The sequence below is a fragment of the Anastrepha ludens genome, chromosome 6 (genome assembly GCF_028408465.1).
Source record: "Anastrepha ludens isolate Willacy chromosome 6, idAnaLude1.1, whole genome shotgun sequence".
Lineage (NCBI taxonomy): Eukaryota > Metazoa > Arthropoda > Insecta > Diptera > Tephritidae > Anastrepha > Anastrepha ludens.
In genome coordinates, this window is record NC_071502.1 from 127,623,752 (window position 1) to 127,695,840 (window position 72,089).

The 72,089-nt window shown below is 38.6% G+C and overlaps 4 protein-coding genes and 1 pseudogene across 4 annotated transcripts in view; 3 read left to right on the forward strand and 2 right to left on the reverse strand.

The window, feature by feature from the left end:
- Positions 1-100, reverse strand: part of LOC128867304 (uncharacterized) — a 769-nt gene extending 669 nt beyond the window's left edge. Inside the window, exon 1 of the mRNA XM_054108413.1 lies at positions 1-100. This exon is cut by the window's left edge and continues 539 nt beyond it. Coding sequence (XP_053964388.1) covers positions 1-100 — 100 coding nt within the window.
- A 19,374-nt stretch (positions 101-19,474) lies between these two features.
- Positions 19,475-33,909, forward strand: LOC128867305 (uncharacterized; annotated as a pseudogene).
- Positions 33,910-34,903: 994 nt separating this feature from the next.
- On the reverse strand, positions 34,904-41,238 carry LOC128866487 (Fanconi anemia group I protein homolog). The gene is made up of 16 exons (XM_054107285.1): positions 41,007-41,238; positions 40,645-40,934; positions 40,400-40,567; positions 40,110-40,345; positions 39,938-40,047; positions 39,330-39,783; positions 39,175-39,263; positions 39,009-39,121; positions 38,668-38,933; positions 38,286-38,617; positions 37,699-37,863; positions 37,420-37,598; positions 37,033-37,367; positions 36,571-36,971; positions 36,121-36,509; positions 34,904-36,053 (listed from the first exon to the last, which is right to left on the reverse strand). The coding sequence occupies exons 1-16, from the start codon at positions 41,154-41,156 to the stop codon at positions 35,066-35,068; spliced, it is 4,665 nt and encodes a 1,554-aa protein (XP_053963260.1). The 5' UTR covers positions 41,157-41,238; the 3' UTR covers positions 34,904-35,065.
- Positions 41,239-42,021: 783 nt separating this feature from the next.
- Positions 42,022-43,084, forward strand: LOC128866019 (proteasome subunit beta type-5-like). The gene is made up of 2 exons (XM_054106475.1): positions 42,022-42,260; positions 42,322-43,084. The coding sequence occupies exons 1-2, from the start codon at positions 42,129-42,131 to the stop codon at positions 43,006-43,008; spliced, it is 819 nt and encodes a 272-aa protein (XP_053962450.1). The 5' UTR covers positions 42,022-42,128; the 3' UTR covers positions 43,009-43,084.
- A 12,246-nt stretch (positions 43,085-55,330) lies between these two features.
- On the forward strand, positions 55,331-59,299 carry LOC128867442 (exostosin-3). The gene is made up of 5 exons (XM_054108643.1): positions 55,331-55,758; positions 55,827-55,952; positions 56,019-57,641; positions 57,709-58,545; positions 58,629-59,299. The coding sequence occupies exons 1-5, from the start codon at positions 55,519-55,521 to the stop codon at positions 58,731-58,733; spliced, it is 2,931 nt and encodes a 976-aa protein (XP_053964618.1). The 5' UTR covers positions 55,331-55,518; the 3' UTR covers positions 58,734-59,299.
- Positions 59,300-72,089: the final 12,790 nt, after the last annotated feature.

Consider the following 72,089-nt stretch of genomic DNA (forward strand, 5'->3'; position numbering starts at 1 on the left):
TCAACGAGGTGTACGGTGTTGATGTAGAAGGACGTAGTATTATATCTTCTACCTCCGCCGCTGATTGCGTATCGATCAATGATACTGCATGGTGGAACATGTCGTCTTCATTGCAAACAGATCGAATTCTGAATTGCGATTCCAGCTGGGCGAACCACAGCGCAGGCCGCTCTGTAGAATGTAGCGGATGTAGCGGATACGTGTGAGCTCTTCGATGGGTCGTCTTCATTGCAAACAGATCGAATTCTCAATTGCGATTCCAGCTGGGCGAACCACAGCGCAGGCCGCTCTGTAGAGAACGGTGGCGCGCGAACAGTCGTGCCCGTTGTAGGATGCATTAGCGGATGCTGTGTTGATGAGCCTGCCTCGTTGTTTGTTAGGGAATTTGCTTCGTTCATCATGACCCTTTTGATGCTTGCGTCGTGTTCAATCCGCCGGAAATTTACAAAAAAATATACTCCTTGGTCGCTACGTATTTTTGTAGACTGTCGCACAAATCCAGTCTTATGACTATATCTTACCAATAAACGCCGATGTTAGTGGATGAAAATGGCCCACTTTTAATTAAAGTTTTATGTTGTAATTGTCGGGGTCACCAATGTAGCGGATGTAGCGGATACGTGTGAGCTCTTCGATGGGTCGTCTGAGAAGAAGGTTCATACGGTTGCTTTCACATTGCTTTGCCTATCAATAGTTACAATAAATGTCGAGACTCGATAGCGGTTGATCTAATGGAAATATTGAGAGAGCTTTTCTCTCTGTATCATATGATAGTGGCAGGGGGTTGCCACATATATAACCATTATTCTTTAAACTGGTGAAAATATGGAAGAGAAGTTTCACAATTTTCGTAGCTTAAAAGCTGTCTGAACTTTTTGTTTCCGAAATTGGTATGATTATACGAGTACAACAAAAGAGTGAAATTATGATTAATACAACGGGATATGCTTGGTGAAGTGTCTAGGGCCGTTTAAAATGTTTCTATTATTTTCCCAACTTATCCTTGTGCCGGTGCCATTTTAAACTAGTCCATTGCCATCTTGAAGGAATCAACCTGTTCCATTTTCCTTATTCACTCTGAGTTAGGCTATTGGAGCAGCAGACTACAGTCTACATCAGATTATACAGCAAATTTTAAACCATAACTCGGACGCACCCGCGTTTGTGAATATAGCCTTTTGTCGAAAAACTCGGTGTAGGTATCTTCTTCTTCTTCTTAATTGGCGCTATAACCGCTTACGCGATTTTGGCCGAGTTTAACAAAGCGCGCCAGTCGTTTCTTTCTCGTGCTAACCGGCGCCAGTTGGACACACCAAGTGAAGCCAAGTCCTTCTCCACCTGATCTTTCCAACGCAGAGGAGGCCGCCCTCTTCCTCTGCTACCACCAGCTGGTACCGCATCGAATACTTTCAAAGCCGGAGCGTTTGTATCCATTCGGACGACATGACCCAGCCAACGTAGCCGCTGGATCTTTATTCGTTGCGCTATGTCTATGTCGTCGTAAAGCTCATACAGCTCATCGTTCCATCGTCTGCGATATTCGCTGTTGCCAGCGTGCAAAGGTCCAAAAATCTTACGCAGAATCTTTCTCTCAAACACTCCAAGCGTCGCTTCATCGGATGTTGTCATCGTCCAAGCTTCTGCGCCATACGTTAGGACGGGCATGATGAGAGTCTTGTAGAGTGTTAGTTTTGTTCGTCGAGAGAGGACTTTACTACTCAATTGCCTACTTAGTCCAAAGTAGCACTTGTTGGCAAGAGAGATTCTACGTTGGATTTCAAGGCTGACATTGTTATCGGTGTTAATGCTGGTTCCTAAATAAACGAAGTCTTTTACAACCTCAAAATTATAACTGTCAACAGTGACGTGGGTGCCGATACGCGAGTGCGCCGACTGTTTGTTTGAAGACAGGAGGTACTTCGTTTTGTCCTCGTTCACCACCAGACCCATTCGCTTTGCCTCTTTATCCAGTTTGGAGAAGGCAGAACTAACAGCGCGGTTGTTAAGGCCGATGATGTCAATATCATCGGCATACGCCAGCAATTGTACGCTCTTATAAAAAATTGTGCCTGAGCGATTAAGTTCTGCGGCTCGCACGATGCTCTCCAACATCAGGTTAAAGAAGTCACACGACAGCGAGTCACCCTGTCTGAAACCTCGTTTGGTATCAAACGGCTCGGAGAGGTCCTTTCCAATTCTGACGGCGCTGTTGGTGTTGAGCAACGTCATCTTACATAGCCGTATTAGTTTTGCGGGGATACCAAATTCAGACATCGCGGCATACAGGTAACTCCTTTCCGTACTGTCGAATGCAGCTTTGAAGTCGACGAAAAGATGGTGTGTGTCGATTCTCCTTTCATGGGTCTTTTCCAAGATTTGGCGTATTGAGAATATTTGGTCGATGGTAGACTTTCCAGGTCTGAAGCCACACTGATAAGGTCCAATCAGTTGGTTGACGGTGGGCTTCAGCCTTTCACACAATACGCTCGCTAGAACCTTATAGGAGATATTTAGAAGACTAATCCCGCGGTAATTGGCACAAATTGCAGGATCGCCCTTCTTATGGATTGGGCAGAGCACACTTAAATTCCAATCGGCAGGCATACTTTCATCCGACCATATTTTGCATAGGAGCTGATGCATGCACCTTACCAGCTCCTCGCCGCCATGTTTGAATAGCTCAGCCGGCAGTCCGTCGGCGCCCGCGGCTTTGTTGTTCTTTAGCCGCGTTATCGCTATTCTCACCTCGTCATGATCGGGTAGCGGAACGACAATTCCGTCGTCAACGATTGGGGTATCGGGATCTTCACTTTCTCGGTAACATGCGCAGCTGTCACTGTTTAATAGGTTCGAGAAGTGTTCCCTCCATAATTTAAGATTGCTCTGTACGTCGGTCACCAGTTCGCCGTCTTTGTTCTTACAGGAAAACGCCCCGGTCTTAAAACCTTCTGTAAGCCGCCGAACTTTCTGGTAGAATTTTCGGGCGTTGTTCCTGTTGGCCAGCATCTCAAGCTCTTCGCACTCACGTATTTCGGCCTCTCGTTTCTTCTGTCGGATAATACGTCTCTCTTCCTTTTTCAGCTCTCTGTAGCGATCCCACATGGCTCGCGTTGCGCCCGATCGCAGCGTGGCTCTATAGGCGGCATCCTTTCTCTCTGCGGCAGCATGACATTCCTCGTCGTACCAATTGTTTTTTCGGGCTCGCCGGAATCCGATTTCTTCTTCGGCGGCGGTACGTAGAGAACGAGAAATGTTGCTCCATTGTTCGTGGATGCCGGTTTGTTGGGCAGTACTCTCTGAGAGCAGGAGTGAGAGTCGAGTGGCGAATCTTCTGGCTGTCTGTTGTGATTGCAGCTTTTCGAGGTCGAACATTCTTTGCGTAGGTAGATGCACGTTTTTTGCTGCACAGAGGCGCGTGCGCAGTTTGGCTGCAACAAGGTAGTGATCCGAGTCAATGTTGGGTCCTCGGATCGTACGTACATCTAATACACTAGAAGCGTGTCTTCCATCTATCACAACATGATCGATCTGGTTTCGCGTTTTTCGATCAGGGGACAGCCAGGTAGCTTGGTGTATCTTTTTATGCTGGAATCTGGTGCTGCAGACTACCAAGTTTCGGGCCCCGGCGAAGTCGATCAGCCTCTGTCCGTTACCGGATGTTTCGTTGTGTAGGCTGAATTTTCCGACTGTGGGACCAAAAATTCCCTCCTTGCCCACCCTGGCGTTGAAGTCGCCAAGCACGATTTTTATGTCGTGGCGGGGGCAGCGCTCATAGGAACGTTCCAGACGCTCATAGAAAGAATCTTTGGTCGCATCGTCCTTCTCTTCCGTCGGGGCGTGGGCGCAAATTAGCGATATGTTAAAAAAACGGGCTTTGATGCGGATTGTTGCGAGACGCTCGTCCACCGGAGTGAACGACAGTACTTGGCGACGAAGTCTCTCTCCCACAACAAATCCGACACCGAATTTGCGCTCCTTTACATGGCAGCTGTAGTAGACGTCGCAAGGTCCTATGGTTTTCTTTCCTTGCCCCGTCCATCGCATCTCTTGGATGGCAGTGATGTCAGCCTTTACTCTCACGAGGACATCAACCAGCCGGGCAGAGGCACCCTCCCCATTAAGGGACCGGACATTCCAGGTGCATGCCCTCAAATCATAGTCCTTAGTTCGTTTGCAGGGGTCGTCATCAGTATAGGGAGGTCTCATCCGAGGCTTTTTTAAAGTTTTCATTGGGGGCGATTTTTAAGTGGCGGGTCCCAAACCCAACGCACAACCAGCTATCCTGGAATGTTTCGCCTTCTCACTTTAGCTCACTCCCGAACGGGTGTTCGGAAGCTACCCAGAGGATACGTGGGCTAATCCCGGCCGTTGTGAGCTGCTTGAACCATATGTAGAAGAATCGTCCTGGCCACTCCCAAGTGAATGGCGATCAGTAACTTTCCCCACTTGCGTGGACTTCTACACATGGAACCATCCTCCAGGTATCTAGTTGAAGATAAAAAAGTAACAAATAAATCAGCCACGGAGGAGAGAATACAGAAGGTGTAGCCAACATCAGATCGTTAATCGGCTCTCAGCACTGCCAATACCTGGCCTGATGAACAGCTGATAGACCAAATTGGAGGTCTAAGCCAAATAAGCCACCAAAAATAACTCATGAGAGCAAATCGTTTTTAGAAAAAAGTTGCGATATACAAATTTTGCAGGAATTTATATTCAAATAAGATAGAAAAATAAAAATGAAGAAGGTCGATATTAAATTTAGAGCAAGGTTGAGCTATAAATTTTAAAAGTTATACTCGTATTTGTTAATTCTTTAGCTGTTTTAAAAATTTGTTTTTTATCTTATATTAAAAATTGCAATACTTTTTATATATCTTTATAGTTATGGTTTTTGCTCTCACTATGTCTTTCAATGTTTGATTATTTCATTAAAATCTCAGTTTTAGGACCTCACTGTATATATTTTGTTTTCATTTAATTCACTTAACATCCAAAGTTGGGAACAAACAGATTGATGCTCATTTATTGGGTGCCTTTTAATTCGCAGATATACAGATGGCTACTACTTTTATTTACTCCCTCTCTAATTTCACTTAGAAACTCCTTAATTTTTTTTACAATACAAGAAAGTTTAAGTGAAACGGAACCTTGAAAAAACATTACTTTTTCATATTTTAAACAATTCCTTAGGTGTCTGTATCTTAACTTTCAAAACACATATGTATGTATATAGATATTTTTAAAAATTTCAAATGAATCCTCAGAAACTTATAGGGGGGAACATTGCGTATGAGCTCTAATGACCCTCTAAATTTTCTCAATTTTTAAGTAAACATTTTTGTAAGATTTTGCGGAATAATTTATTGGCCAAAATGAGCCTTGTCTAGTTCAATTTGATAAGAAAAGCCAAGTTCTGCAAAATCATTTCCATCTAATACATAAAAAATTATAATGAGATATACATATATGTATTGGTGAATGAGGCGTTTAATCGAACCACAAATTAATCGCGAACTTGAGCAAAGTGTAATCAATTTTAGTTAAACGGAACAAACCATCTTGTATCGGAACACCAACACAAGCTTCCATATCACAAATAAATGGAGGAGGTTGAACAAGTGCTCGTGCAATGCATTCTTATACATATACATACATAAAAAGTTTCACACACTGGTTATATCATTTCGTTGGGATTAGAATAAATGTCTTATATAAATACTATATGCGTACTCTAGTAGAATTGATACATGTATGTACATTGGTACATACATATATACTCTTCAAAACTTTATTCTGTCGCTTTATAAGATTTTAGCGTAGTAAACCGCACATGAAAGAAACATTTGTTCATAAAGCACCAAAGCGGAAACCGAAAATTTAACGAAATTTGGCTGTGCAGCCATCAATAATAAAGCAACAATACCACCAATGAATCGTGACAAGAACATATTTACTTACGTATATAATAATATAATTATTCATATTTATATATATTTACATGTTTAATAGTCAGTAAATGTCACCGACTTTATATTTGCTAGCTCAGAATTTCAATTTAACGAAGTACCTCCTGTCGTCAAACAAACAGTCAGCGCAATCGCGTATCGGAACCTACGTCTCTATTGACAGTTATGGTATCGAGGTGTAAGAGACTTTGTTTATCTAGGAACCAGCACTAACTCCGATAACAATGTAAGCCTTGAAATCCGGAATATCTCTTGCCAACAAGTCCTCTCTCGACGAACAAAACTAACACTCCACAAGACTCTTATCATGCCCGTCCTGACATATGGCGTAGAAGCTTTGACGATGACAATATCCGATTAGGCCTGCTTTGGAGTGTTTAAGAAAAATATTCTGCGGAAGATTTTTAGACCTTTGTACGTTGGTGACAGCGTGTATCGAATAAAGATCCAGCGGCTTCGTTGGCTGGGTAATTTCATCCGAATAGATACAAACGCTCCTGCTCTGAAAGTATTCGATGCGGTACCAGCTGGTGGTAGCGGAGGAAGAGGAAGGCCTGCTCTGCGTTAGAAAGATCAGGTGGAGAAGGACTTGACTTCACTTTGTGTATCCAACTGGCGCCAGTTAGCATGAGAAAGAAATGGCTGGCGCATTTGTTAAATGCGGCCAAAATCTCGTAGGCGATTATCGCGCTAATCAAGAAGAAGACGAAGCTCAGAATTTCAATTTAATGAATTGCCATAAAATTATTTTGAAAGTGTCGACATGAAACTAGAATCCGATTTCTTAACGAAGTCGGGCGTTTTCGTATTCACTTTCTTAATCGATTTCTATATTGTTTAGGGACAAAATCAAAATAAGTTAGACACTACTTCTAAAGTACCACTAACGAGTGATTATGATATTGTAGTCAATGAGGAAAACTCAAATTTGTATAATACTGAATTCTCTAGAATCTTCCCAAATCCATTTTTTTTTTAAATGCAATAAATAGATGCACCACTTTTCCCTTGTCATCTTCTACATATTAAACATATTTATGAAAAATCATACATAAATAAGCTTACTATGGTTCTTAAGGAAATCTTACAAGTTTTCTCCTATTGGTGACCACTTCACATTTTCTAGAAAATGAAATGTTTGTTTTCTCGGCCGCCGTAGCCGAAGGGGTTGGTGCGTAACTACCATTTGGAAATGCGTAGGTTCGAATCCCCATGAAACACCATTGATAAAAAGCGTTTTTTCTAATAACGGTTACCCCTCGGCAGTCAATGGCAAACCTCCAAGTGTATTTCTGCCATGAAAAACCTCCTCATAAAAAATATCTGCCCTTTGGAATCGGCTTAAAACTGTAGGTGCCTTCATTTGTGGAACAACATTAAGACGCACCACACCAATGAGTTCGGCTCAAGACCCAAAACGGTGAAAGCGCCAATTATAAATAAACTAATATATCTAAAATTATTCCCCAAAAAACTAGGCTATATTTGTTGAAGAAACTTTGCAGCAATGCTGACAACTTTTGTTTACTGGGTATAGACGTGTGTGTTAAAATATTTAACTCCGGGAATGGCCACTTAAGATCATTAATTAAACAAACCACACGAATTTCTTTCTTTCAGCCGCACAAACGAAATACATTGTGGAAGAAGTTTGTACTGAGTTTATGGAAGTGATAGGCACTAATAGCATTTAAATGATAGAAGAAAAATAGAGGACAAATATGTATGAGGCAAGCGCTGATATATTAATAATTACTCACTTGATTCACTTACTGTTTACAACCAAGGGAAATAAATATACTAAATATACTTAATATAGCAAATTTTATAGCAAAATATTTTCCATTCGTGCCAGCGAAAGTAAACATGTGTTATTTTCATTACACTTTTGGTAATCAGATCATAACGGTATCTCTAGTTAGCTAGTATCTATGTATGTATATAGAAACGACAGACCTACTTCACTGATCCTTGCATCCCTGTTGGAGTTGATTGATAGCTGGCAGTTGTTCTATGACCTTGTGCTGTGAATGAATTGTTTGCCAGTGGTTTGGAAAATTTCATTTGCTATCAAATCAACATTTTGTATAATAAAAGCATGCTAGGCTGTACATCTACGCACAAACAGATAAAACTAGTACCACACCAGTGAAGTGAAACAATTCGACAGGGTCTTAAAAGACTCACATTTCGGATGTATCTACGAACTAGAACTTGGGTTGCCTACGATTTGTGATACAGCAAGCTAATGGTTTTAATCACGGTTGAGAGAAGATATAGCTCAATAAATGTAAAATGTTGCATAACTTTAGAAGCTTTATAAAAATATTTGGTTTTCCAAAAAAATTAGAACCCCATTATACTACGCCATGGTCTCTCCTATAGTTTTTCTTTAAGTAAGACAATATAGAGCATTATGCGGAGAGGTATCGAAGACCAAGGCCACCCCTAATGGGAACTAACTCTACACTAGTTAGATTTTCTCCAGAAAATCATGGCATAACATACTATGTAGTGTTATTTATAATTTATACTTACACTTTGTAGCCTGCACTTAGCCAAATTCACTTTATGTGCATGAAACTAGTTGTTCCTCATTAATTTCACACAGCTAACCGCAAATACATGTATTTATGCACAACTTTTCTTCCAGCTTCTGCTTCCTCACTCAAAACAACAAGTTTCACCGATAGAAAAAAGTGGGACTTTATAAACTTCACTCAATGATTTTCTAATGAGACGACAGAGTAAATAAACAGATGCAAGCTAAAAGTTGCGCTCATCAATGTGTATGTGCAAGTACTTTGAAAACTTCCAATCACTCTTAGAGTAGGACATACATAATGGGCATTAGTTATGTTGAAGCTATACGAAGTGTTTTTTTCTGGATGTAGGCTTTGATTTTATGTTTTGTTTATAAACATTTTTTTGGTCAAGGCTGAGTACTTGTAGATGAAAATTTTACAGCAACTTGTGAAATTTTAATATGGTTTTAGTTTCTACATATTTTTATTTTTCTTTTTCTTTTTGTACTCTTAATTTTTTAAGTTTCTTCAACCGGAAATTTTTAAGCAAAATTGTTAACAGTCGACTGATTTCTGTCAAAAGAAAATAAATACAAGCCAAATGCAGTCGTAGGCGATAGGATCCAATTAATTTCAAAACTTTTGTGGTTTTCTCTTGACGTTTTGAAAGATATTTCAGAGTTAAAGTTTAAAAACCAATAAATGGTTGTAAGGATTTTTTGTAGACTTCATAAAATAAATTTCCACACCACTCAAAAAATATTCAAAACTTATTCTCTTTGATACGATACTAGGAGCGACTCGTAAAATTAAACAAATGCAAAAGATTATTACCAAATGATAATTATGTACATATGTGTGCAGAATCTGTCACAGAGAAATTTCGAAAGCACAACATAGCCTCAAGCAAGTAAATTGCTCAAAAAAACAAAAACTGCATTACAGGAGTGAATTACGGCGCATCAAAAGAGTTAAAGTGTGCCTCGTCGTAAAATTCTTAGGCACTATTTTGGTTCGAATGCAAATCAGTATTTGAAATATTAAACCCTTTATGGTGTGTGCAGCAAAATTTCATCTAAGCGGTATGTCACCCTTCGATACATACGCATGCGATTTAGTTTGCGTATAATTAGAAAAAAATGCACCCCAGCAGACTGACACTCACAACTGAATAAAAAAATATTTAAATAAAAAGGAACAGTGGCGGACGCAATCGAAACGAAAGCCTGTGTTCAAAAAACGGAGATTACCCTCCGCCGACACGTGGTTCTCGTGAGACTGCCACACATACCATAATTACCACTGATTCCCGTTAAAAGTAATTTGCATACCAACGTTTTTTTTACAATTTTTATGAGCACTTTCGATTCCGATTTATCTGTACAGAATTTTTAACTCTTCTGCATTATTCATAATAACGTTCAACGTTGACGAAGTATCCAACCGAACCCAAAGCAATGCAACCACCGTCCAACACATTGCGTTGCAACCAAAACTTAACATTTTGTTTTTAATCCCCCTTTTGCTCTTGTCTCTTTTTTTTACTTTGCCCTACATTGAAACCTTAGTGCGTCACGCTTTTTTATTATTTTTAGAGCCAGCGTCGTTTGCATGCAATAGCCATTTAAGGGTTAACCAGCAGTTACTAAAAAAAATAATACCCCACAATCACAGTTTTCAGACAGCGGCTGCATTTTTGTCTAAATGTCTCTCTTCTTTTACATACAAATATGATATATATTTGAAGAAAAAATATGGACTCGTTCATAGAAATTGTCAAGCGACACAACCCGATAAAAAACCTAATGATTTTAATATAATTTTTTTTTTTTTTTAATTCTCTGTTTCAATACCAAAGCACCTCTAAAGGTCGAAATTTACCCTGAAAAGCCGACTTGGCTTAATACACTGATGATGTTTCTAATTTTTTTAATTATATTGATATTGATGCGTTAAACAAATACTTAAAAAAAAATGTACTTCAGAAAAAACTGGCAAGCGTGCGTCCTATTTTTTTTATTTTTAATGGTATTTCAGAGATTTTAATTTGTTTAAGTATCGTAAGGGAATGGGTTTTGAGGATATTTTTGAGTTTTTTATAAATTCCTATAATACTGGAGAAGTTGTTTGATTTTTGGTTGACTTTTAAAGTGTTAGCCTAAAAAGCGTAAACAGAATTTAGAAAATCTATCGTATATATGTAAAAAGTTATTGCAATAAGAGCGATTAAGTACAAGTATATATTATGGCCTCTTCGTTACAATATGTCTTTGCGATATAAGGTCAGATAATTAATTCAACACTGTTTTATTTAAAACTAAAGGGTTTCCCAATAACAGGTGTTATTTTGAATGGCACGCTATTTCGGTAGATGTCACTTTTGAAGTTGTCATTTTTTGATATTTGTCAAATAGAAACTACGCCATTAATAAAAATGGAACGATACACGCTTAAACACCGCATTGAAATTATTAAAATTCATTATAAAAATGGTGAAAATTTGGTTTGTTCATTCCTCGTCGTTCTTTGGAATTAGGCTTTCCACAAACGTCATTACGCCGTATTTTGCATAAAGATTTGAGTCTTAAGGCTTTATAAGTCCAGTTAACATAAGAACTTAAGCCGGCCGATCATCAACAACGTCGTGTCTTTGCTGATTGGGTCGTTGAAATGTATGAAAATAATCCAGAATTTCATCGAAAAATCATCTTTAGTGATGAGGCCCATTTCCACTTCGGTGGCTTTGTCAAGTAGCAAAATTTTCGGATCTGGGGCTCAGAAAATCCAAGAGTTATGGTTGAAAAGCATCTCTATCCTAAACGTATGACTGTTTGGTGCGGTTTATGGTTTGGCGGAGTCATTGGACCTTACTTTTTCGAAAATGAAGCTGGAGCAACAGTTACGGTGAATGGATTGCGCTATCGAGAGATGATTAATGATTTTTTATGGCCGGTGTTGATCTGGACAACGTTTATTTTCAACAAGACGTCGCTGCGTGCTACACAAGCAATGAAACCATTGATCTTTTACGGTAAAAGACCTCAAATAACACCTCTAATTAGAAAACCCTTTATTAGCTATGAATGCGAGTTTAAATCTTTTCAAACCTTCTGCCAGATAAAAGAATGACAACCCAAAATTGTAAAATAGTAAATCGGTTGTTGTGTTCAGTTTCGTAACACGTTGCTTTGCACTGTACCACTCCGTATTCCTCATAATTTGTAAATATATGTAATATATATGTATATAGATGTTTATGATCAAATATATTTATTAATGCATTTCATTAATATGCATGCGAATGTACTTATATGCATATATTTAAATTGAAAGAAACTGAAATCATTCAAGTTTAAAAGGACTCAACTGGCCCCAAAACTATACACCGGGTAAACATTTTTATGACAACCAAAAGTTTAAGATTATAAAAATAAACAGCACTCCGTCAAACTTTATTAACAATAATACAAGAATAGTTAACAAAGCTTCGAAAAATTATTCCATAATTGCCAATCCCATGTGAATGCCGTTCTTTGGTTGCCCAAAAATCAAAACTTAAAAGTATTCACTTACAAAATGTATAAGTAATATTTAAGTGTGTGAATATCAATGGAACGACGTGGTAAATTTTTGAGGTAAATCTTTTATTCACACCATTTTCATATTTTTCACTGTGGAGTTCTCAAAGATAGGATAATAATTCCAATCCTAACGTCGTAGGCATCCAACAACTATCAATTTACATCACTGTGTGTGTGTTAGTGCGTATGGCTCACATGGGTTCATCCAAATAACATTTGTGTGATTGTGGGTGTTTTTTTTTTTTAATTTTTTTATAACCATTATTTTCATTCTTCCCACTTCTTTCACACAGGCATCTTTTCATATTCAAAAGCATTGTAGCAAAGAAAAGTGGGAAAATCTGTTTAAACTTTATTCGTAAAAATAAGCATGTTTGTAGCTGATATTGTGTAGATAAGAATACATCAATACAATACCGCCCAACGTTTTGTCAAGGTGGCTAAATTTTCTCCATTTTTTTTTTCTTTACCCAACTTTACCTCCGAAATACCTTCGCGACAACGTTTTTCAAATAAAATGCAATCATAGTTTTTACGCTTCCTAAATTTTGCATACCCCTGACTGGTTTTTGTTGATATAATCCGTCACAATAATTCATAGCCGTTACATGGGTTTTGTACAATTTTTTCCCAATATATACATACTATGCACATATATGTACATATATGGGTGCTTATTTCAATTTTGTTTGGCTATGTGATATATATTTTTTTATGTAGCCCAGTTTACTAGTTTTTAAATTGAATATTATTGATTTCAAGTCGATTGCTGTTTTATTATACATAGCTTAAGAATACGTGAAGAATGCTCAATAATTCCAGGAATTTCAATTATTATCGCCATATTAAAAAATATACTACTAGAAAGAAAATAACTCACAGTCTTATTGTTTTATTGTTTAAATAGGGCATCTCGTTTATTTGGTGGATGTATTTATCCAAAAACTGTTTTTTGTGAAGTGCTACATTAAGGAAGATTTTTGTCCCAAATAGGCAAGTGTGTTTTCCAGTAGAAAATAGATGTTTTAGTAGAAAATAGTTGCGAGGAGTCGTTAAGCAGCGTTTATTAACTGCTTTTCATAATATAGAATAAATTAAGAAAGAAATGATTTTACATAATCATATTATATTACAAAATTAAATTTATTACCTTAGAGCCTCAGTCCACATTTTTTTCCAGAATTCTGCTGCATACATACATATATGTACATACATATGCACATATGCCTCACCTCCGCGAAGGCAGGCACCTTGGAGCGGAGGCTTAGTCGAATCACTAATCAGACCTTATCGATGGTAGTGTGGTCGCTTGAATACATTACCAGTCGCGAATGGAGGGCTCCGGATACCTGGCGACCTCCGGTTCTATCTAGCCTTCCCTGTGCACACGGACATCTACACAGGCGAACTTCTCCGACTTCTCCGACACTCGTGGGACCAAAAACATTTACTACGAGAAGAAGGCGGCCAATAGGGTCTTATTTAGACTAGGAGAAGTAGCAATAGACCAGCTAACCAAACACACGAAGTGGGGACCTCGACCCTATATCCCAAAAGGCCACCTTGGAAACGCGACTGAATCAAGTTCATATAAAATTGCAGTAAACAGGCATCTAATACAATACAACTTAATTGTTTTGCAAATGCTTCGCAAATTAAGAACGAAAAAAATTATGAAATTAATTTATTTTAAGTAGCTTTTTTCAAGCTAAATATATGTAATTTTTGGTTTTAAACAATACTTTATTATGGAAATTTACCAACTGTGGCAATAAATACTGGGGCTCACTTTCATTCCTAACTGTAACTTTATATTACAATGAGTGTTTTAAGCCCAAAGTAGAGGTACCTTACCATAACGATATAACTTTAACCGTAATATTAACCATATCGATATTTACCGTCATAGATTATTGGTGCCATAATCATAAGCAACTAATATTTACATATATTATCATTTATGTATTTGTGCATTTCGAAGCGCATTCGAAACTATAGAAAAGAGAATAACATGAGCAGTGACGCGGAAATTAGTAATTCATTAATATAATGGCATTATATTACTACAATAGGCCTCGATGCTATCGCTTTATTTACAATTAGCTTATAAGATTTACTGTTTAAGTCAATTTTTTTAAAATAAATAAATAAATATTACTACAATGCAGCAAATCACAATGCTACTGATTATGGTTACGGCGTAAAACCAAAATTCAATTGATCTGTACCGTTATTATGACCTCTAATAGATTACAGTGCTGCCCATATGTTGGTTCAATCAGCAGATTTATGGTTATCTTCATGGCACCTCTACTTTGAGCTTTAGTTCACATACGAGACATGGCAAAATCTTCCTTTGATTCCGTTTGTATTTTATGCATATTTTCCGAAAATATTTTTTTTAGTGGCGCGATGAAAATAAGTGGCGCGTATGCGAAAATCAATTGTGTGGTTTTATTATCCCGCATTCAAAGCAACGCCAGGTACACGCACGCTGGAGAGAATACAGAAGGAGTGGCTAACATCAGACCATTAACCAGCTATCCGTGATTTTGAGAGAATCAGGTAATTTGCTCACGTAACAGGGGATATGACAGTGGTTTGTTTACAAAAGAGATCAACAAAAACAGAGGTTGATTGGTCGAAAAAAAGTAATTCGATGTTAATGTTAAGATGAACATGAATCTTGACAAAGAATTCACTTTCCGTATTTTCACCTACACTCAAAATTGCGTTAAACCTATTGGCCTCACAGTCCTTGACCTAGTTACCTATTGAGAAAAGCAAGGGAATGAAACCCTCATTGTAAAGCAGAATAGAAAAATTATATAAAAGCACGTTTGCCTCAGTCTCGCGGTGTAACAAATATTGCTTCTGCTTAACATAAATTTTAAATGGGCTTTGTAACTATTTTTCAGCCAGCGATTCCAGTATACTACGCTGTTCATATGTATATAGTGAAGCTCACACTCACACTTTTGTGAAAACGTGTCGCGATTCTCTCCTCTGCATTCTTATTGTTAATGCCCTTGCGTAGCTTAACGTAATTATCTTAATGTCTACTTAGTGTTTCTCCCCATCTCAACTCGTATATATTATATTTCTATTTTCCTTCTTCCTTTATTTTATATCATTCTCTCATGTTCACGTTTTCACTTCCATTTTGGTTGCCCCTTTCAAGGAACAAAAATGGAACTGAAATACTCGCAATTTTTAACGACCAGCAGGGAGCGGACTTCGTCACCTAAATTACTTTGAAAGTTATTGCTAGTGTTGACCATACAATGCACACTACTGGTTACTATAAGAAAAATACAACTTCCACTTCATTCGAGGTTCTCACCCACTTGAAATATTTTTAAATACTCATTGTAATAAATTGGAACATATATTTTTAATTATACACTATTAAGTTTGAAGCACTTTCAAGGAATCAATGAATTTCCCATAACCACGCTTCATTACATTACGGCTTAATCAATTTTGGAATAAGATATTTTTCTAATAAACCCCAAAAAAAACTTTATTCTCATGAAGAATATGTTAGATATGTATTTAATTTTAATGATTAAAAACATTGAGGGAGGTCTATGTGCTGATTTCCCAAAACTGTATTCAACTTTTCACAGAAAAAATTAAAACTATAACGTATAACCCAAAAATCAGTTAACGAAGGCAAATCCAGGAAAGTTTCTGTTGGGTGTTAAGTTGTTATATATATGTATATATAATTGGCGCGTACACCCTTTTTCGGTGTTTGGCTGAGCTCCTTCTCCTATTTGTGGTGTGCGTCTTGATGTTGCTCCACAATGGAGGGATCTCCAGTTTCAAACCGACTCCGAACGGCAGATTTTTTTTTTTTATGAGAAGGTTTTTCATGGCATAAATACCCTCGGAGGTTTGCCATTGCCTGCCGAGGGGCAACCGCTATTAGAAAAATGTTTTTCGAGATTCGAACCAACGTTGTCTCTGTGAAATCCGAACGGTAGTCACGCACCAACCCATTCGGCTACGGCGGCCGCCGTGTAGCTTAAAAAAGAGATGAAGAAATGGAGAAGAAGAGCCCAGGAGGTGGGCGTTTTAATAAATTGTATTCATTTTTTAATGGCTCACCCACCACTCTATAAGCAATTAATTTTTATTTTTTAAAGGAATTTAGCGTTGTCACGACTACACCCAGTAGCTGTACATAGTTACTAACACAAAAACGAGTACGTACACCAACGAACATACCATAAATATATACGTATTAATGCTATAGAATAAAAAATTTGGGGAGAAAAATTAAACCATGTACTGCCTACAAGCATTGAAACAAATATTTCATTGAATGTCAGCGTTTGTAGTATTGTGGTACCCCTTCCCTTTAAAACCCGATTGACAAAATGTTAGACACTTGCTGACCATTGTTGGGATTTTAGTGCCGGTACTCGTCATTTATCTTTTCCTTCACTTGTTTTTTCTGAATGTTTTGTTTATTGTTGCTAATGAAAATAAAGATTAGACGTAAATAGAATAATACTGAAGGAGACTAAATTCTGTATGTACTCCCAATTGACCCTGCCATTCCAAAATCGTTAAGCATACGAGGTGTGCTCAAAACACAAGGTGAATTTTCATTTTTCTCAAAAAATATTTATTTAGCGTTTTTTCCAATCCTCGAAGCAGTTCTGATATACATTTTTTGGTATGTTCCTGAACTCTCTCAACGATTCGGTTTTTACCTCCTCAATCGTTGCAAAATGCCGCCCTTTCATGGGTCTCTTTAATCTTGGGAACAGGAAAAAGTCGAAGGGGGCCAAGTCTGATGAATACGGTGGCTGAGGCATGATAACGGTATGGTTTTTGGCCAAATAATCTCTCACAAATAAAGATGAGTGAGCAGGTGCACTATTACTGTCACTGTTAGTGGCTTATTAACTACTATAGGCACTTTCTGACTTGGATTTATATTTGTTCACACATCTGTTAAATATTTGTTACTCAAAAAGGGCAATTCACTATTAAGTACAATTGCAAATTATGATTTCAAATACCATATATACATTTTGTTATTATTTTGCTATGGTAGTTTGCAAATTCGATGGAACCAGCTTATTTGCATTTAATATTTATGTTTTGCTTTTTTAACGTTTTTCCCTTCACGGTTCAAATACATTTCCACAGGAATCCGATCGCAATATGTTATAATAGCAATACGAGTTCACTAAGTAAGATTCTTCAACATCGTGTTCATTTGCACCCACGCCCAAACGGATGAGAAGACGATGCGGATTCTATGAGCGCTTGAAACGCACTTATGCGCTGCCCGGCCACGACATACAAATCGTAGTTGGTGACTTCAATGGCAGGCTGGGCAAGGAGGGGATGTTTCATCTAACAGTAGAAAAACGCCCAAAAATTCGAAGAGAAAGTTCGGCGACCTATAGAAGGTTTCAAGAGGGCGACCTGGTCGCTTACGTCCAGAGTATACTTAAATTATGAAGGAAGTGTTATTGTAATCTGCGCCAACTATTTCGGAATTATTCTTTACATGCAAGGTCTTATAGAGCGTCTATCAACCAGATATTCAAAATATGCCTAGCCTTGGAAAATACCTGTGAAAAGGGAATCGACAATCAAGAAGACGAAGTTTCTTATCTAAATATCTATTTTGGTAAGAGGCGTACCATGTCTTCCCAGTAAGAATTGTCAGAGGCGACGCATTTACGATCTGAAAAGCAGATTTCTGAACTGCCTAGCGGTTTTTAACAGGATCCCGGCAGATAGATTTAAGGTTATTAGCAGATAAGTTAAGTTCTTTGAACGGTCTATTGTAAGAAAGTTGCAAGCAACTTGCGTATTAGATTATATAGATATATGTATGACTTCGCAGTTGCTAAAACCGCGTCAAAGGACATTAGCAAAAAGATACGCATGTATTAAATTCTTCAATTTCAATTGAGCAAAAGTTGGTTTAATTGTCTTGCTTTTTCTTGCTCGATTAAAGTTATAAAAAATATTCATTACCGTACTCTTACCATTAAACCCCCCTATCCCTGTGTAAGCAGCTTCATTGATGCTTTCTTCCTTCTTTAATGTATTTACTTATTTTTATTTTGAATTTTCGTGCACACAAAGATATTCATCAACATTTTGTTCCTCACATTGTTCGTGAGTTTATAAAACGCTTCTGTCCACACCCGCGCCACAATCTGTAAGAAGCGTGACTTTGTTGGATAGCGATACTTTTGTACGCAAATTAATAAATGAAATTAAAACGTTTCAAATTTTTCTTTTTTTGTTTTTCTTGTATGTATACCATGACGTCCAAACATAAGATGATACTTTCGCTTTAATGGACACCTTCAAACGAAGGATACTTAATGCCCTACTTCCGTCACCAAAAATTTCACTTCCATTTTCCCGACGTTGCTACGGCTTTCTTTTAGAACTTTTTCCACCTTCCACTCCCCCTCCTTGCCCCTGGCTAGTAACGCACATTAATTTGCACCCACCTACAGTCATACATATAAACAGATCCTATGCGGACACTATTGTGGTATTTTACATTATTTTGGCCACAAGAAGACGTAAGGGCAGATATTCTCCTCCTTTTCCTTATATGTATAGAATGTATGTACATGTATATAATATAAAGCTTCATTATTTCCTTTATTATATGTTTACATTCTTTCAAGTAGGATTAACTTTTTTAATCTTTTCACCATTTTAAGTAATTTTCTTGGAATACTTTTATTTTGCTCTCGACAGCCGAATTTCAACAAAATATGGTTATATGTATTATATTAAATGAGAGTAAAATGTTGACGGTTTTGCAATACTTTCCGCAAGCTAATTATCATACATACCGCACATAAAGTTAAGTACACACAATCTTCCCTTTATTTTTAACGAATTTGACTTCAGTACAGAAAATAAGCAAAACTAAATACATATATGAACTTACTATATAACCCCTTGCTGCGTGGATTTTTAAAATCTACCCTATTTTCTAAATTTTAAATTCACATTTCTTGCGGAGGCGATTAACATAACAGCAGAAAAAAATTTAAAGCCATTCCGGCAACTAAAGTAATGGATGACTAAGTGCAAGTTTAGTGCATGTAATGAAGCGCGGCTGCTTAAGCGAAAACTGCCACTGAGCTGTCCTTGCCTCCTACTTGCTCAAAATTTAGGCATATCTGATAGCCATCTAAGTCATCCATTAAAAGTTTTGAAATGAAGAGAAGAAAAACGGGGGAAAAACTCGTAAAACCTTGAAAACAAAAGTGTGTGATATTAACTTTGGCTATTGTTTTTGATGGTTGGTCAAAATTAGCCACGCTAACCCCCTCGAAATACGACAGAATTACTCTACTGAGTTTTCGTCTTTTTGATTTAAATATCATTTCGTACAATGTACAGGTAATAGGCAATTTTTTTTGTGGTTAATATTCAAAGTGAGCTTCCATGTAGCGAGCGACTGGCTTTATCAGAGATTAAAAAGTTTATACTTTTGTGTGTAGTAAAGGACGATAAGAAAAATGTATATCATTACAAGCATATTGCATTCCATACATACATATAGTATTTAAAAAAGAGGAATATCACTACCTCTATATACTTTCCATACATTCATGTACCTTGTGCTCTCAGAACTAAGTAACTTTATCTTTTTACAATATTGGCAATATTTTCCATACCAAATTTTTCACGTTAATGTTTTATAGGAATATAGTTCACCTTATAAATCAAAGATCCATACTTTGTCTTTGAATTGGTCAAATAGTTTCTAAGTTATGACGGTCACACTTCTATTAGATAGATTGTAGATATGTATGTAAGAGTATATCCAATTTTTTATTTGTTATCCAGATCGTTGAATAACTAATAGGATAGTAAATATGTACTTAAATATTCGTTTCTAATGAAGTAATATTCGAAAATAATCGGTGCTTTAAGCCCATAACTATAAATTTATTGTTTTGTATCCACATTGATTACACAGTAATATTTTCGAACTCATCGAATGTTGACTCAGTATCGATTTCAGTTTCTAAAAGTGCTTCTCTGATCTCTCTAGAAGACAAAACTGCAATTGATTTACGAGATATTGCCATGAGCAAAAATGCATTTTCTTTGAAAAGAGTACGCAAAAAATAGAATATTTAAAAAACGATAAATTGCGAATTTAAACTAAACTTTTCTTGGGATTTTGTTCTTAGTGATAAGTATCTGCTTTAAGAAACTGCAGTCAAAAGTGAGCCACTATTTTATTTTAAGACTTGCACTCCGTTATTTATTATTTTTTCAGAATACCAATATCATTATAAACAAAATTTATATGTTACTTTAATTGTGAATTCGAATTTTGTATCGTAGCGTTAGTGTTACGTCAATAAGTATACTTTATATGTGGTCATTTCCATTGTGACGGGTGTGACCGTGTTACTGGCATTTTTCGTTATAATTTTAGAATTTAAAACTGTTACTTAAATTAAAGAACACTAATCCCTGCCATGTGAATATTAAAGTTGTTTGATACCAAGTACATATTGAAAATGCATCATTTCCGACCATAGCTGCCGTTTGAAGACTGTGACGGGTGTGACCTTACATATTTAAGCTTTCAACAAAACTTTACTTTCATTGAAGTTTTTGTAAAATTTCCCAAAGAATGCGTATAGAAATGTTGGAGGAGCACATTGTTTGAAGTCTTTCTGGTTGTATGTCATACTTACTTTTCTAAAAAAATCATATTTTTCTTTAAAAAAAAAAAGCTTAAAAAAAGGGACGGGTGTGACCACTCTATGTGACGGGTGTGACGTAGTATGAAAATTCAAAAATTTTACTGAACTAAAACTTTTTATTGAATCCAATTATGAATAAAAACACATAAAATAACATTTCATTTTTTTATTCGCTATCATTGACATCACAATACTCTAGACCTGTATTTTTCAAGGAAATTTGTTTAAATTCAGATAAATATGAATAGGAAGCATATACAGAGACCGCATCTGCTCTTTTAAAGGCATGCATTTTTTGAAGGTTCTTTACCATTTTAACGCTTTCCCATCTTTCGTTTAAGAAAGAACTATTGTGATCGATTCGAAATTTTTCACGATTTTTACGTCCCTTATTCCAGGTGTATGTCGACTGATATCATCCCGTAAATAAAAGCTTTTGATTTTGTCAATATCGTCAATCGGAGTTTTCACTCTTGTACTTACTGAGGGCATTATAGATTTTAAGGGAACGTCTTTAGCGAGTTGCTTAATAACAGCAATTCTTTTCGATGGACTACGAGGCAGGATTTTCTCAATTTTGGTGACTGTTTTTTTCAATGAACGACGTGATTTGAAGCTACCAATTTCAGATGTATTCATAACACTTGATACTTTCTGCTCATCCTTTTTGCGTTGTCTACTCTTTCGCTTTCTTTCTTTATCTTTTCTCCTTTTTTCTTCCAACGTCGCTTCATCCATTGTAATTTTTTTGGCATCTCTTCTTTTTTTTATCTCTTGTTCTCTCTAAAGCCAAATGCAGTTCATATTTTTCTTTATTGTTTTTAAGTTTTATCCTTTGTTCTCGCTTTCTGGTTTTCGAATCCATTAAAAAAACAAGCACTTCGCGTTTATGTGACGGGTGTGACCAAGTATTTTATATTACTGAATTGCCAAAACGCGAATAAAAAATTAGTAAAATGTCACCAAACTAATTACTACGCATACTTTGTTATCATTGCAAAGTATCAAGTGATTATAATGTACAGTACCAATTTAATTGAACTTTTTCAATTTTTATTGGGACGGGTGTGACCGAAAATTTTAAAGTTTTAAAAAATCGATAAAAATTTTATTTTACAATGCACCATGTCGAAACTTTGAAAGAATGGAAGCAATAGCATATTATATTCAAATATAACGGGGTTTTGTCAATAGTCATAAAGGAAGAACAAGAAAATGTAAAATAAAGACACATCGTAAAAAGAATGTTAACTCACTTTTCAGTATAGGCGAAGTTCACAGTGTTGCCAAACTTATTAAACTTAAGGCAAAAATATAGTTTTTGATTTTCCCATATATATTATTCTCTGGCAGACATTATTTGACTGAATTTAACAAAAGCAACTAAATTAATTTTTTTCTGCATAGGGCCATTTTAGGTGGAATTTACCATGTGAGAAAGAGCGCGAGAGCTAATCTTAGATATTCTAAATAAAGTCTTCGCCATTGAGAGATATATTAATAAAATTGCTAAAAAGAGCTACTACTGTGGGCAAAAAGTAAGGTGAATTTGGTTGTAAAATGAAAAATCTTTATTTATTCTTGTAAATCAATTTCAATCCCTTCAAAATAATCCCCTCTCGATGAAATACACTTATGCCAACAATTTTTCCAATCCCCGAAACATGCCAAATAGTCCATTTCCGGTATAGCCATCAGCACCTTCTTCGATTCAGCTTTTATCTCTTCAATCGACTCGAAACGCGTTCCCCGGAGTGGTCTCTTGAGTTTTGGGAATAGCCAGAAGTCACACGGAGCCAAATCAGGGAATACGGTGGTTGCGGAACGATATGCGTGGAATTTTTGGCGAAATGGTCACGAAGAACGAGTGCAGTGTGAGACGGTGCATTATCGTGATGCAAAAACCAAGAGTTGTTGGCCCATAATTCTGGTCTTTTTAGACGAATTGCTTCACGTAAACGACGCATAACGCTCAAATAATATTCCTTATTAACAGTTTGGCCATCAAATCTTTTGGCGGCTACAAGTCGCCCGGACCAGATAGCATATATCCTGTCATGCTGAAGGAAGGTGCAGAGTCCGTGACAGCAGCCCTGAAGAAAATCTTCTCGGCATGCCTGGCACTGGCTTACATACCACGCTCTTGGAGGATGGCGACGGTCGCTTTCATCCCAAAGGTTGGAAAGACGACTACACCAGCCCCAAAAGCTTTAGACCCATCAGCATAACCTCTTTCATGCTGAAAAGTCTCGAACGACTGGTGGAATTGCGCATACGTCAGATGTCGCTGAAGGCTCACCTTCCGTCTCCATTTCAGCAGGCCTATCAGAGAGGAAAATCCTGCGAGTCGGCACTGCAAAACCTTGTGCTAGGGTAGAGCTGGCCATCGACATGAGGGACTACGCTATGGGCATCTTTTTAGACATAGAGGGGGCGTTTGATAATGCCACTTTTGACAGTATGTGTAACTCTGCTAGTAGGCACGGCGTTGACCGGGTGCTAGTAAATGGGATTCGTTCGATGCTGGCCCAAAGAATCGTTTCGATGCGAGCAGAGGAAGATCTGCTGGTGTCATCTGGGGTTAAGGGGGTCTTCTGGTCTCCAGCGAAAAAAAAATCGATTTTTTTTTTTTTTGCATAATTTTGTTGTATGTGTATGCGTTTTTTCACATTTTTCTGGGCACCGAAGTGTACCCTCCTCCGGCCGTTTTCATCATAAACTTTATCTTTAAACGCGTTTCCCCGAAAATCGTGTTTTTTAAGCATTTTGGTCACACTTTTCATAGTAGTTATACTCCGATTTCAATGGTTTTGGTCTTAAAAGGTTCGGAAAACTTACCGCTAAGTTTCCCCGTGTACGATTTTTGAAATTTTTTTTCATTCCATTTTTATAACCTTTTAAAGTTCAAAAAATGAGCAAAAAAAAATTTTTTTTGCAAATTGTTGCATAACTTTGCAACTCTGAAGACAACGCATATCTAATTTTTGCTTTCTGATTACCCAGGTGGAAAAACCGTGACCAAAATGGAGACCTTTTTCGTTTGGAGGTGGACGTCTTCAGCGCCATTTCAAGGTCGCGGGTGTTAATTTTTTTCAAAGTCAAAACCATTTTTTAAAAGCCAAGACATGTACCTTTAAAATAAAAAAAAATTTTTTTTTAAATATTCACAGGATTTGTCACAATCAATCCCCAAAAAAACCCTTCATTTCAGGGCCTCGAGACCAGAAGACCCCCTTAATATGTAGAGGCTGCCCCCAAGGCGGTGTGCTATCTCCATTGCTCTGGTGCATGGTAATCGATCCTCTACTCACCACCTTAAACGATTCGGGAGTCTACGCACAAGCATATGCGGACGATGTTGCTTGTTTGGTAACAGGCCCTTCGCTTATGAACATCTGCAGGAAAGTGCAGAAAACTCTGGATCGGATTGACACTTGGTGCTGTGCGAATGGGCTATCGGCAAATCCCGCCAAGACTGGTATTGTCCTATTTACCAGAAGGAAGAAGCTAAATGGACTCGTTCTGCCAAAGCTAAAAGGAGTCACAATCCAGCTATCCAAGGAAATGAAATATCTTATAGTAATCCTCGATAGTAAGCTCATATGGAAATCACACATTTAAACAAAGGCATCCAAAGCACTGACAGCGTTCTGGCAGTGCAAAGGTGTCTTTGGGAAAACGTCCTTGTCCGGCATTGGAACACAGAGAAGGCATGGAAATCGATCCAACGATTCTCTCCATGCCATCAAGAGTCGTACTTGAAAAGAGATACAGTGTAGTGCTCCCAGAGGCTCAGTTGTGGGAAGACTCAGAAAATGAGCCTGTTTTCACATTTTTACGGATGGCTCCAGGACCGAGCATGGCTGCGGCTCTGGCGTCTACGTGGAATCCAGCGGGACAAAACTGCACTTTGCTCTTGGAATGCATGCATTTGTGTTTCAAGCGGAGGTGTATGCAGTTCAAGAAGCGATGAACTTTGTTGTGGAAAAACAATGGAGAGGCAGATCTATATGTGTCTGCATCGACAGCCAAGCTGCGCTTATGGCCTTAGACAGCCCTCCAACCACATCGGGGGTAATCAAGTCCTGAAAATCCAGGCTGAACTATGTCGGTTGACATAATAGCCTGATGCTAACATGGGTCCCGGGACACGTGGGTATCGCGGGTAACGAGACCTCTTGCTCCTTAGCTAAGATGCCACTCCCTTCTGCGGCCATCACAGCCACGGTTAGCAAATTGGTAACTACCACCCACAAGCGAGCTTGGCAGGCTGAGAGAGGATGCAGATGGACTAAACTGATGTTACCTGTCATGTCCGATCGACTGTCGCAAACCCTTCTGTCATTAAGCAGAGGGGAGTGCAGTAAGCTGGTAGGACTGATGACGGGCCACTTTCTGTAGGCGAAGCACATGGAAAGGTTGGGCATCTCAGACAGTGTACTCTACCCAGCTTGTGAAGAGGAGGATGAGACGGCGGACCACTTCCTGTTTGTCTGCCACGCCTTCGCTCGAATCAGGTTTGAGGTCTTTGGCACTGATGTGTTAAGAAGCGACCATCTTGGCTCCTTGGCAACACAAGACCTACTCAGATTTCTTCGGAGATCGGGTAGATTTAAAAAAAATTAAAAGGGAATCCAAGTGTAGTACAATGGAATTAATTAATGTCTGACAATGCTAGTTGTCCCGACAAAAAAACAAAATGAAAACAGTTTGGCCAGGTGGAAGGAATTCATAGTGCCACCACGAAAATCGAAAAAAACTGTCATCATGGCCTTTATTTTTGAACGACTTTGACGTGCTCTTTCCGGTCTGGCCTCGCCTTTAGCACGATATTCGCTTGATTGGTCGGTTGTTTCAGGGTCGTAAGTATAAATCCAAGTCTCACCTGTCCTGATAGTCTGAAAGCATTGTTTCACACACATCAACGCGACGACTTTTTTCCAAGAAATTGAGAGTTTTCGGTACCAAACGAGATTTGACTTTTCGTAGGCCCAAACGGCCTTTCAAAATGGTTTTCACAGGTCCTTCTGATATTCCGATCATATCAGTAAGGTCTTTTACAGTCAACCGACGATTTTTGAGCACTAACTCCTTCACTTTATTGACGTGTTGGTCATCTGTTGACGTCGATGGTCGTCCGGAGCGCTCCAAGCCATCAACACGTTCTTGGCCCTCTTTGAAGTGTACCACTTATAAACATTTTTCTGCGACATGGTCGAATCACCAAATGCCTTCTGCAACATGCTAAACGTTTCCGCAGCCGAAATTTCATTCCGCAAACAAAATTTGATGGCACTTCTCTGCTCAATCAAATCAGACATTGTAGAAATCGAAAAATGCACTCTTGGTCGTTTGGTAAACACAAGCGTAAATACAATATATTACTGATAATGACATTAACATGAAAGTTGGCCCAGATGTTATTAACAGTGCTGCCAACTCATGAAAAAAATAACTAGAGCGAAATTTTAATCACTCGAAGTTTGACAAATAAATTCACCTTACTTTTTGCCCACAGTAGTACAAGATAACTTCGAGTTCTTTTTATTCAACATAGACGCCTCTGGCCTCAACACACTGTTTTTTGCGATCTAAAAGCTTTTCGAAAAAGTATTTCAGGTCATTGATCGGAATGTGCTTCGGGATGTCGATGCAAGCCTTTTAGATGGTATCTAAGGACGCAAAACGTTTTCTTTGCATAGTCAAATGCTATTTTCCGAATAGGTCAGAGGGAGCCATATCAGGCGAATACTGTGAGTGATTGATAGTTAAAATGCGATTTCTAATCAAAAAATCAGTGACAAGAGTAGATCGATGAGATTGTGTATTATCATGCAATAAGCGCCAACTTCCTCCTTCGCGGTATTCAGGGCGAATTCGACGAATGCTAAGCAACAAACGCTTCAAAACGCCAAGATAGAGAATTGCATTGATGGTTTGGCCCGTTGGCTTGAACTCCTTGTGGACAATTCCCTTGAAATCGTAAAAACAAATGAGCATCGACTTGATTTTTGACTTCTGCAAACGCGGTTTTGTGGGTGATGGCTCGTCTGGAGCTTTCCATTCAGCACTTTGACGCTTAGTTTCAAGTTAATGTTGGAAACATCACGTTTCATCACCAGTTACAATGTTGTAAAAGAAGCTCTCATCTTTTCTCGCCTCTTTAATGAGGTAATGATCAGTTAAAATGCGATAAATCGATCGGATCAGACATTCAACTCCGATTCCATGAATTTCAACCCTCAGTTCGGTTCATTTTTGATAAATTTACGAACAATTTCGATAGAGTTTCCCGTGATTACTGATTTATGACGGCCCGTATGTTCATTGTCATTTATGTCCTCACAAGCATCTCTGAAACGTTTAAACCACTCATGAGCTATAAAACCGATCATTGCTATAAACCGATGACACAAACATATTCACACTTTAGACGCAATAACTTCGGTTCCACTGAACCGAATGTCACCCAGCTTTCATTGAAAGTCAGCTAGGGATGCAACTTCCAACGCACTAACTCGTTAAAAAGATGGCGCCATCAAAAACATTTTTATGACGCCAGTATGGTTTATTTTGGACTTCACCTTGTACATATATATAATTGGCGCTTATACGTTTTTTGGGTATTAGGCCCAGCTCCTCCTCCTATTTGTGGCGTGCGTCTTGATGTTATTTCAAAATGAAGGGACCTACAATTTTATGACGACTCCGAACGGCAGATATATTAATGAAGAGCTTTTCCATGGCAGAAATACACTCGGAGGTTTTCCATTTACACTTTTTTGATGTTTCACGGAGCTTCGAACCAACGTCTACCGAATGGTAGTTCCGCACTAACCATTCGGCTACGACGGCCGCTATCGATTTATTTTCCCTTTACAAGAGTAAGTTTCTACCACATGGTCAATTGGACTTATTAAACGAAGCAATCTACGTCCTCTTTTTTTTGTACTACACAGTGGAAGAAACCTTCTGTTACTTCATTCAGTGCCAAGATTGGCCGAGATTGTCAGTGGGCCTCAAAGACCTACAATTATCTTTATCAGCAAACCGCAGAACACTGTTTATTTCAAAAAAACGAGCTCTTGATATAATGGCGCGAATATTGGCCTCCCATACATTTCATTCCAAATTTTGAGTATAAGCTCATAGTTAATTTTAAGAACCGGAAAAGCATTAAACAAATTATATGTTATATAATAAATAATTTATATAATAAATGTATATAAATTATATATATATAAATATATAGTATATATATAGTATATATATATATTATATATAATATATATATATATTATATATAATATATATATATTATGCTCTAACTTTAAATTTGTTTACCGAATTTGCTTATGATTTTATTAGTTATATTATCAAAAGGCACCAAATATCATTTTAATTTTAAAATTGCATACCAAATTTGAGCAATGCTTCTTTGTTACTTACTGAAATACGACTTGCCTGTGTTTAAATTATCGCTAATGAAAGTTAAGCGTTATTGATGATTTTGAACATTTTAGATAGCACTTTCCTTACACCAAAAGTAGTTTCGGCGATCTCAATTGCTTGTAAAGGTGGACGGACGAACGTGGCTACATCTAGTCCTCTCTGCTTATATACATATGTACATACCATAATATATGACCTATGTATGTATGATACAGGGTGGCTGATGAAAGCCGCTACCAAAAAAAAATTGAATAACTTTTTTTCTTTTTAAGTTATCTGTTCCATTTTTGTTTTAATTTGCAGATTGATCTTTAAAATTTATTAAAATGGATAACTGGGACACGCAAACAAGAATTGGGATAGTCCGCCGCTATCACGCACTGGAGTCCGTAGTTTTGGTACAGAGAGAGCTGCAGCTATACAAAGCAATTCAAGGGTTTCAACAAGAAGCTTATCTGCTCAACTTGGTGTCAGCCGACAGTCTTTGCAAACAATAATGCACAAAGATTTAGACTTATTTCCCTACAAAATTCAAATGGTTAACAAACTGAATGCAGCAGACTTGCCGATTCGCTTGGAATTTTGCCAGAAGATCCTGCAAATGGTGGAAGAAGACCAAAACATGTTAAACTGCCTTTTCATGTCTGATGAGGCCCATTTCGATTTAAACGGCAATGTGAACAAACAAAATTGTCGAATATGGAGTACTTCTAACCCACAGATACTCCACGAGACGGAATTGCATCCTCTTCGCGTGACAGTGTTGTGCGGTTTCTTCACGCTGTATTGTCGGGCTTTATTTTTTTGAAGAAAATGGTCACACCGTTACGGTTACTGGAGACCGTTATTTGAAAATGCTGAAAGAATTTTTCTATCCAGAACTATGCCGAAAGAGAATTCCTTTCAACTCTGTGTGGTTTCAACAAGATGGGGCAACGTCTCACATAGCCCAGACTGTTATGACAGAGTTGCGACGAAAATTTCCCAATAAACTGATTTCAAGAAACTCCGAATTTCGTTGGCCCCCCAGGTCGCCTGACCTTACTGCACCTGACTTTTTCTTGTGGGGTTTATGTAAACAAGAAGTTTATAAAACAAAGCCAACAAATTTGGATGAACTAAAACAATCCATTCGGGCAACAATTGCGGCTATTCCTGTCGCAACTCTCAAAGCAGCAATGAACAACTTTTTACTAAGATGCCGCACTTGTGTCAACGAGCATGCCGCATAAATTCAATTATTTTTAAAACTAGTTAAGCTACATTTAATAAAATTTAATGACCTTCAACTTGAAAAAAAAATAAATGAATTCCATACACTAAAAAAAAAGTTATTTGAGTTTCTTAATGTAGCAAAATTCATCAGCCACCCTGTACATTCCGATCCAATCAGCTGAAACAAGGAACGTTTTTCGCTACATTTGGATTCATTTTACCCTAGAACGTTATTACTACACCATGTATAAAAATACAAGTTCTCAACAGTCCTTACAGATTGACTAGCTACATAAGTGCACATCTCGAAGTTTATAATTTAAGAAATTTTTTAAATTACTTTCGAATGTAAACGTCATGTACTTTGTACATATAAAGTAATTGATTCAAGGCAAGTAATAACGGAAGTGCTCTTCTCCTACTCTTGACCAAATAATGGCGAAATGAGTTTCAAGTCATAAAAACGCAACACGTACTCATCAAAAAATCTATGAAAAGCCGCAAAACTTCTCAAATTGCTATCATTCACAGCTTTCGCTATTGCAGGTTATCAAAAGATGTTGGGGGCGTGGATAACTGCGCTCCCCAAATGGTGTGTTAACTTCCAAGTCGGCAGGTATTCATTTTTAACCAAACACTCTTCTTGATATGCACATTTTTTATTAAAAGGGAAGCTTAGGTACTTTGGCAGATTTATCAAAATTCACCAAATTACTTTAGGTCAAGTGCAATAAAACAAACGGCAAACTGCGAAAGTCAGAAAAGTTATACAAGCGTTCATCTAATTAAGTTTTTGAACTACCATAAAATGTGTACGCGTTCACAGAAAGAAAACAATCGAGAACAGAAAAAGAATGAGAGATCATTGAATGTACCCAAAGCTAGAGTAATCATTAAATAGTAAAGTGAGGACAAGGGGATGATTTATTGTGTCAGACAAACTCTCACATTTACGTTGCGTGAGAGATCAGGTATTAAAATCACAATGTTATACCTACATATATGCTCCCATAATATATATATATATATATAATTGGCGCTTACACCCTTTTTTGGGTGTTGGGCTGAGCTCCTCCACCTATTAGTGGCGTGCGTCTTGATGTTGTTCCATATGCTGGTTCCTATGATACTGAACCAAAAAACCAATTGACTAATAAGTTTGTCTATAAGTTAATACCATCGATAATTAAAATATCAGAAAGAGAAATTCATATAAGAAACACAATATCTAGGTTACATTAAACAATTAAAAAAAAAACACTAAAATAAATTATGAGGAGCAGTGTAGGTCGTTTAACAATTAATTCTTCAATCAACTGGCCAACTAATATAACTAAAAAACTAATTTAGAAAATATTGTTTTTTCTAACTAGGAGTCTGACTTCGATATTTCAGGGGCAGAAATAAGCCGAACCTTCCCCGACGCACCCATTCCCATGACAGCCGATTCTACGCAACAAGACTGCAATGCAATTCTTGCAATCGCTGGTGCCACTTTCGGAGGTGCTCTGGCCTGCGCACCACCCGTGAGTGGACACGCGACTTCGTTGCCCCCTGCTGCAGAGCTCTGCACCCGCAACCGCTCTTAGCGGCGCGACCGTCCGTCAACGTCAGGCCACAACAACTCTTGCGGAACGCACAGCAGGACCAACGCAGACAACACCACACTCCCGAGGAATTTTAAACTCCTACAACTAAACTGCAACGGACTTACGAATAAGATTGACGAAATAGTCGACTTTATGAGCCGACATGGTATCAAGATAGCTGCGGTCCAAGAGACAAAACTGCACGCTAGCTCCCCCTGATCACCAGGGACGGCTACAACGTGCACCGAAAGGATCGCGAGCGAGACCACGGTGAAGGCTTAGCGTTCATAATCCACCATACAGTGCAGTATCGTCTTATCGATGAAGGCATCGACCGCAGGGACACTACCTTAGAATGTCAAGGGATAGCTGTCCGGTCAGGTGATGCCGAGCTCGAAACATATAATATTTACACACCCCCCTGTCACCGCTGCCCGGCAGGATATCACCCTGATATTGGGGGGGAAACCCGATTGGTAGTAGGTGACTTTAATGCGCATCACGATCTTTGGCATTCAAGCCTGCCAAATGATCGTAGGGGACAGCTATTGGCGGAGCAGATAGATGACTCGACATTCACTGTAAACGACGATGCCCCCACCAGGGTAGTGGGCAATTGCAGCAGCTCGCCCGACATCACAATTGCTAGCGCAGGTCTGATAAATAGCATAACCTGGTGACCTATGCTATCACTTGCATCAGACCACTTGCCCATTATCATCTCGATCGAGAAACCTGCCGACTTTGTTTCCCCGGATCACCGGTCATACATCAACTTCAACAAAGCTGATTGGACCAGATTCGCGAAATTTACTGAAGACATCTTCGCCGCTCTCCTCATTCCCACCGATGTGCGCGCAGGCGAACGTGCATTCCGTAAGGCGATCACAGCTGCCGCTGCCCGCTTCATACCCGCTGGAAGGATCCGGGACATACGTCCCAATTTCCCAGCTGAAGCAGCTGTTCTGGCGAACGAGCGTCATCGCCTACGCCAGGCCCATCCAGGGGATCCTCGGATAAAGGATCTCAATTCCGAGATACGGCAACTGGTAGCCCGACACAAGCGGAACAAATGGGAAGAGCGTTTGAAGTCCTGCAACTTCACCTCGGGTGTGATCCAAATGGCTGCACAAACTGACATACAACAGTGCGCCACTTGCTTTCCCCAGCGATGAGGTTCAGGGGACCATCAAGCACATGAAGCCATCCAAAGCCATTGGCCCTGACGGACTAAACATGCTGATGTGGAAAAAGCTGGGTCCATCGGGAGTAGAATAACTCACCAAGGTCTTCAACTTGTCGATGGCCACTCTCATCATTCCTGATAATTGGAAATTAGGGAGAATGGTCCCACCACTGAAGCCTGGGAAACCCGCCAACCAAGGGGAGTCTTATCGCCCGATAACTCTCCTTTCCCCAGTAGTGAAGACTCTTGAGGCCCTTCTACTTCTACTCTTTACGAAACACCTGACCCCAGCCTCGCACCAGCATGGTTTCTGAAGAGTGCACAGCACCACCACGGCGCTCACCGTCATTAACACCCAGGTAAACCGCGGCCTCAACCAAAACCGCCCCTGCGAGAGGACTTTCCTAGTAGCTTTGGATTTAAAAAAGGCTTTCGATACAGTCAGCAACGCCACGCTACTAGAAGACATTTTACAGTCGACACTCCCGCCAAGGGCTGAAGAGGTGGACCGCTCTCATACTGCACGACAATGGCGTCGGGCAATGACATCGATGGCCTATGCTCCAAGGTTAACGACTACCTCGCCAGCGCTTCTCGCTTCTTCACTGCGAGGAATTTACAACTCTCCCCCACTAAATCCACGGCGACCCTTTTCGCCACCTGGACAAAGGTACAACTCAAGGTGAAAGTCGATGATACACAAATTCCGACGGTTAACAACCCCAAAATATTGGGAGTTACCTTTGGCAGCTTGCTCTCCTTCTCAGCGCTAACAACCGCTATTGCAACTAAAGTACAGAATCGCTACAAGATTCTCAAGTGGCTCGCCGGCAGCACTTGGGGCAAAGACAAGGAAATGTTGCTGTCGACTTTTAAAGCAATATGCCGACCGGTTCTAAACTATTCTGCGCCTGCCTGGTCGCCTGGAACCAATGATTCGCAGTGGACGAAGCTCCAGACCTGCCAAAACACTACATTAAGGACCGTGACAGGATGTCTTCTGATGTCACCTATACAACACCTACATAATAAAGCCCAAATGCTGCCTGTTAAGGAGCATAACAAATTGCTCAGTCAGCAGGCCTCTACCCATGCAGACACCTGCTCGAGTCTGAGCCAGGAGGCATTTCCTCAACTACGCGGACGAGATCTCAGATAAAACAAACAGACAGCGACTGGATCGGACAGTGTACAGACAGGCCATAAACGACATTCATCGGGAGACTCTCACCACCTCTCTCACCACCTTCTTAAGCTCCCGAACCCCGAATGCCGTTATCGGAGTCCAACCACCACCAATCGCAGACGAAGAGCTCCAACTTACCCGAGGGTCCCGCGTAACCTTGGCACAATTACGTTCTGGATATTGTGGCAGATTAAACTCCCACTTATCCAAAATCGACCCCGACATACCAAACATATATCCAGCATGTGGAAGCACGACACTAACCACCTTTTCACATGCCCTATGAAACCCACTCATCTAACACCCCTCTCCCTCTGGACCCCACTCGTCGAAACAACTAGTTTCCTGAGCCTACCGTAAGATGAGCTAGACGAAGACGACCGGTGATTACGCTACACTGATAGGGCAAAGGTACCGCTACAACAACAACAACAACAACAACAACAACAACGGTCCCACCAGGATAGTGAGTAACTGAAGCAGCTCGCCCGACCTAACAGTTGCTAGCGCTGTTCTGGTCAATAGCGTAACCTGGCGACGTTTGCTATCACTGGCATCAGACCATTTGTTTATTATCGTCTCGATTGAGAAACCTGCCCACTTTGTTTCTACAAAACACCGATCCTGCGTCGGTTTCCCCGAATTCTCCGTGAACATCTTCACCTATCTTACCATCCCCATCGATGTGGCGTAAGCGAACGTGTATTCCACAAGGTAATCAATAATGCTACAGCTCGCGTCACTCCAGCTGGAAGGATTCCCCAACCGAAGCAGCCGTTTTAGCAAACGACGGTGACCACTTACGCCAGGCACATCTCGGGGATCCCCGAATAAGGAATCTCAATTTGGAGATTAGGCAACTGGTCATCCAGCACAAGCAGAACACATGGGAGGAGCATTTGAAGACCTGCAATTTCACCTCTGGCGTGAGTCAGCTCTGATCCACCGTAAAGTCCCTATCAAATCCAACTTAACACAACGACAAGGTGATAATCACCTTTAGTCGTTGCACTACTTCGGACCCGAAGAGATGCGCGAGCTTTTTTAGCCGGCAATTCATTTTGCAACCTCTCGTCGAGCTACACAAATTACCAAACAATCGTGGGCCACTTACACCGTTCAGGAAGCCATCTAAAAAGCAAAAGCTGAATTATGCTGCGTTCGTCTGGCACCAGTGATACGCAGTGGACAACGCATTAGACATGTCAAAATACTTCAAACAGGACAGCCACGGGTTGCCTCCTGATGTCCCTCCTGCAACACCTTCACAACGAGGGTTCCACGCTCCCGGTTAAGGAGCACAGCAAAATACTCGGCGAGCAATTTCTAATTGTGTGCTATCCAAGGATTCACCCGTAATTAATTGTTACAGCAGCACATAAAAATTAACAATTGATTAATTCGTAAATGCTGCCACAACAATAAATTGTTATTAATTGATGAATTGTTAATTTGCAATTATCCACAGTTGCAGTTATCAATTATTAGTTTTTATTGACCTTACTATTAAAATTTGTCCAACACTGATAGCAACCATTAAATTTTTATAATACAAGTTGTGACGAAATTAAGTTCAATAATAAAACCACGTTTGGGTTTGGAGTAAACCGCCAATAAAACGCTGGAATTGCTACTTCTTAATTGACACGCGTCGACGTCTTTTTTTTGAGGGCACTTTGGGGCCTACATTTGAGCCGTCAATGTCATCAATTTCCTTGAGTGTGCGCTTTTGGGCTTTCTTATTAATTTTTGTCAAATTTTTAAACAGCTGTGAGGCTGATTCCTGATTGCTCTCATGCTCTAAGATTTCTGCGTGGTCCGGTGTTGGAGAAGAGCATGCTTCACTATCACCGTCACCTTGCGACGAGTGATGTCTCAGAACTCCACGCACTCGTGGACTGGGCTGAACTATATCCGCCGATTGTCTACTGTTCGTATCATCAACATTGCTACAATCTCCATAATTGTCATTTTCACACCTGCGAAGTTTACGTTTTAACGGTTTTTGTGTTTTCGTTAAACGATTTGAAATTTGTTTTGAAGTTGATAAGGATCTTGCCTTGCACAATGTGTCATCGCATTCCCTTCTATCATCGCACACTTCGGCAGCGCTATCGTAGATATCACTCTTGCTGTCCTTATACTCATTACGTCTGCGAGTAATACGATCACGCTTCATGCACTCTTTGTCGCTTTCATTCGGCGAAGATTCGGCTTGTTTGTCCTCTGGAAGATCGTCAACAATTTCTTGATTAATGCTCTCAACACTGGGATCTACGGAAATTTCACTGGTATGCGAAAATGTGCGCTCTACAGCCGCTTTTAAAGCATGTGTGTGAAAGCGAAAATCATGGACAGTACCCTGATGCAAAAAATGGACTATACCGCTATTTGTCTTCTTTGACAGAACGATAGTAAAACGATGGAAGGTTTCTAGATGCAATATTACTTTTGGTATGAGTTTCGTCTCTCTCAAAATTTTAGCACTCTCGGCTTTTGGATTTGAATGTTTACCTTGTGGCTGCTCTTTATCTATAACATTTGCTTCAATGTACGAGACGAGCGCGTAAATGTTTGTGGGAAGTGATTTGCCAACGGAACGCAACAAATATTCGAACCTAAAAATATGAATTAGGCACAATTTATATAGTGTTAAAAATATGGTGGCTAGCAGTATATACTCACTTAGTCGATTGCATGCAAACTTGCGATGATCCAACGCAAATTAAAAAGTGTTTAGTAAGATTCTTGAGGCAGATATAGTGTTGTATTAGGAGTTTCAATAATTGATCCATGGTCGTGCCCAAAGGAATACAGACATTCGCCAAATGTATCAAGGCATTTGAGATATGAACCAGCTGCGAACATATGGAACGCTCCATAGAACGCAGTTGACTAAGACACATATCTCGCTCATCTTCGGTTACAATGCGATATTTAAAGTTTAAGTTGTTTGCCTTTAGGATAAAGTAAGCTACGTCATCTATTTGCTTGCGTAAAGCTTGACACAAATACGAGAAATATGATTCAACGCTTTCAACAGTCAAAGACTTTAGAACAAAGGCGGGGGGACACTAAACAACGCAAAAATTAAAGAATTATTAAAAATTATTACCATTTTTTATATTTACTCACATCCCTCTCGTATAAATCATCAGCGACGCAGCCCCAAATATTATACAATTGCATTGCTATTGTGTTGAAGAATGCGCCGGAATGTGTTTTCTGTCGTTGTATGAATAGCAGTTTGTGTACTAAACCCAAATTCTTAGACTTCACCTCATAGCACTTGCAGAATTTAAGTAGCCACGAATACGACTCCGTAGTTAGGCGATCCTCGAAAGAAAGATTATCGTAAAGAACTTCAAGACACTGCATTAAGGCTTGTAATATTCTCTGTCGATCATCGTTTTCAGAATCACTTGCGCCTTTGCATGAATTAGATGAATCATGCCGCTGCTCGCTCTCCATGAATTCATCAATTAGGTCATGCAATATTGCTGGGGATTGCTTACAGTGATTGCTTGTATGGAAATCTTTGACAGTAAAAAACAAATAAATATAAATCTTGCATTAAATAGTAAACGTAGAACGAACCAAATCCTTTCAAAAATACATCAGCAAATTTTTTCTTATAAATTGCATTTGCAGTTTGCAAACATTGCTGAAAACACTCGGCTCCTAAAGCAGCTGTCTTTTTGTCAAAATCAGCCCACACTCCTGGCAAACGAAGTATACAGCGTTCATATACCACTTTTGTTATGTCTGTGAGATACTTCAAGGTGCGACTGCTGTGTGATAATTGTTTATATTCAGACTCATTACGCAGAGCTTCCACCTTTTGCCCCGCTATTCCAAAAACATAACGGACAAATTCTACATTGGAGCGAAGGGGCGCAGTATATTGGCTTGCGACAAAGGGCACAGTGTCTCTATAAGGCAGATCTTTATAATGTACTACTATTTTGATAAAGCTTCACTTACTCATGTAGAACTCGGAGAAGTTTTCCCACGACGGACAAATCCCAAATATTTTCAACGTAATTTCTGTGAAACTTCTTTATTACCACACCATTAACAGTTATGTTTTTCAAAGAAGAGCCATCCACTTTATCATGCCTATTCTTTTTTTGTAACTGTTTTCTGGAGAAATTTCCATATAACTACAAAGCATAATCAAATTGAAAGTACGTATTTACCGCAATGAAATATGATATTTATTGTTTTGTAATTTATCTATTGTTAGTATTTCAGACTTCATACCTTGTGTATCTCGCTGAGCTTACAGTGTGCTTTAAATAATGGTAAAATATGTTTCACAGAGTCATTGTTATGTTGTGATGTGAGCAATGAGTAGGCAATCAAGCCTTCTAAAAAATTCATCTGTTGTTCCAATAAAGCGCATTTTAAAGGTGTCCAGTTATCATTCTGAAATGGCAATGCACAAACAAATTATTTATTATATAATATATATAATTGGCGCGTACACCCTTTTTGGGTGTTTGGCCGAGCTCCTCCTCGTATTTGTGGTGTGCGCCTTGATGTTGTTCCACAAATGGAGGGACCTACAGTTTTAAGCCGACTCCGAACGGCAGATATTTTTAGGAGGAGCTTTTTCATGGCGGAAATACACTCGGAGGTTTGCCATTGCCTGCCGAGGGGCGACCGCTATTAGAAAAATGTTTTTCTTAATTTTGGTGTTTTCACCGAGATTCGAACCGAGGTTCTCTCTGTGAATTCCGAATGGTAGTCGCGCACCAACCCATTCGGCTACGGCGGCCACCGTATATAGAGATCTCAACAATAAACAAACAATTTATTTTCATTGATCTTTTTGACACAGGGAATACCTTTTCTTCGAACTGCAGATCCTTAGTTATCACCTTCTTCATGGCCAAGCGCAGCAAACGTTGTATTTCTATTACATCGTATTCACTTTCGAAATGTTGAAATTGAGCCAAACAATGGCTTATAAACTGTATCAATAGTCCAAGATTATCTTGGACATGTAATTCGTAGGCATTTGTTGTGGCAGCGTACACAACTTTTTCAAACAACACGTAGATATCCTCAACGTCCCCGATATTATTGGAAGCCCGGAAAAATGAGCGAAAATGCGAATCAATAAACTGAAGCACATGTGGTACGAGTTTAGGATTCAGCTCTACCGCGCGTTGTAAATCTAATACAGAAAAAATGATATAATTACATATGACTTTATTTTTCACATACTTTCATAGAGCACTCGTTTCGTCGTTAAACTATTAGTGAAACAACTACGCAGAATTCCAATTATTTCCAGAGTTAGCATATCAAAATGACGATGTGAATTATGACGATTACCCAGAGTCGCCTGTGACATCAATGAGAATCCTGAAATGCTATGTTGTGTGCAGAAACTGGAAGCTGTTGATTGAGATCGCAGAGAATTGCTGTTGTTCAATTGCTTGAGTATCATACAAAAACCATACACAGCCACTGCTCGAATGCGCTGATCGCTGCAAAATAATATATATATATATATATTACATCAGTATCTATTTACAAAAAGAAAATTGTGTTTTCTTAACCACCTTGACTTAATTACTTTACTCAGCACTTCAATTAATGCGTCGCGTACAGGTGCCGAGAGTTTAAGAATTGGTAAAATAAAAGACATCATGCGCATTGATTGTTCACCTGGTATCTGTTTAGAAATATATTATGAAACAATACTACAAAGGTTCTGGATATTCATACCCACAAAAATAAATCCATTACATATTTGATCGTCTTTATACACTCGGAGACAGTAAATGTGTCTGCGACACTCAGCATCATTAAACATTCTATATCAGATTAATATCATCTTCATTTTAGGAACTATTAAAGCCTTATGATTTTGCTATAATTACCACCAAATTGAAACTGATCTTGTTCTACAACCATCCATTCAGCTAACTTTTGTACAATTCCCTGCCCGAACACGAAACGTTTGCGTATAAATTTCGTGAGAAAGCTCATAGCCAATGAGTTCAATGGTGCATTGCCCTTTGCTTTTAGCAAAGTAAATGCCAAGCTAACTAGACCTGGTGTTATAACATCTTGTCCCTGCTTATTTTGATCTATAAGTACGGTAAAAACATAATCCAGTTCAACTTGTTTGCGTTGCAACGTGTCTCGACACCATACGGAATAGTCTGCTATCGTTTGTTCATGCTCATTGCTATGTATGACACCGCGTAAAAAATGCAGAAGCACAGATGTGGTTAGACGCTGTGACTCTGGTTCACGGTTTGCGGATGTCATGGATATTATGGCGCTTAGCAGAAAAGGAGTTAGTATAATATCGGGCATCGAGTTAAAATTCTGTAAATTAAATTTTATTCATATAAATTTCCATTAATCTTTCATAAATATATATATCCAACATATTTTATTCACAAAGAGTAATAGTGAAAACGGAAGTAATTAAATTAGAAAACTCCAAATCATTGAACTAAACATAAGATAAGAGACTTACTCGTAGAGTAGCGCACATTTGTATTTCGCTTATTTTATACTGTGTGCAATAATTCAGATGATGCAAAATCGTCTCCTCTGCCTCTCGCAACTCTTTATCGGAATAGTAATCTAATTGATAATAATAAAAGTATAGTAAATGTAAATTGTACGAAAATTTTAGTAGGACAAACCAATGCTGTCGAAGTCCGTTGAATTACTTTGCATATCAGCAAACAATTTCTTATAATAAAAACGATGGAAATACTTTTCGAAAGCGAGTACTAATATCATAATCTCAGTGCAAGTCGAACACATCGAGAATAACTGAAATGCTAAAGCGGGCAATTCAGCAGGCGCTAAAGTTTGTAGCACTCCACCAAATTTGTTAAGCACAATAGTCTTTTCAGCAGTTTTCAATCCTAGTTCCCTATATCCTTTCATGTACAATAATTAACATATGTTGCATATTTATTTGCCTTACTTGAACATATCTGCAATCGGTGTTACAATTTCCAATGGCCAACGCATAGTTGTCAAACTACGTATTATGTTATCACGAAATTCTTGCCCTCTCATTGTGATCCCATTCAGTAATATCTGCGGCTGATGTGCCAGTACACTCAGTACATCTGGTAGTAAATTTTTCCAACTACATACATAATAACCGAAAATGCACATACATACAAATATAATTAATTGTCCAAATATGAAAGATACATGCTTTACCAAATATATTTACGATCGCCCATGCGTATACCATCGATGCATATTTCCAGTATTTCAATTAGCTGTTTCGGTGGAAATGTGGATAGGTGATGACACAAACGTATTATTAAGTCGTAAGTCTGTTTGTAGCATAATTCTACTTCCTGCAGGCCATCGAGCATACATTTGACGCAGGCAAAACGTTTTTCAACCATATCTCTGTTATATCCAAAGCTAAGCCCCTCGAATAGATAACTCCAAAAGGATACGCAATCATTTCGACCCAACTTTGTCTTCAAAATAGCAACTAACTGTATATAGGATACCATCGCAAATGCAAAATGTAAAAAACGTTTTCAAATATTTTTCCTTAATTCACTTACCGTTGTTGTGCTAGTTTTCTCAATTAAAGTCTGCAATTGCAATATATTTTTCTTTTCGCCATATTCACCAATTAACAATTCCACAGACTTTCCATTTGATTCTAAACGCGGAATATTAGATGATTTATCAACTTTTTCAATAGCGGACATTTCTACAAAAATTTGGAGTAAACAAAATAGCAGGCCAAAATAGGCCGCGCGCCAAAATAGCTTAATATTTTAGAAAGGTTCACAATTAGTAACGATTTAGAACCACATCCGTCTCCAAAGATGATAGATACAAGGTTGCGTCTTCCAAACACGCTGTCGTCAGAGGCCATGAATAAAAAAAAAAGAATGATAATTAGTTGTTTCTAAAGAGGAAGAGTATGCGAAAGCAATGTAGATAACCAAATACAAAAAATTATACACACACGCACATTCTTGCCACGGCGTCTTTCGTACAAAAACGCAAAAAAACTTCTTTTGGAGGCATTGTGTTAATTTGTGCTTTCATATTTTAAGACGTGGTACTTCGTTTTCATTAATTTGTTTAGTTTAAACCTCACAATTTACTATATTACCAAGGTGGATTTATTAAGGTGACAGCATTCACCCAGCTGAATTTTTCGCCGTAGGTATGGCTTACGTCAAAATTATATGCTTTGTTTGCATGTATTGGTATGTTTACATTTGATTACTGATTTTGACGTGATGCTTGGACCAAACGCAACAACAAATACATGTAGGGTTCTACTTATATGTGTTTGCTGTCACCTGTAATAAATTCGCCTTGTATATTACCAAGCCATTTTCCCAAACATGTAATTTCTCCACTAGTTGTTTGTTTTGTATTGGTAAGGGAAAAATAAAGTAACTGTTTTGGAAAGACGCCACCTATAGTACTCAATTCGCTTTGGATAGGAATAATGTAGATATACAAATGATTTATTCCTATTCATATTTTTGCACTACCTTAAAGGTGGCATCACCAAATAAATTCTACTGTGACTTGAAGAAGCGGTAATATTAAGAAGAGGAATTCTTTTTCGCTGTCATTGGTAAATGAAAGCAAAAATTTTGCTGGTCATCTGCAATTTGTTTTAGTGAATTAAGCGACTATTATTTTTTACTTTATTAAAAATGGCTTTAGCTGAAATAACAGGCATTGCTAATGCTCCATATATGAAAATAAACAATAGTTCGATGGGGTTTCTAGAGCAAACTTACAATCTGAAGAATCCATATTGCCTCTTAGCACCACCATCGAATGGAGTAAGTATTCTAGATTTGACATTCGTAAATATATAAAAACTGTTAACTATTTTCTTCTTAGCCTGTCGATATAAAAACTATGAATACTGCAGGTGAAAAAACTGGTATTAAGATTGATTACGACCACGGAACTACTACTTTAGGATTCAAATATAAAGGTGGTGTCATATTAGCAGTAGATTCTCGCGCAACTGGAGGCCAATTTATAGGTTCACAAGAAATGAAGAAAATTGTAGAAATCAACAAATACTTATTAGGCACATTAGCTGGTGGTGCTGCTGATTGTGTTTACTGGGACCGCGTACTTGCGAAGGAATGCCGTTTGCATGAGCTGCGAAATAAGAAACACATATCTGTAGCCGCTGCTAGCAAAATCATGGCGAACATTGCCCACGAATACAAGGGCATGGGCTTGAGTATGGGTATGATGTTGGCAGGGTATGATGATAAAGGTGCAGGTCTATATTATGTGGATTCGGAAGGATCACGTTCCCCAGGGAATGTATTTTCCGTTGGAAGTGGTTCGATATATGCATATGGTGTTCTTGATTCCGGTTACAAGTTCGACCTAGAAGATCTGGATGCATATGAATTAGGGCGCCGCGCTATTTATCATGCTACATTCAGGGACGCATATTCTGGAGGCATTGTTCGGGTTTACCACTTGAAGGAAGATGGGTGGATCAAAATATCCGAAGATGATTGCAAAGATCTACATTATAAATACGCCGAGGAGAAAATTCAATAACTTGTACATACCACAGAACTACCTTTGTGAAGATACAACATAAAGAAATACATTATGTAGTTGCTACAAAAATTTATTTCTTGATTAAAAAAGAAGTTGTCTTTAAAGTCGGTTTACTGACGATAGTTTAACGTGACAACGTCATAAGAAAATACTGATGTAATGGTTGCAATTTTCAAAACAAAATTTTAATTTTATTTGTATGATAGATATTTTGTATGGATATAGAGAAGGTGGTAAATGGAATGGCAATGGAATAGGTCAAGTTACATTTACACAAACGTGAAAAATGACGAAACATATATCAAATTTATGAAAGATATGTTCAATTTCGATTGTGCATCAGACGTTAATAAGTCAACAACACTAAGAAGCACCATCATCGATTTTCCTTATTCAAGACACATCACACTCGAAACACCCCCTTTCATTTCCTACTTTTCCCCTAATCTCCTATTCTCAACAGAGAAATGGTTCATTACCATGCACACAGGAAGAAGGCATATTTTTTTTTTTTTTTTTTTTTTTTTTTTTTTTTGGAGGTGGCAAAAAGCATTGAAAGCCGAAAAGTGTGAGACTTGTCTTTCGACTCACCCACTAAAAACCCCACCCCAGCTCCGTTTCCCTCCCGCGGGACGACCGTTAGGTAATACTTCACGGAAGGGGGAGCGGCCTATTGCCTCTTCGTGAAAATCTGCGCTGATGTTCAGCACTTCGCAGTTTGGTATTTAGTTATCGTTAAGTATTAATTCTGGGAGGTGAGCGGCCTATTGCCTCTACTTGAAAATCTGCGCTGCTGTTCAGCGTGACGCAATTTGGTGATTCCTAATACCGTTAAGTATTACTAGGTACTACTTCACGGGAGGGGGTGTGGCCTATTGCCTCTACGTAACAATCTGCGCTGTTGTTCATTGCGACGCAGCTGGGTAATTACTATCCTTGCCATGTTACTGACAGCGGACCAATGTTCTTCTGAGTCAAGCATGATATCTACTAGGTTGCTAACCATTATTGGCTTCCCCACCCTATCACTCAATTCTACTCTTTCCAGCTCGAAACGAGGGCAGACAAAGAAAACATGTTCTGCATCTTCAACTAGACTGTCGCAAAAGGTGCAGTACGGGTCATCTTCGTGCTTAAATCTATGCAGATAAGCCTTAAAGCATCCATGCCCACTAAGTACTTGGGTCAGGTAGAAATCTATCTGACCATGCTTTCGATTTATCCATCTTGTGATATTTGGGATCAATCGATATGTCCATCGTCCGTTCATGGAGTTCCTCCATTCCTCCTGCCAAGTACGGATGCTTCGCTCCCGTTCAGTCCTTCGGTTAGTCAGCTGTGCCGGATCCGCTCGATGTTTTTTTATTTCGGCGAATTCTAGTGCAGTCAGCTTAACTGGTAGCATACCCGCGAGGACTAATACAGCATCTTCCGATACTGTGCGGAATGCACAGCACACCCTGAGGGCACATAACCGGTATACCGATTTAATGCCTTTCATGTATGTGCTGCAGTTAGTTGCTTCGACCCAGGCTGGTACCGCATATAGCAAGATAGATGATACCACACTGCTAAGCAACTTCCTAGAAGCCTGCCTAGGTCCTCTCGTATTCATCATAATACGTGTCAATGCGGTTACAGCCTTCGCTGCTTTATCGCTGGCGTATGTTAGATGCTGTTTAAAGCTTAACCTGTGGTCAATCATTACTCCGAGATATTTGATGTACAGCTTAGATTCTAGTGAGTGGTCACCTACTCTGAGATTTGCTGTTTCTACTATTTTCCTGCTACTTATGAGAACTGCCTCTGTTTTATGGTTTGCAAGGCTTAAACCACTAGTGCGCAGCCAATCTTTTGTGATTTCGACCGCTTGGTTGCAAATCGCTTCGGCCTGGTTTAGGAATTTAGCAACGACTACGATTGCAATGTCATCAGCAAATCCTATGATTTGGGATCCTGGAGGTAGTTGGAGACGCAAAACTCCATCGTACATTACATTCCAGAGGAGTGGGCCCAACACTGACCCCTGTGGTACTCCTCCGGTTACTCTGTACCTTTTCATTCCTTCGTCGGTTTTGTATTGCAGCACCCTGTTAGTGAAGTAGCTTGCAACAATTTTCCGAATATAGGCTGGGACTCGGAAATTCTCCAGCGCATTTAGGATTTTGCCCCAGTTTGCTGTATTAAATGCATTTTTTACATCTAACGTTGTGACTAGGCAATACTCTTTATCTCCGTAGAGCCAGCGAGAACCTTCAATCGCTTTGTGAGCAATGCGCTTAACCGCTATAACAGCATCTGTGGTAGAGCGTGTTTTACGGAAGCCATATTGGTGCGGCGATAACCCTCCGGCACTATCGATGGAAGATTCCAGGCGATTTACAATTAGCTTCTCTAGTATTTTCCCTGCCGTGTCCAGTAAGCATAGTGGGCGGTATCCTGAGGGGTCTTCCGCCGGCTTAGTCCCTTTTGGTATTAGCACTAGCTTTTGCAGTTTCCACTCTTTCGGGAATGTGCATTCTTCTAAGCAGGAGTTGTAAACATCCACAAAGATTTCTGGATGCTTTTGGATTGCGAACTTAAGAGCTTCATTCGGGATCGCATCGGGCCCGGGTGCCTTATTGCCTTTGATCTGTTTGCAAATGTGCAAAATTTCGTCAGCGTTGGCCAGGCATCGATTTCCATCGTCCTCCATACAGCTGGCCGCGTTGGCTGCGATGCCTTGCTGTTGGGGGAACAATGTTTTGACCACGTTGCGCAGAATAACCGGGCACGTAGTGGGCAGCGGTTTGAAGGCTTTTGTTTTTTTCATCACCAGCTGGTATGCAAATCCCCATGGATTGCTGTCAGCATCCTCGCATAATTTTTGGAAGCACTGGCGTTTGCTGCTCTTAATTGCGTTTTTTAGCGTTTTCCGTTTTTGTTTAAATAAGAGTCTGTTCCTTTCAAAGCTGGCCATTCCTCTTGACCGCTGATATGTTCTTCTTGCTCTATTGCATTCTTCGCGTGCTGCAGAGATTTCTTCCGTCCACCAGTAAACGGGCTCTCTGTGGTTTTTATTAGGCCTTGTTTTACTCATAGCTGCATCACATGCTTTAGTGAGTTGCCTCATGACTTGGTTAGTTTTTTCAGCCGCATTTCCAGTAGATGTAAAATTTGCCATCATTATCTCGAACACTTCCGGGTCGAAAGTTCCGACCCGGTATCTGACCTCGTGCGAGTTAGATGACTTCGGCTTATCATGTTTGCCTATAGCGCAGAGTATTGCGAAGTGATCACTACCAGTGTAATACTGGCTAAGGGACCATCTCGTACTACTCACGAGGCTAGAGCTAACAAATGTCAGGTCGATTATTGACCCTTTCCCTGCTCTTTGGAATGTTTGCTGGTTCCCGGTATTCATAAGCGCTATGTCAAGCATAGCGAACGCTTCTAAAAGGGCTTTACCTCTAGGGGTGGTTCGAGGGCATCCCCAGTTCACTGCCCAGGCGTTAAAGTCGCCAGCTACAATGACCGGACTATGATCTTTAATGTCGTGTGCAAGTTCTTCCAGTGCGTGTATGGCTTCCGCTAGGGTTAAGCTAGGTGGAAGATAGCAGCTGTAAACAAACAGCTTACCAACACGGGCTCGTACATATCCACGTGTTGCGTTTATACTCGTCATTCGTGACCTAGTAATTCCGCAATTCCATATAGCCGATTTGCCTGTTGTGTCGGATACCCAATCATTCCCATTCCCGTATTTATAGGGTTCGCTGAGTATTGCAATATCTATTTTGTGCTCTCGCACAGACTGTTCGAGCAGGCTTTGAGCCTTCTCGCAGTGATTTAAATTCAGTTGGAGAAACTTCATTTATGTCGCATTTCTTTGAGTGCTCTTTGATATAAAGGGCACTTGTTGCTAGTCATCGCGTGTGCGGTGTCGCTTATTTGTTTCTTTTTGCAAATTAAGCAACTTGCTGTTTGCGTACAACTCTTCGCCTGGTGATCTTTACTGCCGCATTTAAAGCAGGACTTGGTGAAGTCGTCCGTACTTTTGCATCTCGCTGCGACATGCCCGTACTCCATGCACTTGAAGCACCTTTTCGGGTCAAGTTTTTCTCTGATACGGCAGATAACTAGGCCAATCCGTATTTTTCCTGCTGCTGTAAGCTTAGTGGCGATCTCTGGTGTAACTTTAAGGGTCGCCGTTTGCGTCCCACCATAAGCTTTTCGCAAGTTAGCAACTGACGACAAAGGCACATTTAGTTCCCTGAATTGGCTAGTTATGGCTTCATGAACTTCGTCTTTCGTCGTGATTTCGTCGAGATCACGAATTTCGATTTGGTGTAGTTCAGTTAGTGCCCTTACTTCCACTACATCTCCTAAGGCAGCTTTAACTGCTTCGTTGATCTTCTGAGTGTTTGGATCAGATGATCGCTCAAGCACCAGTAGCAAGTCTCCATTTGCAGTTTTCTTAACACCATATACTTTCGAGTTAAGCTCCTGCAAACATGGCTCTGTTTTCACACGTTTTAGAATGTCAGCGTATGAGACATTGCCAACGCTTTTCACAACGATCGCGTCTTTACGGGGCGGTCTCTGTCGCCTGCGATTTCCCCTCGTGTTTGCTTCGTCTCTTTGCTTCCCGTCTATTTTTGGGCTTTTATTGTTGTTTCCTTTACGGTTTTTCTTATTTATTACCGTGTTCCATCCTTCGGAGCTGGTTTGCTCTTTTGTTGATACCGGCGTTGCCTTCAGTGTTCCATCGCGGTCACTTTTGCTCTTTTTTGCTGGGCTTTTCCGTGCAGCGACTGTGTCTATACATCTCTTTGGCGTACCATCCGTGACGCGCTATATAAGAGGCGATGTTTGCGTGCATTCATTTTTTGCTTCGAGAACCACACTTTTTGACCCTTTTAGCATCCTTATTCTAGAAGTCAGAATCGACCTTTCTAACTTCTTATGGAGCTCCGAAATGCTTGAAACCAGATCACGCATTGGCTGGTTAATGTTACGCTTTGGGAGTTCCATCATCTCCGTTAGCTCTTTAATTTTGGCACTGATGCTGCGGTTGAGCTCTTCTATTGTGGGCTCCTTTGCGACACTGCTGTACTGCATGCATGGTGACGCAGATCGGGTTCTTCCAATCAACGGAGGCGAATGAGCCAATCTCGAGCTCCTTTGAAAGGGGTTTTTTACCAGCTCCCCACTGCTGTTACTGCCGTCTGCAGTCTCCTTTGGCAAATCCAAAGATGGATTAGTTGTTGCTATTTTAGCTTTTTCTAAGATATTTATGTTTAAGTTCTGATTGCTAGAATTCATGTTGTTGGACCCCAACTCGTAAGCCGTTATCCCTATCCCGGTGCGTAGTCACTTATTCATGATTCCATGGTTATCTTTGCAAGCAGGGAGGCCATGCGAGGGTTGACGAAGGCTCCTTATGAGAGCCTAAGTTCAGAGCCGAATCAGTGCTAATTAGGAATATTACATCTAGACCTACGCCGACACTTAATGGCGACGGGATATGGAGCGTTCTTAGAGATTTGCCATAGTTTTAACGGGGTGGGGGCGGCTGCACCATTAACCTGAATGCCATTTCAGCTAGATTTCACTCTGCTTACTAAAGAAACAGAATAGTGCAGCCGTCAGCTCGTGGCAGTATGTTCCAAACATTTTCCAGTATATCGTAATTAAGACCTTACTGGGCTCGGTCTTAATGTAGATCATATTAAATTTGCAGCCGCCCCTAACATGGGGGACAGACGCTGACCAGGGAGCCGCCCAATATGAGTCAGTCGCTTCTGGATTTTTGTATTTTCACCATGCCTTTGCATGGTGAGGGGGACACTTATTTTATTAAAGGCGGTGTCGTTTCGCCTTTGTCACAGAAACCTCTTCGGATTAGCTAGCTTTTAGGCCGCGTCCTCCGTTTCTGCCGCTCATTGTCGGGGGCTGCTTATTTGTTAGAACTTATTCGCAACTAACCTGCTACTACAGGCCGTCCGGCTATCCGCAACCTGCCGACCCCCACGGTAGCTTAGAGCCCAGCTTAGTCGCCCGATCCCTGGGGAGCGCGACCTCCATACATATGTATCTACGTGAGGAAGAAGGCATATGTAAATACAAATATGTGAATTTATATACATATGCGCATATACACACATATATATGCTCACTCAAGTGGGAGAGAGCCAGATGTCGAACGTTGCCGAACGCGGGGGCCGATTGTGCTCTTTGTCGTTCGATCCGCGCTATTGCTTGCAGTTCAAGGAAGGTAACGACGAATGAGCAAGATAACGACACATTTTTTCGTGCGTGCCGGCGACTAAATCGAATTATAGGACGTTATCACGTCAAAATCGTTCTAAATATCGAAGGAAGGTTTTTTTTTTTATTTATGTAAGCACCAGGGTTGAATTATCCGTGTTGTTTTCTCAAAACGGTACAGTTTAATCGGTCAATAGTGAAATATTTTTTTACCTTTACAAAAAGTGAGGATAAGCGTTGACCAGGTGATTGAAGTTTATCTGCGTACACATGTTCAACATAGTTGTACGAAAACTCTAAATGATACATTATTTTCGTAAAGTTCAAGTACAATATATATATATAATTGGCGCGTACACCCTTTTTGGGTATTTGGCCGAGCTCCTCCTATTTGTGATGTGTGTCTTGATGTTGTTCCACAAATGGAGGGACCTACAATTTCAAGCCGACTCCGAACGGCAGATATTTTTATGAGGAGCTTTTTCATGGCAGAAATACACTCGGAGGTTTGCCATTGCCTGCCGAGGGGCGACCGCTATTAGAAAAATGCTTTTCTTAATTTTGGTGTTTCACCGACATTCGAACCAACGTTCTCTCTGTGAATTCCGAATGGTAATCACGCACCAACCTATTTGTTATGGACGAATATAATTTATTTGGTTGTTGTTGTAGCAGGTTACACATCTTTGCTTAAGGTGGAAGCTCAATGCAGGCTGCCTTTACTTCCATGCCTTTGATAACTGTCAAAAATGAATAAATCAATCACCTCTTCTTTTCGTCAACCTTTAGCAAGTGGCGAATAGATGCAGCAACTGGTATAAATGAACATACACTTGCCCCACAAAGTCTGCGTTCACCCGAATAGCCTTCTTAAATTTATTAAAAACAACATAGAATATTATGATTAAATTGAAATCTTAACAATTAGTTATTCACTACATTCCCAGCTTTCAAGGGCAAAAAAAAAAAAAAAAGCCAGATTCCCCTCTTCACTTTTTAGATAACGGGAAAATAATTTCAGCAGCATGTAAATGTGGCACCAAAAAGTCTGCGTTCAGCCTGTTTATTTTAATGATACCGTTAATTTTAAGATATTTTTCCTCGTTTATATTAATTTTTGAGCGTGTTACTTCGACTGAATATTAACAAAGCTTAGTTGAACATTTTATTTACAACTGGAGATAATTAAAGAACATGGCAGGAAAGCGAAAATAAATAAGGGTTTCTGAGAGGAAAATAATTATAAAAATGTGTAAAGACGGAAAAAGTTTCCGAAATATTGGAAAATCTATTGGGAGAACGTATTCCTCTATTCAGCGAGTTGTAACAAATTTTCGGCAAACTGGAATTTTTACATCTAAGCCCAGGTCAGGGCGTCCGAAAAAATTATCGGCCCGGGAAGAGCCTTCTATAATCAACTTGGCAAAGGTTAACCCCCTGATTACATACTCAAAATTAGTTGAAAACATAAATCAAACATTTAAAAAAAATATTTGCGCTGAAACTGCCAGAAAAGTTCTACGTCAAGCTGGATACCATGGTAGAGTCGCCCGAAGAAAGCCTTTCATTTCTCTTGTGAACAGACGTAAACGCATTGAGTTTGCTAATGAGTACATAAATAAGCCTCCCGAGTTCTGGAAAAAAGTAATATTTTCAGACGAAAGTAAATTTTGTATATTCGGAATAAAAGGCCGTCAAATTGTTTGGCGAAAACCTGGAACTGCTCTTGAAAAGCAAAATCTTGTTGGCACGGTTAAGCACGAAGGTGGCGGAGTTATGGTTTGGGGCTGCATGGCGGCAAACTGACCCATGCCAGTTAGAATTTATTGATTCGACGATGGATTAATGGGGATACTTGAACATACTAAAACGGAATTTAAAGCAAAGTGCAGAAAATCTCGGCTTATCAAGAACATTTTGGTTTCAACAAGATAACGACCCGAAGCACACAGCCGAGATCGTTAAGCTTTGGCTCTTGTACAACGCCCCAAAACAGCTTAAAACACCGCCACAGTCCCCAGATCTTAACCCCATCGAGCATCTGTGGGATCTATTTGAAAAAAGAATTCGTCAGCAAGTGATTACTAGTAAAGAGGTTTTGCGGAGTGTCATGCAGGCAGAATGGAGGAAGATAACAGCAAAAGAAACAGAGAAACTAGTAAGTTCAATGCCAAATAGGCTGAGTGAAGTCCTGAAGCGACGTGGATATCCAACTAAATAATAGATTTAATTTATGCATATAGCATATCTTGTTTTTGTATTAGACTTTAAGACCGAACGCAGACTTTATGGTCGCTTTATTTACTTGTTATAGCCATTATTCACCGTTATCTAAAAACTTATGTGAGGAATCTTGAAATTTAATTTTGTTTTTGAAACTTAAACATATAAATATATACCTACAAATTTATATAAATTATAAAATCAGGTTGTGTATTTCATTCACTTAAAAGTTGTTGTAGGGTGAACGCAGACTTTGTGGGGCATGTGTATATTGGCAACGTTGGAATAGAGCTGCTTTAAATTGCATGTCTTTGTAAGATAGTGAGTTATACCAGTTTAATATGGAATAACCATACTCGTTAGCGGCGAATCATACTCGACAACTTTGTTGTTATTTTCGCATGCAAATTTTTCGTGAAGTTAATGAATATAGAGATAGCGAGCGGGGACTTGGCGATTAGAAGCGACCTATAGTATACAAATAATTTTAACAATAACTTCTGCAGTATCGGGAACTGTTTCTACTTGCTTTCCAATATCCTCCACAATGGAGAGTTTATTTGATCAATACGCACCCTAAATACAAAAGGGGCACAACTCAAAATTTTCCACACTCGAGATTGACTTGTTTACAGTAGCACAGAAAACAAACTTTGTGACATATCACGCTGAAATTTGCCATGTAAGCTTATAACAGTCCTACCAAAAAAACAAAAAAATTATTTTTGCCATATGTCATCCGCTGACCGTTTTATTGATAACGTCTCGTTCATATTTGAGCAGAAGTACATTTTGAGTTGTGACCCTTTTGTATTTAGGGTGCGAATAGCCAAGTTGTTTTTTCTGCCTACGAAAGGAGATTTATTTTCGGAAGAAAGAAAATTTTTAGATTTCGATTCTTTGAAATTTTATACTTCAATTTTCATTTCATTTCTAATGTTGTAAGCTTTGAATTTTTTTTTAAATTATCAAGATAGTTCAAGGTCGACAATACGTTGAGTTCACTTATGCTTTCGATTAAGTTATATCCTTTGTTCTTATACATACATGCGTAGAGGTTAGGTTAGGTTAGCTTGACCTGGCTGGCTGAAATCCATCACGTAGACATATTGGTCCTTAGTGGTACCAGATGGAGCTTGACACTTACGTTTCCTTGTAGCCTGCGTCGTTTGCGAATCTGAGTAAGCTCTGAAGCTCTAATCGCGAGATACATTCTAACCTCTAATATTGTAGACCTCCTAAGCATTTCGTTCGGGTTCTAGCTAATGCAAAGCAAGAGCACAGAAGGTGTTCTAGAGAGTCCCTCTCTTCTAGTTCAATCTCATCTACAATTTCGTTTCCTGCAATGCCCTTATGTCCGAGAACCCAATAGATGTGTAAACTTTTGTCTGCGGCTAGTCCTCTATGGCTTACCTGGTCCTAAGAACGTTTTTAGATGAAATTTCTTATAAGATTATTGCCGCTTGACTGTCAACGTATATACTTATTTTGGAACTGCTCGATGTCTTTTCTAGTGCTATTTAGCTATCCAAAATTACTCCAAGGTACTTTGTGTAGTCTTTTAGAGTCAGTTCCACGCCGTTTAGATTCGGGGGGTGCCAATTCGGATTCTTGTACCTTCTAGTAAAAAGTATCATATCCGTTTTATCGGCGTTTATCCCCAAGCCTGTCTGAGTTGCCCATTGATGCACGTTTTCAGAAGAAATGAGGTCAAACTGATGGGCCTATATTCCTTTGAGAGTGTGGGGCTGCTTTTACTTACTTTCAGAAAATTTCCCATGACTCTCTCTTGGCTCTTCGCACCTCTTTCCTGTGTGTTCGTTGTAGATCATTATACTCTTCCCAGCAGAAAATTAATTATCGGCTACTCGAGCCACCTTATAGAATTCTATTACGCTGCGCCTTTTGGGGTCAGCTCTTTGTTTCACCAAGGAGGCTTTGATCTGCGTTTTAAGCGTAGGGGAGTGCGTGCTGCGTGACATGCTTTATTAAGTGTGCTTGCTACCATTCTAACACTCTCTTCCAGTTCAACACATGAGCTGAACCAGCGAGATCTCAATGGTTTTTGCAATAGCACTTTCCTAAACAGATCCCAGATCCCTGAAGGTTTTGCTCTTTAGCTTGGGTGAGAGTATTGCTTTGAATTGTATGTGCTTGTGGTCGGAGTAAGATGGCGTTTTAATACTCTCCAACCTTCCACAATCGTATAGTTATTCGTAAAGAGCGCTCCTCATAAGAGGCTCCTCACTCCGGTTTGCTATTTCTAGGCTAGTTTGTAAAATAAAGTTAAGTAGGTACGCACCTCTATCGTTTATGTCGGAGCTCCCCCAGATAGAGCGATGAGAGTTAGCATCGGAGCCTACTAGAGCTAGTTTCCTTCGCTCGGCTTCCTTAATCAGCCTACGAAGCTCATCCGGCGATGCTTCCCTCTCGTGTAATATATATTTCATTCCGGCAGCCCTGAATAGTTACCACTGTCAGGTCATCTATGAAGAGATTGGTATTGAAATAGGAATATACACCGTTCTTAACAAGTATTACTGCTCTCACCCTGTTCGTGGCGTTCGGGAAGTATGTATTATAGTTTGATGAGTCCAATCCAGATACCACGTTTCCCGAACCGATTCAAGGTTCCTGGACTAGAGCCATGTCGTAGTTCACCCCCTCTAAGGCAGCAGGCCCTCAGCATCAGGCTTTGGCTCCTTCACGACATTTTGACGCCGCTGAACCATCCTGCTCCATCGAATGTAAACATAAATGCCTTCAGATCCGCGTCTTTTGTTGCGAAGACAGCTTCATTTCCACTGTTTTCCACTGCTCCTGCGACACTTGCACCAGCGGGTTACCACGATCAACAAGTGCAACAGTGAAGTGCTCTTTGGCAATCTCATCGGCACCGCCGCTGTTTTGGACGTTGTCGGCTTTTCGTCGTTCTTTTTGCTGTACTTCACGTTTGGCTTTACAGCAACGTTTTTGCACTTTTTGTGGTGGGCATCCTACCTTCGTTTTCGGTCAATCGCTGCCCTTTTTCGGGCAGTCTCCCCTCAACCTTGTTGGCGAACTCCAGGTTTGATGCAGCACACCCAGCGTGAGCACGGCCCTTTTCAACTTCCTTTTTAACCCATGCCAGTCGTTCCGCTTCCGCTTGCGTCAGATCGGCCATGCCACTAAACCGGTCACAGATTTTGACCGCAGCCTTGTAGCGTGCTTTCGCTTTCACCTCCTCCTTGGTTGGCCTAGCTCTAGAGTCTAGACCCTTTCTTTCTCACAGAACTGGCACCATCAAGCTTCACCGGAGAGCGAAGTAAAGCTTCTTCTTCGTTTGTATTTACGCTTGCAACACTCTCCAGGTCCGAGTCTTCGCGGACTATAGCACCCATGCGTTGCATAGCGTTTTTCGTATGTTTGGCATTATCACTTTGACCATTGTAACCTGCTCCCGTTACAGTAGAAGTTTGGTCGTTTGAGTCAGTATTTGAATTTATCTTTTTCGTACGACCACCTGCTCGACAAGGCAAGCGCAGTGGTCTATGTGGTATAAAGGTTAATTAAGTGGTCCACCACGGCAGCGCCCCATGCCGTGACAAGACCACAATTTGGGTTTTTGCCAGAACATTTTCTTAACAGTCACAAATCCTAATATTACCAAGCATTGCACTGAATTTTTATAAGCATGTACTTTCTCCTCCTTTTATTCGTTTTGTATTGGAAAGGGACCTGACGTCAGGCCCGTCAAAACCGCGGAAAATAAAGTAACTGTTTTAGAAAGACGTCACCTTCAGTACTCAATTCGCCATGTTGTGAACGCTTTGTGAATAGAAATTGCATTTTTGCTATTGTGATCTCAAAAAGCAAAATGCAATATATATATATATAATGTATGTACGTATGTTAGTTTGTTTTAATCGACAAAATAGTAAATTTTTAGGCAAATTGTTTATTGTATGAAACGCGGAATAGAAGATCATATTCACACATTATATAATATTTATTTATATAATAAACGAAGAACGGTTCAATGATAGCTTGATTTTGATGATGTCAAAACTCGATATGGATTCAGTTTCGAACTATACGGTACTTCTAAACAATCCGCATACTACAGGGCGCTCCTGCCCAGGAGGTAGTGCCTGTAGTGGATCTATAGGAGGTGTTAGCGTCAGTAATACAATGGGATTAACTTGGTTTCGGTTCCAACGCATTTATAAATTGATTCTGCTTGTATTACTACTGCTAGTACTTTGGCCTCTCTTCGCCCATCGCAGTTTGTTAAATGTAAGTTCAGTTATATCGCCTATGAATAGAAACAATATGTAGTAGTTATAAACTATTATTATTAACAGCCTGGAACAGATGTGCCATCTACCGATGTCCATCGCAGTCGACCCCTGCTAGATGCCTATGAAGACTTTAGTTCGATGCGTGCTAGTGACTTGAAAATGCGAATTGAAGAGATGTTGCGTATAAAAGTTGGATTTTTTCACTGCAAAGTTATATATAAAAGTTATTTATATTTAATTTTTAATTTATTATAGAACACCGTATCGGTGGAACTCCGAGAACTGGAATCTCGACGCCAGAAGTTACAATCGGATATTGGAAGATACAACCAAAAAATTGAAGATTTGAAGCAAGATTTATTGCGTGAACAGACCGAGTTGGAACGATTAAAAATCTCTGTAGAGCAAGCTCAAGTGGCTCAACGCGAAGCCGTTCAACGTAACACTCCTGATTTAGCTTTACCACGTACTTTATATCCGAACGTGTTGCCACGAAAAATGGCTGGAATAATTGCGCCTGCAGGAATAAACTGTGAAATGCACAATTGTTTTGACCACTCGCGCTGCAGTCTTACGTCTGGTTTCCCCGTTTTTTTATATGACCCAGATGCATATAATGTGTTGCGAAGTGGATATGACATAGACGGATTTTTAAAGACAACTATTAAGCAAACCCTTGGCTATAATGCACATATTGTACATGAACCTAAGATGGCATGCATTTTTCTAGTCTTAGTTGGTGAAGCGATGCTGGAAAATGATTTGCTGAAAAACAACCGATACGCAGCTGAAGAGGAAGAACACAAAACCACTTTCCAATCGTCTAAAGACGACTTACCCATCGATATGAATAAACTTTACCAGTTACCGTATTGGGGTGGTGATGGTCGCAATCACGTTTTACTAAACTTGGCACGACGTGATTTGCATTCAACACGCACAAACGCTTTGCTCCATCAAAACACAATGAGGGCCATAGTTGTACAGTCATCCTTTGAACTATTACAATTCCGTCCTAATTATGATCTTATTGTACCACCCATTCTTGGGCCACCTGGTGGTGATGTTTGGCAAGATTGTGCACCAATGGTTCCGGCTCGTCGCACTTATTTGTTATCTTTTCAAGGAGAGCTGCGTCCATTAAACAAAACAGTTCAATCACATCCGTTAGATGATTTCATTCTGGATCATCTTGATGAGATGTCTAAAGGCGCCACTCAAGACAAATTCTTATTGCAATTCAAATGTATTCCAGCCACTGAGCAATCGGTTGAAGAAGCATTTATGGATTGGTCGCTTTGTGGTACTGACTCTTCGCGCAAAACAATTCTCAAAGAGTCTACTTTTGTCCTAATACTTCCGCCATTAGAGAAGCGTATCAGCTCTACACTGATGTTAGCGCGACTTTACGAAGCTCTAAGATCCGGCGCCATACCTGTTATACTTGGTGCCGACGAACTGCACATACCATATGCTGAAACTATAGATTGGCGGAGGTTAGCACTTATGTTGCCTAAAGCTCGAATTACAGAATTGCATTTTCTTTTGCGAGCAGTGCAGGATTCTGATCTTTTGCAAATGCGACGTCAAGGTCGGCTAGTTTGGGAGCGCTATCTAAGTTCGGTGCAAGCAACGGTGGATACGGTCATTGCAAGCCTGCGTGACCGTCTTGGCATACCACCACGACCAGTGCCACCTATTATCGCGCAAAGCGTATTCAACAACACATTTATACCACTCAAATCTGATCCACCTGTAGGATTAGATACCGAGCCGGAAGAATCCTTGGGTCCAATTGAACCACCCTATCCTAGTCCTACATTCAGGCGAAATTACACAATTTTACGTACACAATCGAATGAAGCATGGAATGATTGGGTAAGTATATAAAAAAATATTACAAAGAACTTTTCAACTGTTCAAGTTCTTATAATTGAACCTTTAGGTTGATCCCTTTTACATGTATCCCCAACTACCTTTCGACCCTGTGCTACCCGCAGAAGCTAAATTTCTTGGATCACATATGGGCTTTCGGCCTATCGGCAAAGGCAGTGGTGGCGCAGGAAAGGAGTTCAGTGAAGCTTTAGGGGGCAACTATCCACGTGAACAATTTACTATCGTGATACTTACATATGAGCGTGAACAAGTTCTAATGGATTCTCTTGGTCGCCTTTATGGCTTACCATATCTACACAAGGTTGTGGTAATTTGGAACTCCCCAAAGCCCCCGCTGGATGATTTGCGTTGGCCCGATATTGGTGTGCCTGTATCGGTGGTACGTGCACCACGCAACTCTTTAAATAACCGTTTCCTTCCATTCGATGTTATTGAAACAGAGGCGGTTCTCTCGGTGGACGACGATGCTCATTTACGTCATGATGAGATATTATTCGGTTTCAGGGTTTGGCGTGAGCACCGTGACCGTGTTGTAGGATTTCCAGGGCGCTTTCTTGCATGGGATTTGAACTCGAATCGCAATTGGAACTACAATTCGAATTACAGTTGTGAGCTAAGCATGGTGCTGACAGGAGCAGCGTTCATTCACAAATATTACATGTATTTGTATACGTATCACTTGCCACAAGCGATACGAGACAAAGTAGATGAGTACATGAACTGTGAGGATATCGCCATGAATTTCTTGGTATCCCACATAACACGTAAACCGCCTGTAAAAGTAACATCACGCTGGACTTTTCGATGCCCAGGATGTCCAGTGTCGCTCAGCGAAGATGACACTCACTTCCAAGAGCGTCATAAATGTATAAATTTCTTTGTACAGGTTCGTAAAGTGCAATTATTGCAGTGACATACATATGATACATTTCTTAAAACTTTTAAATTTCAATTATTTTTCCTATACAGGTTTTTGGCTATACACCTCTATTAAATACACAATATCGAGCTGATTCAATACTTTTTAAAACGCGAATACCGCATGACAAACAAAAATGTTTTAAGTATATCTAAAGGCTGATTTCAAAGTACAATATGTACATTTAGATGGTATTTTATCTGCACAAAATTTTAATGAATCATATAGCAACACTACATATCGCTCGTTTGCTAGAGGAATGCTTTAACTCAAAAAATCAAATCCACAAAAACGGCTTCAAAATTGTATATTTAGTATGCCTTCCTAAGTAAAAGTAAAGAAACGTGTTCATCTAATGGTACACTGTTATTAGATATCGCCGTGAATTTTTTACAAAAGAGGACCTAATGATCCTTTCTGCATACTTATATTATAAAATTTTTTTTTTTTGTTTTTGTTCTGACCCAGCAAATAGGCGATTTGTTCTTGTAAGTACGCATTGACAAAACGAATACTTGGTGAAATATTGTGTTTTTTCATGCGGAGATACGAACTCATAAATATAATTTTATGTATAGAGCTAACTGACTTATCGGCACAGTAAACTATTCCAGTCTGATTAAAGACGAATAAATATACCAGTAACAGCTATTCATCCACTCATTAATAATTTGACTTCCCTTTCTAAACCTAAATACAAAAATGTTTATAGTATACATAATAGATTATCCTGTACGGTTATTTTTTATTATTTTTTACCATATTTTGCAATATTACTAGTATCCGTATATTTTACAAGCGCTCTAATCAGAAAGCATTATCATTTACAGCAAGACTATATCCAGTCTGTGCGGTTTAAGAATCTTATTAGGTTGTTGACGTCTAAGCCAAACAGTTGTTCGAGACTCTAGAACATTTTGGCTGCTTGTTCTCCGATAGACCAAAAGTCAGTTATGACTGCCTTTCAGTCTCCAGGCGTCCCGTCGATTCATGTTTATCAATGTCGACGATTGCTTGAAGTTGTAGGTGGGCCATAACGTTCTGCTAATTTTGCATTTCCTCTGTTTTTTGCGTCTACAATCCGCTATTCGGAGGTATTTTAGGGAAATTATATTTTTAACTGCACCTAATGGTGTGAATGCCGATTCTGTAAGAGCGTTATTAATGGTAGATCACCCTCTTGACAGTTCATCTGCGTTTTCGTTTCCTTCAATGTTCCGATGTCCCGAGACCCAGATTAAGGTAACTTTATGGTTTTCACTCAAGGTTGTAAGGCTATTCCTACTTTGTCCCATTAAATTTCCATTAATTACTAAACAAAAACAATTTACACCAAAAATTTATTGAATTACAACAGCAAAAAAACCCGATCTGAACTATCTTTTTATTAAATTTTTTGTAAAGTCTCTGTGCTCTTTTACATTTTTACACGTATAACTGTTCCACGGTAAACCATAAAATCTACATTTTCTTTTACAACAAATTTGCATTTAATTTTTAATAGAAATATTTCACAAAGTATTGTTAAAGTAGGAACTGAGGGTTGAACAACGCTTTCATTAATAATAATATACGAGTGGAATATATTTTGAAAAATTTTACAAACAGTTTTTTAATTAGGTGACTTTGGTGGTAAGGCGAAATTCCGAATTAACCATGAGATGAACCAATTTTAAGAAGGTTTTTTCGACCACGGCCGCCGTAGCCAAATGGGTTGGTTGTCGTTCGTTCGAATCTCGGTGAAAGCAAAATTAATAAAAACATTTTTCTAATAGCGGTCGCCCCTCGGCAGGCAATGGCAAACCTCCGAGTGTATTTCTGCCATGAAAAAGCTCCTCATAAAAATATCTGCCGTTCGGAGTCGGCTTGAAACTGTAGGTCCCTCCATTTGTGGAATAACATTAACTCGCACACCACAAATAGGAGGAGGAGCTCGGCCAAGCACCTAACAGAAGTGTACGCGCCAGTTGTTTATTTATTTATTTATTTTTTTCGATTTAAGAAATCATTGCATTTAAGATAATCATTGATGTGATTTTTTTTAAATGCCTTTACTATTGCACTGTACAATACAAAAAAATAACAAAGTTTAGTCAATAGATTCTGGTACAGAGGACAAAAAAATAGACATGTATCGCCGATTTGAAAGTTTACGTCTAAATTTTTTTCCAGGTGGCACCAAAGATCTCACTTCTTGTACATTCTTATAGTAAGTCAGCATAAGACATTATGCCATCTTCACATTTTTGATATATGATGTGCTCACCGAATCTATGGAAAAAAAAACAAGGAACATTTTAACCTTCCAATTTCTCATTTTTTTCTCTTACGAGGAAAGGCCAAAAATACTCATAAAAGAATAATGTAGCGGATTGAAATGTACCAGAAAAATAAAACTCTACTATAAGTCTCTTAATACACCAAAGCTCAAAATTCAACTTAAAAGCTAGAAATAAATCAAAGCGGAAAATGTGTAAGAGTTAATGTCGTTAGTTTGTAGTGAAATAATTACTTTGAATATATGGCAGTTACCGTACACATTATCACTTTTGATATATCATATTTCTGCGGCTTTTGTAATCTTTGATTATAAAATTATGAAAAGTAGTATGTAGTAACAAATTGTAAAAATTTTCAAAAAAATCAAACCATTTCAATTTTTCGTGCGTTATGTGCGGTTTGTGGTATTTATGCACTATGAAATTATAACACGCGTTGTTTTGAAGGAATCTAGTACGTACTATAGAAAAGAAAGTTTTTTAGAAATTTTATTGCAGCCTTCAAATTTTATGTAGTAATTTCTCTGTATTAAAATCCTCTGGCGGCCGCCGTAGCCGAATGGGTTGGTGCGTGATTACCATTTGGAATTCACAGAGAGAACGTTGGTTCGAATCTCAGTGAATCATTAAAATTAAGAAAAACATTTTTCTAATAGCGGTCGCCCCTCGGCAGGCAATGGCAAACCTCCAAGTGTATTTCTGCCATGAAAAAGCTCCTCATAAAAATATCTGCCGTTCGGAGTCGGCTTGAAATTGTAGGTCCCTCCATTTGTGGAACAACATCAACACGCACACACAAAAATAGGAGCTCGGCCAAACACCCAAAAAGGGTGTACGCGCCAATTATAAAAAATAAAAAGCTTTATTTGTATTGGATTTAGTGGTTAATCATTTTTCGGAAATATTTCGAATTAAAACTATTTGGAGGATACATCAATATGCACAGGCTTGTTCCTCACTTATAAATAATTTAGTTCTCTTGGCAAGTTAGCCCAACCGCCTGCTCAGTAATTTCCTGTTCGTATTGTAACTGCAATTCTGACTCTGCTTCCATCGTCTAAGCCCCATGTTGATTGCAAGATCTAGATTCATATAACGGAAACAACCATCGGTGGTTAGGAAACCAGATGTTTCTCCTGGATCACAGTGCTTTCTGCAATACACTGTTTTTTGAGAAGAAAAGAAAATCGAACGGGATATACAAAGCAAATAGCGTTAACTAAATACATTTATAAGTTTAATTAGCAGTATTTGAACGGATTGAAAATATAAAATAATGAAGGATCAAATAATTTTTCATTTCACGAGTGAATATTGCACGGGTATATATTGTAAATGAGGCAGTTTATTTGCTTATAGTTTATACACTCTCAAACCATAATAACTACTAAACACTCCGGTAAGCCATATAGGTTTGATGTATAGACTATATGATATGTGTGTATATGAATTTATATAAGCTTTATCCTGTTACTAGTATTGAGCTATTCATCAGCAAAACCGTTAAAAGATCCCTCAAAATGATACGTAACCGTTTTCATAAAATATCTTTATCCCATTCTAATTTTAAATACAAAACCGTTTATAATAGATTATTCTTTGTGAATATATTTTATTACTTAGTTTGCACATTTCGCAATCCTACAGTATCTGTATATTTCACAAATGACTTTTTTTTCTTTAGTAGGTATTCAGACCCACTTCTTTATTGCCGCGAATTTTCATTTTTAATTACCAGACAAAAATAAATACACGAAAAAAGTTATGAAATACAATAATAAAGAGGTTGGTCTGAACTACCCTATTACAATTTTTTTTTTTTAATTTTTATTTACAATTGTGACTTTACTTGTAAAGTTTATGTACTTGTTTGAACTTAAAACTTATTATAGATTTCTTACGGATCACGCGCCACGATTCTGAGCACTTTTAATATACATTTTTACCTATACAACTGTACTACGGTAAACCATAGAATCTACATTTTCTTAGAAATAATAATTTATATCTAATGCAAGTAACGACTAGTGTTTGTAGTGGGTATATATCGCATACAGTGGATTCAATGGAATATAATTAGTATTCATTAAACTTTTAAACTCTAAAAATTACGAAATAGTTTCATTGGGACAAATTACTATTTTAGATTCGAAGAACTTCTCACAAAGTAATGAATCATTTGGAATTTAGGGTTGAAGTACGCTAACAGAAGACATTTAATTACATATATTCGAACACCAAACATACCTCGATTTCCATTAGGCTGTACTAACGAATTTCCGAATTAACCCGCAAAGCCTTCAATTTTAAGAGAACTTTTTCGATTAGAGAAAACATTTAACTCAGACAAACATTTATTCGGTTTTCTTAAGGGGGAAGTCTACTGTGAATTTTTCAAAAAATCGATTTTTTTTTATTAGCTTAAAAAATACTTTGAACCCTCTTAAATAAGGTACAATATGTGTTACAGCTGGCTAAATTTTTCTTCGTTGAAATTTCGACCTTTTCCCGAAGCGCTCCAAAGCGCGTACCTGCTATACTGAAACTTTAAACGCATTTTTCTCGAAACTAAGTTTTTGTATACGGTGTACACGATATCTCGAGTTCTGATAAATGAATCAGCTTAAAAATTTAATTATATATTCTCTGTAATAGTGTCTCTCGTCTGACATAGGATTTTTTTGATATCGTTATTTGTTAAATTGTTATAAACAATAGTAACATCAATTTTAGGCAAAAAAAAAGAAAAAAATTTAAAGAATTTTTTTTTCAACGCCAAAATTTTTTATCGACATAATCCTACGTCAGACGAGAGTCAATACTATGTATATGATAACAATATTTTGTTTTTTTGTTTTAGATCACCGAAACGTAAGATTTCATGTACACCGTTTAGGCACCTAAGAAAAGCGGACCTGCGCTTGCAGAAGTGCCACAGCGGCCATTTTGAATATTTTGACTTAAAATTTTTTTTTCAAAAACTTAAATATATAATAAAGATAAGAGTTTAAATAGATTTTATGTACGAGCAATATTTTGTTAGAAATAAAATCCGGAAAATAAGCCTGTTTTTTCCCTTGTCACAGTAGACTTCCCCCTTAAGTGACCTTTTGATTGTTGTACATTTTCAATAAAAACTGGTTTTGAAATGCTTGTCTATAATGTTATAAAAATATACATACATACCTTCTGCTCAAATATGAACGAGACGTTATCAATAAAACGATCCGCAGATGACATATGGCAAAAATAAATTTTTCGTTTTTTGGTAGGACTGTTATAAGCTTACATGGCCAATTTCAGCGTGATATGCCACATAGTTTGTTTTCTGTGCTACTGTAAACAAGTCAAGCTCGAGTGTGTTCTTCGAATTCTCTTTTATGACTTCAATTGTCTCAAAATGTTTTCCACCGAGCGGCGACTTGAGCTTGGGAAACAGGAAAAAGTCACATGGAGCCATATCAGGCGAATACGGGGCTTGCGGAACGATATTAACATTAACTTTGTTCAAATAATCGCGAACAAGACGTGATGTGTGAGCTGGTGCATTATCGTGATGCAAGTACAATGACTTGTTCTCCCACAATTCCTTCCTTTTAAGACGAATGTTCTCGCGCAAACGCTTTAAAACGTCTAAATAATATTCAGCGTTAACCGATTTTGCGATTTGTGCGATTTTCAAGCACAATTTCCTTTACTTTTCCGATGTACGGCCCTCTTTGAACGATTTGTACCACTGGAATAACAAAATTTCAAACAAATTCTTTGTTCAACTTGAATTTCCATCGTTAAATTCGAAGAACACACTCGAGCTTGACTTGTTTACAGTAGCACAGAAAACAAACTATGTTACATATCACGCTGAAATTGACCATGTAAGCTTATAACAGTCCTACCAAAAAACAAAAAAATTATTTTTGCCATATGTCATCCGCGGACCGTTTTATTGATAACGTCTGGTCCTAATTGAGCAGAAGGTACATTCATATGTACATAGAAATAAATCGTACAAATGCTCAAAAAAACAAACCATTTCAGCTTATCGTATGTTATCTTTAATAATAATTCAAGAACATGCAATGAAAATTTGTGTATGGTATTTATGCACTAGATACAATACACGATTGTTCGAAACAACTCAGAATTATAGAAAGCAAAATTTCTTAAAGCTTTGTCACGTTTAACGGACAAAGTCATGAATTTTAAACCTGCTTAAAAATATTGTATTAAATTCCTCTTTCTTAATTTATATTGGATGTAGTGGTTAGTGATTGATATTTATATAAATTCGAAAATATTTCGAATGAAAATTATATTAAGGATGCATCATATGCACACACTTGTTCCTCACATATAAATGATTTAGTTTTCCTGAAGACTCAGTTTTAGCGCCTGCTCAATCATTTCTTGTTCACGCTGTAACTCCAATTCATACTGCTCTTGATCCTGTTGACTAAGCCGCATGGCCATTGCCAGATCCGGGTCCATATAACGGAAACCGCCATCGTCGTCGTCGTCTTCATCGGTGAGTGGGGATGCAGTGGTTTGTGCTGGGCCGCACAATGACTCCTGCAATACCCTATTTTTTGAGAAGGAAAGAAAAGCGAACGGGACATACGAAGCAAATAGCGTTAACTAAATACATTTATAAGTTTAATTAGCAGTAATGTGAACGTATTCTGAAATATAATATAAAGTTTATTAAAGTTAGATGATGTTTTCTTTTGACTTAATCTTGTAAAAAACTGTCAAAGCTTGTAGTTAATACACTCTACTCTTAAGTCTTTTATCGGATAACAATGAAGTTTTAGTGAGTTCTTGTGAGCATGCCTGGCATGTTCATGCCGCTGTATGGCACTAAGGTCTATATAATAAAAAAACCTATTTGTAGCGCCATTTATACTCCATTCACAGTCAGAATATATGCAAACTACTTAAAAAGAAATGTTTTTCGGAAAGGATTAGTTCGATACGTGGTATTTCGTTCAATATATTTCTAAACATCGCCATATTCATACTCAGAATATACCTATACTAACCACCTAAAAGGAAATATTTTTAAGAAAGGAATTGCACACTCAGAATATATGCAAACTACTTAAAAAGAAATGTTTCTCGGAAAGGATTAGTTCGATACGTGGTATTTTGTTCAATATATTTCTAAACATTGCCATATTCATACTCAGAATATACCTATACTAACCACCTAAAAGAAAATATTTTTAAGAAAGGAATTGGTCATAGGTGACGTTAAAGTGGAGATATTTCGAAAAATCGGATTTGTGGTCCGATGTGGCTTATATACCAACAAAATGTTTAAGTATATTAATTACATAAAAATTAATCTTTTGTGGTGAGAATTGGTTCGATAGGTGAATTAGTAATATCGTATTTAAAGCGAGATTTAGTCTTTATTCAAAATATATACAGTGCACTCGCGGTAACTCGAATAGCCGCTAAGTCGAACGACGTGCTAACTCGAACACATTTTTTTCCCCTATTGACTACTTTGTAACTCGAACAATATTAAAAAGCGCTATAACTCGAACAAAAAAACAAATTTATTTGTACACACATTCTTTTCAAACATGTACATTTTGTACATACATACATATGTAATAGTATATGTATATAAATTATATGTATGTGGGAACGAGGAGTACGAGAGAGAGTGAGCAAAACTGGCAGGCAGTCGATTTCTAGCCGTGGACGTGGACGCAACGAATTGTGTGGCTGAGCTGTTTGAAAAGGCGACTAAACGGAAAATTTATCTGGGCGGTACTCTATCCAGGGCTGCATAGTAACATTAATTTTAACAATAAACTAAATTTCGTTATTGCTGAAATAATTGAAATTGTAAATGAATTATACTTAACTTTGAATTAAAAAATAAAATAAAAAACCAAAACAACAAAACCATATCGTGGGGGCTCAACCGGGATATATTCCTGTTAAAAAAAAAACAAAAAAGCCCAGTTTTTGTTAGCGCGAAAGTAACGTAAATGAGCGGTCGCAGAAGAAGACAGTTGCAAAGCAGCAACCGCGAAGCTGACTTCGAAGTAACTATGCCGAATTCTACGCGTCTGGAAGAAGGAGCAGGAGGCAGTACAAGTACCGCAAAAATTAATTTTAACGATATCGAGGGAATACTTAAAAAATTCACCGGTGACGAAACTATGAGCGTGCAGGTATGGCTGCAAGATTTTGAGAGCTATGCCGAAACTTTCCGTTGGACAGATTTACAGCGTTACGTATTTTGTAAAAGATCGCTTAGCGGTACGGCAAAACTGTACATCGAATGTGAAGCCAAACCTCGCTCATATTCTCAGTTAAAAGCTTCGCTATATGCGGAGTTTAAGCCCAGAATTAACGCAGCTGACGTACATATATTAGTAAAATGGCAACAACAAGAAAGAGTCACGACGAAAGCTGCCGTGAATATTTGTACAAAATGATTGACATAGCATCACAAGCAGAAGTGGACGTTCCTTCTATTATAAGTTATGTCATACAGGGTATAAACGATTCGGCAAACGGTAAAGCGATTTTGTACGGTTCAAATTCTATACAGGAATTCAAAGAAAAACTAATAATATATGAGAAAATAAAAAAGAGTGAGAGTCAACCAAAAGAGAAAACGCAGGTTGCTTATGCGGACAAAAACAAAACAATGCAATCAAGAATTAAATCACGCTACTGTTTTAATTGCGGTTCGAGAGAACATGAGTTTCATATGTGTCCTCAAAAAGAGAAAGATCCAAAGTGCTTCGGATGTAATGACTTCGGTCATAAGCGTAACGACTGTCCAAAAGCAACAAAGTCATCTCTGGTGAATGTCGTTTCGGTCAACAATATGTGAGTTCCAGTGAAGGTCAACAGGGTCATCATCGACAGTTTGCTGGACACTGGAAGCGACATTTGCGTGATCAAAGAGTCGGTGGTGAAAATAATTAAACCGATGTCTTTTGACAGAACTAAATCAATATCCGTGGCTGGTTTGGGCTCTAAGGTGCACACTAAAGGTGTCTGCAAACTCAACATGGAAATAAATGGCGAGATCTACACTGACGTTGAAACTCACATCATGAATGATAGGTGTATGAAATATAATCTTTTATTGGGTGCAAACATAATTCGACAGGCGGTTGTAAAAATAGGGGCCGGTAAGTTGACGATGGTGAAAAAGGTTGGTGAATCTAAAGAATGCACTCCTGATGAAATAAGATCATGTCTATTAGCTGATATTGAACTGGAAGCGGGGGATAGCGAACTTGATTTTTCTATTGCATGCGACAAATCTGCGGTAGACGAGATTCGCAAAATGGTTAAAGAATACTCACCAGAAGTACCTAAGCAATTACCTGTGCAAATGAAAATCATCCCTTTAGACGAGCTACCGGTTTTCCAAAGACCAAGGAGATTTCCACCCTACGAGCAAAATATCATTGATGAGCAAGTACGAGAATGGCTGCAGAAAGAATGGCTGCAGCTGAACGGGAAGTTCATCCGATTACGCTAGTACAGTGGTTCTCGTAAAAAAGAAGGACGGCTCGCATCGTTTATGTATAGATTTCCGCGAGCTAAATAAAAGAATCAGGGGTGACCACTATCCGCTTCCCATTATTGAAGACCAATTAGACAAGCTGCAGGGAGCATTTGTATTCAGTACGATCGATCTGGAGAATGGATTTTTTCACGTGGAGATAGAACCAGCGAGTAGAAAGTACACTGCCTTCGTTACGCAAAAGGGGCAGTACGAATTTCAGCGCGTGCCCTTTGGGTTATGTAATTCACCCAGCGTATTCCAACGTTACATAAACTACGTTTTCAGGAAATTAATAAATGAAAATATCGTTATCGTTTACATCGACGATTTAATTATACCCGCTAAAACAAGAGATGAAGGTTTGCAGCGGTTGAAGATGGTTTTAAAATGCGCCGAGGAAAATGGTATGTCGATTAAATGGTCAAAGTGTCAGTTTTTAAAGGCTGAAGTCGAGTATTTGGGCCACCTTGTGAAGGCAGGTGAGATTTCTCCTTCACCATACAAAATCAAGGCCGTTATGAATTTTCCACAGCCGCGAACTACAAAGCAGGTGCAGAGTTTTCTGGGACTTACGGGGTATTTTCGTAAATTTATCCCAGATTACGCAGTTATAGCGAGACCATTAAGTCAACTTTTAAGAAACGGGATAAAATTTAATTTTGGGGAAAATGAAACCTACGCTTTTAATGAGCTTAAAATGAAATTAGTGAATCCTCCAATTTTGAAGATTTTTGAATACGGTCAGTACACCGAACTACACACAGATGCAAGTCAGCACGGATACGGCGCAGTGTTGATGCAGAAGAGCTGCGAGGACGAGGAGTTACATCCGGTATATTTTATGAGCAGAAAAACAAGCGACGTTGAAGCGAAGTATTCAAGCTACGAATTAGAGGTGTTAGCAGTGGTTCAAGCGGTTAAAAAATTTCGCACTTATCTACTAGGACTCTTTTTCAAATTGGTAACTGATTGTAAAGCTTTTGCTCTTACCTTAAAGAAAAAGGACTTGGTTACTCGCATTGCACGTTGGGCCCTTTTACTGGAAGATTATCAATACGAGGTGGAACATCGCTCCGGTACCAGAATGAGACATGCTGACGCTCTCAGCCGAAATCCAGTAGCCCTTTGCGCGCAAACAGACAGCATATCAATTCGGTTACGTCAAGCGCAATTAAAAGACGAAAAGATATGTGCTATAATTGAAGCATTGAAACATGCACCATATAAAGACTATGTAGTCCAACATGGAATTTTGTATAAAAATGTAAATAATTCTTTCTTATATGTCGTTCCAGAGCAGTTGAAAAATACCATTGTTAGGACAGCGCATGAAGATGGCCACTTTCACCACCAAAAGACCAAAGAAAAAATTGAGCGTGAGTATTTTATACCTAACGTAGCCAAAAGAATCGATTCGTGCATCGCTTCCTGTGTGAAATGCATCTTAGCAGGGAGAAAACATGGAAAAAAAGAGTATTTTCTCAATAATAAACAACATCAATAAGGAACAACATCAACACGCACACACAAAAATAGGAGCTCGGCCAAACACCCAAAAAGGGTGTACGCGCCAATTATAAAAAATAAAAAGCTTTATTTGTATTGGATTTAGTGGTTAATCATTTTTCGGAAATATTTCGAATTAAAACTATTTGGAGGATACATCAATATGCACAGGCTTGTTCCTCACTTATAAATAATTTAGTTCTCTTGGCAAGTTAGCCCAACCGCCTGCTCAGTAATTTCCTGTTCGTATTGTAACTGCAATTCTGACTCTGCTTCCATCGTCTAAGCCCCATGTTGATTGCAAGATCTAGATTCATATAACGGAAACAACCATCGGTGGTTAGGAAACCAGATGTTTCTCCTGGATCACAGTGCTTTCTGCAATACACTGTTTTTTGAGAAGAAAAGAAAATCGAACGGGATATACAAAGCAAATAGCGTTAACTAAATACATTTATAAGTTTAATTAGCAGTATTTGAACGGATTGAAAATATAAAATAATGAAGGATCAAATAATTTTTCATTTCACGAGTGAATATTGCACGGGTATATATTGTAAATGAGGCAGTTTATTTGCTTATAGTTTATACACTCTCAAACCATAATAACTACTAAACACTCCGGTAAGCCATATAGGTTTGATGTATAGACTATATGATATGTGTGTATATGAATTTATATAAGCTTTATCCTGTTACTAGTATTGAGCTATTCATCAGCAAAACCGTTAAAAGATCCCTCAAAATGATACGTAACCGTTTTCATAAAATATCTTTATCCCATTCTAATTTTAAATACAAAACCGTTTATAATAGATTATTCTTTGTGAATGTATTTTATTACTTAGTTTGCACATTTCGCAATCCTACAGTATCTGTATATTTCACAAATGACTTTTTTTTCTTTAGTAGGTATTCAGACCCACTTCTTTATTGCCGCGAATTTTCATTTTTAATTACCAGACAAAAATAAATACACGAAAAAAGTTATGAAATACAATAATAAAGAGGTTGGTCTGAACTACCCTATTACAATTTTTTTTTTTTAATTTTTATTTACAATTGTGACTTTACTTGTAAAGTTTATGTACTTGTTTGAACTTAAAACTTATTATAGATTTCTTACGGATCACGCGCCACGATTCTGAGCACTTTTAATATACATTTTTACCTATACAACTGTACTACGGTAAACCATAGAATCTACATTTTCTTAGAAATAATAATTTATATCTAATGCAAGTAACGACTAGTGTTTGTAGTGGGTATATATCGCATACAGTGGATTCAATGGAATATAATTAGTATTCATTAAACTTTTAAACTCTAAAAATTACGAAATAGTTTCATTGGGACAAATTACTATTTTAGATTCGAAGAACTTCTCACAAAGTAATGAATCATTTGGAATTTAGGGTTGAAGTACGCTAACAGAAGACATTTAATTACATATATTCGAACACCAAACATACCTCGATTTCCATTAGGCTGTACTAACGAATTTCCGAATTAACCCGCAAAGCCTTCAATTTTAAGAGAACTTTTTCGATTAGAGAAAACATTTAACTCAGACAAACATTTATTCGGTTTTCTTAAGGGGGAAGTCTACTGTGAATTTTTCAAAAAATCGATTTTTTTTTATTAGCTTAAAAAATACTTTGAACCCTCTTAAATAAGGTACAATATGTGTTACAGCTGGCTAAATTTTTCTTCGTTGAAATTTCGACCTTTTCCCGAAGCGCTCCAAAGCGCGTACCTGCTATACTGAAACTTTAAACGCATTTTTCTCGAAACTAAGTTTTTGTATACGGTGTACACGATATCTCGAGTTCTGATAAATGAATCAGCTTAAAAATTTAATTATATATTCTCTGTAATAGTGTCTCTCGTCTGACATAGGATTTTTTTGATATCGTTATTTGTTAAATTGTTATAAACAATAGTAACATCAATTTTAGGCAAAAAAAAAGAAAAAAATTTAAAGAATTTTTTTTTCAACGCCAAAATTTTTTATCGACATAATCCTACGTCAGACGAGAGTCAATACTATGTATATGATAACAATATTTTGTTTTTTTGTTTTAGATCACCGAAACGTAAGATTTCATGTACACCGTTTAGGCACCTAAGAAAAGCGGACCTGCGCTTGCAGAAGTGCCACAGCGGCCATTTTGAATATT

What these genes read in the sequence shown, in the direction of transcription:
- LOC128866487 (XM_054107285.1), bottom strand. Translation starts at nt 41,156, where the DNA reads ATGTCCGCTATTGAAAAAGTTGATAAATCATCTAATATTCCGCGTTTA. An exon ending in AGAAAACTAGCACAACAACG is followed by an intron (nt 40,935 to 41,006) that starts GTAAGTGAATTA and finishes TCCTATATACAG; the next exon opens with TTAGTTGCTATTTTGAAGAC. An exon ending in AAATGTGCGCTACTCTACGA is followed by an intron (nt 39,784 to 39,937) that starts GTAAGTCTCTTA and finishes TTTAATTTACAG; the next exon opens with AATTTTAACTCGATGCCCGA.
- LOC128866019 (XM_054106475.1), top strand. Translation starts at nt 42,129, where the DNA reads ATGGCTTTAGCTGAAATAACAGGCATTGCTAATGCTCCATATATGAAA. An exon ending in TAGCACCACCATCGAATGGA is followed by an intron (nt 42,261 to 42,321) that starts GTAAGTATTCTA and finishes TTTTCTTCTTAG; the next exon opens with CCTGTCGATATAAAAACTAT.
- LOC128867442 (XM_054108643.1), top strand. Translation starts at nt 55,519, where the DNA reads ATGATGTCAAAACTCGATATGGATTCAGTTTCGAACTATACGGTACTT. An exon ending in CCCATCGCAGTTTGTTAAAT is followed by an intron (nt 55,759 to 55,826) that starts GTAAGTTCAGTT and finishes TATTATTAACAG; the next exon opens with CCTGGAACAGATGTGCCATC. An exon ending in ATGAAGCATGGAATGATTGG is followed by an intron (nt 57,642 to 57,708) that starts GTAAGTATATAA and finishes TTGAACCTTTAG; the next exon opens with GTTGATCCCTTTTACATGTA.